General features: G+C 39.3%; 3 protein-coding genes across 8 annotated transcripts; 1 reads left to right on the forward strand and 2 right to left on the reverse strand.

The window, feature by feature from the left end:
- The first annotated feature begins 412 nt into the window (after window positions 1-412).
- LOC141542871 (uncharacterized) lies at window positions 413-25,963 on the forward strand. The gene is made up of 8 exons (XM_074267546.1): window positions 413-534; window positions 5,191-5,253; window positions 12,888-12,989; window positions 17,789-17,866; window positions 18,974-19,114; window positions 24,734-24,796; window positions 24,946-25,056; window positions 25,836-25,963. The coding sequence occupies exons 1-7, from the start codon at window positions 421-423 to the stop codon at window positions 25,054-25,056; spliced, it is 672 nt and encodes a 223-aa protein (XP_074123647.1). The 5' UTR covers window positions 413-420; the 3' UTR covers window positions 25,836-25,963.
- A 9,935-nt stretch (window positions 25,964-35,898) lies between these two features.
- On the reverse strand, window positions 35,899-41,323 carry LOC141543864 (uncharacterized). Its single transcript, XM_074269539.1, has 4 exons — window positions 41,198-41,323; window positions 41,108-41,127; window positions 39,709-39,947; window positions 35,899-37,063 (listed from the first exon to the last, which is right to left on the reverse strand). Exons 1-4 carry the CDS (start codon window positions 41,321-41,323, stop codon window positions 36,522-36,524), a joined length of 927 nt encoding a protein of 308 aa, XP_074125640.1. The 3' UTR covers window positions 35,899-36,521.
- A 12,820-nt stretch (window positions 41,324-54,143) lies between these two features.
- ZNF775 (zinc finger protein 775) lies at window positions 54,144-65,758 on the reverse strand. 6 transcript variants are annotated; one of them, XM_074267518.1, is made up of 4 exons: window positions 65,623-65,752; window positions 64,181-64,332; window positions 58,196-58,310; window positions 54,144-56,650 (listed from the first exon to the last, which is right to left on the reverse strand). In XM_074267518.1, exons 2-4 carry the CDS (start codon window positions 64,211-64,213, stop codon window positions 54,963-54,965), a joined length of 1,836 nt encoding a protein of 611 aa, XP_074123619.1. In that variant the 5' UTR covers window positions 64,214-64,332; window positions 65,623-65,752; the 3' UTR covers window positions 54,144-54,962. The 6 variants fall into 6 exon arrangements, with proteins under 6 accessions (XP_074123619.1, XP_074123621.1, XP_074123618.1 ...); XM_074267520.1 differs by having other exon boundaries at window positions 54,144-56,647; window positions 64,181-64,339; window positions 65,623-65,750; XM_074267517.1 differs by having other exon boundaries at window positions 64,181-64,339; window positions 65,623-65,747.
- Between the last annotated feature and the right edge of the window lie 6,132 nt (window positions 65,759-71,890).

Consider the following 71,890-nt stretch of genomic DNA (forward strand, 5'->3'; position numbering starts at 1 on the left):
ACCAGGAGGCAGAAATCAGACGTTGCTCTGGATCAGACCCCTTTGAGAGCATTCAAAGTCTGCAAATTTCCAGTCTGTCTCTAAGAGCCTAGAATAATCCAACACTGAAGACACAAATCCAAAAGAAAATGGCTCCAAAATATCTACAAGCAAAAACCACGCATTGGACACAAATTCAATGAAAACTTTGCCTTCACTGACTGCCTATACTTGTCTCAGGAGCCATGAGTATCCCTATAATTCCATCTCTGTAAAGGTCTTTTGTGAGATTATAGAGAAATGAAAGACAGTTTATAATTAAAATTGACACCTCCCACAAAGAACAGCCAAACAACTAAAGGCCAGGTCACTGTCCTATCCTAGGGAGGAGCCAGAACTCTAGTCTAAGCTGACCCTGCACCTAGCTGTAAAGAGGCTAAAATGAGACTGTGGCTTCTGAGCTTGGTGGCAGGAATTGCCCTGGGAGTGGCTGGGACTCCCCTGGGAAAAGTTTCCATGGGGAGAGAACAAATCGAGGATAAAAAGGAGGGACAGGTATGTGATTGTCGGGGCTGAGGCCCTAAGAGGTGGGAAGAATGGAGTGTCTACTGAGGGTGAAGGCTGGCAGGGAGGCAGAAGTAGAGTCTGAGGCTGGAAGGAGGATAGAAAGGACAAGAATCCCCACTTTTTCCACTTTTCTTAATGTTATTTGAGAGAGAAAAGAATCTGGCAGACCTACTAATGGGTAACCCAGAAGGTCCAAGTGTTGGAAGAAGTTGAAATGCCCAGGGGTGCAGATTATTTAATTTTCAGTGTGAACATTTACACCTAGAAATCAGGAAGCATTGCAAATTAGTGCTTGATTGTTTTGTGGAAGGTCTAAATTTAAGAAAATAACAGAAGGAACATTGATAATGCAAATTAAACTTTAAAATGTGTCCTAGTTAAATATTTACCAGCTTTTAGCCTCTAGTCTGGGGATCCCTCGTGTACATATCCCTTATCTTCAATAAACACAAAGCCTTGTTCCCTCTGAGAAGGCACTTGATATATATTCCTCTTCAGCAAGTTATAGGATCCAAAGATGCTAGAAACTGTGGCTTTCTGTTTCTTCTAACCAGCAATCCCTCAAATCAAATAATGGGTTGAATTAATTTTACTTACCAGAAACTGAAATGTGGAATTTAACTGAATTTTCTGAGCATACTGAGGAACTAAGTATAACATCTTTCTGTCAGGCTCTAGTGCAAAGTTTCATTAATTTATGTTGGAGTCCTGGGCTCTGAAAGAGCACACTTCTAACAGATTTTCCCAAGCTGGAAAGTTTTTGCCCAAATGGTATTCATTTTCTTTAGGACCGGTTTTACTAAATTCTGGAAGTCTCATGTCCAGATTGGTTACCAGGTGTTAAATTTTTTTTCCAGCAATTCATTGATTAAGTTGTGGAGTTTCTCTATCTGAAATAGGAGAGGGATTACTCACATCAATGAAATCTTCAATCTTTGAAATATTGATATTTGTGTAGTATAACAGTAAGAGCCTTATTATATGACCATAGCTGGGCTTAGAGATGGACCTTAGAAGATGGGTAGGGAGAGGAGAGTTAGGAAAGGGGTAATATAGCTTGGAACAAAAACTTGTAAGAGAATTGATTTCTGTAATCCAAGAGTTCTGAACCCTTCCTCCCCACCACAAACCTTCACTGACAAGTTGAGTCCCCAGGCCTGGCCACTAAGGTCCTCCCAACTAACCTGGAATAAATGTCTGACCTAATTGTATGGTAAGGATTCTTGTCTGTAGACTATATTATTCTAAAACGTTGAAATTCAGTTACCCCCCAGAATTAGACACAGGGAAACCTAGGTAAGAAAGGGGAATTTCTGTCAGTGTAAAGAATATCAAGATGTTTCCTATTGAGACATCATTATAATCACATAGGTAATATGTTGTATAAATGTAATATATGACATTAATTATGTTGAATATTTTATACAATGTTATATAATATTCAATCTATTATAATCAAGCGAAATTTTTTAAAAGTGCTTAACACAGTGCCTAGTATTCATAGGCACTGTGTAAATAGTTATTCCCTTCTCTTCCTTCCTAAGCCCAGCTGTATCTCAGGAAAATAGATCTCTATGGAAATAAGGAACAGATGCAATTAGGAGGGTGGAATAAATGAGGAGCAACAGGTAGAATATGGAATTCCTCCAAAGTTATGAAACTAAGATCACACTGAACAAGTTCAGAACTAGCTAAGTAGGGGAAAGAGGAAATGCTGAGGGTTATAGGATAAAGTGGTCAGAGCTAGATTTCTCAACAATTCAACCTACTACATATGAGATAATACAAGGCTCTAGATTCCCTTTTAACCTTCCCAGAGTGCAGGCTCCCATTGAAACTCCAAACTTCATTATTTATGAGGCCTAAGTCCTTCATTCCCTCATTCAGATCCAGAGATCACTGAATAAACCCCAGTGTAGAAACATTCTCAAGCTGGGAAGATTCAAAGGGAGGTAAAAGAAAAACTCAAATTGCCAAGGAGGTGAAGACTAGGAAAGCAAAAGATAATTGTAAACTGACATTCAAATACGTATTTTGCAGTTTCACTTTGTCAAGCCCATTGGTAGGGATAAGAGATGGAGCTGCCCCTCAGACCAGCTCTAGCTTTTAAGCAGGCCCAAATCTGTGCCATCCTTGAAACTCTATCATCAGATCCTGCTGTGCTTATTTGATATGATCTGATATCTCTCCTCCCCTGCTCAGCTAAACACTTTCTTTGAAAAAAACATCCACAACAAGTGCTTCTGCTTACTCTTCTCAGTTCTGTGAAGCCTTCTACAATCTGGCATCTGATTTCTTTTCTCTCCTAATTTACTACCAATCTTTAATTGCTTAATCTGACAGCCTCTTCTCCAGCCTCATCTTTCTTGGCCCATCTGAAGTTCTTGACACTGCTGACCACCTTCTTATCCTGGATTCTCTTTTCTCTGGGCTTCTATGACTGACCCTCCTCTGCCTCTGGTTCTGCTTCTGTCTGAGTTTGTGTGTGTGTGTGTGTGTGTGTGTGTGTGTGTGTGTGTGTGTGTGTGTGTGTGTGTGTGTGTCTGTCTGTCTGTCTGTCCTTTATCTCTCTCTTTTTCTCTTTCACTCTCATCTCTTTCTGTCTGATTCCCTGTTTCTGTCTCCGTCTCTCTCTGTCTCTTTCTCTCATACTCTGTGTTTCTCTGTATCTTTCTATCTCTCATCCATCTGTCTCTCTCTGCCTTTTATATCTATTCTCTCATCATTCTCCTTTATTGAACCTTTTATGTTTGCCCTATCCACAAACTGTGAGTGTTCTCCCCAAGATTCTACCCCAAGATTCCTTTCTTGGTTTTTCTTTCTACAGTCTCATTTGAATAGTATCCATGATTGTCCTCTCTAGGCTGATGATTCCTAAATCTATTTATCCAACTCTAATCTCTCCTAAAGTCCTTCACGATTCACCCACTGCCTGTTGAACAATTTGAACTAGAAATGTTATGGTTATCTCAAATTCAAAATGTACAAAACAGAACTTCTCTTCTACCCTTCCCCCCAACTTTCTCCTCTTCTGAACTGCTCTATTATTGTCAAGGGCAGTACCCAAGTTTAGAACCTTGTCCTTGCACTCAAATCTTCTACCCAAATACTCCACATATCTAAACAGTTGCCAAATCTTATAATTTCTTTCTCTACAACAGCTCTTCAATAACTATCCCTGCCTTCACATAACTATCATCTTAGTTCAAACTTCATCCCTTATTGACTGAACACAATAACCTTCAAACTGGTCTTCCTGACTCAAGTCTCTCCTCACTCCAATCTAGCCTCCACACAGCTGCCAAAATAATTTTCCTATGACAGATGTCTGGCAATAAACTTCAATCACTCCTTATTGCCTCTAGAATCAAATACAAAATCATTTGACATTTGAAGCTCTTTACAAAATGGTTTCTTCCTACTTTTCCAATCTTCTTACATTCTACTTTCTTTCCTCCATGCATTCTACAGTCCAGCCATACTAACCTACTTTCTGTTCTTTGCAAAATATACTCCATCTTCCATTATAAATGGAAGTATAAAATCCTTTATACTGGCTATTCCCAATTCTTGGAATGCCTGCGTTCCAAAATCTGACTCTAAGAATACTTGATTTTCTTTAAGACTCCAGTCCAGTGCCACTTCCTTTAGGAGGTCATTCCCCCTTTTCTCCTCCTTTCCTGGTTCTTTTATCTTTTGGTGGCACCCCTTCTAAAATTACCTTCCTTCTACTATGTATTTATTTTATATGTTCTAATATGAATATATATGTGCATGCATATATATATATATATATATATATAAAATGTAGATGCATCTTTGTGTACACATATATGTGTTTCTATATATGTGTGTATGTTTGAATATATATGCATATACATTCTAATGTGACTGATACATAATGAGTATTTAATAAATGCTTATTGGTGAATTGATTTTCTTTCTTATGTGCAAATTCACAGTAAACACTAGAATTTATTTCCTTTCATGTTAAATTTGGGGTACTGGAAGTACAAAAACACAAAGAACAGAGGTATCAATGACCTTGTCACTACTGTTGGTAATTGTTCTAACATAGTAACTATTTTCAATGCCTCTCTTTTGTAAGCATATACAAAGAAAGAGGGAAGAGAAGGAGAAAGAGAGAATATGGAAAAGTCATATAGAGAAACAGGAAAAAAAACAAAAAAACAAAACAAGATCTGTAAGGAAAGAGAGGGGAGAGGGAGAGGGAGCAGGGAGAAAGAGAGAGAAGAAGGGAGACAGAAAGACAGAAACAAGAGAGGAGACAGAAAAGTGTATGTAAAATCAGTCAATAAAATATTAACCCTCTTTTAAATGTTCACTGTGTGGCAGGCAATTTGCAAGGTGCTGAGGCTACAAAGACAAAAATAATGTTGCAGTCCTCAAAATATTTATATTAATTCAATTTTAAAAGCTAATTGACTACTGTATGTCAGGCATTCTGAGAAGTACTTGGGGGATGAAGATTCACTCCTTCATTTTTGGTGCTGAGCCTAATGACCAATGAGAAAATATGCAGACATTATCATAAGCATCCTTGAGATTAATTCCCAGGGTTCCCATAATCCCCATCTACTTTAACATGTATACAATCTCTACTTTCCCTCTCCATTCCTACAGGACAAGCTCAAGAAAATGAAGAGACACTTCTTTATAACTGGTGCTTACACAGGAATGACTAGAGTAAGTTTGAAAATGGGTTGAAAGTCAAAAAAGGGTTAAAGGTCATAACAGAGGTTGAGGAACTGGAAAAGAGCTGGAAAAGATGGCATTGGGGAAGGGCAGACTGTGGAGGGAGCCATAAACTCTGAGGGAAATGGAGAGACAAGAGTTCATCAACCTCTGAGGGTTTGAATTACCATCCTAAAATGAGTTGTGCTCCAGGACCATGAAATAGTTCAATCTTGAGAAGGAAGAAAGCTAGATAAAGTTCCTGTTCTGTGTTTGGGGGATGTTACCATCCCCTCCAAACCATGAAGCTATGCTTTGAACAATATTCCTATGCTGCCATGGGATGAAGATAAATAAGCCCAACTTGATTATATAATTTCCCTCATCAAAGAGAGTAAACCAATTAATCTATTTATATATGACTACACTGGTCTTCAGCTGAGCAGAGATGGCCAGGGAAATGGCATGCAGGGAGCACACTACTGCCAAAAAATGCTACTGATTCAGGTTAATTCTTCAGGTGAAGCAAAATGATACAGTAGATTGATAGAGCACTGGTCTTTGAATCAGGAGAAACTGAATTCTAATTTTGCCTCAGATACTAATCTTTCAGTCTCAATTTTTTTATCTGTAAAACTGGCATAATAATAGCACCTCAAAGGATTGTTTCAAAGATCAAATGAAATAATATAGTAAAATGCATTGCTAACCTTAAGCACCACATAAATGCTAGCTATTAGCTGAAGCTGCTATTTCTCCTTCAAGTTATCCTGACCCTATTTAGCCCAGAGCCCCCTTGACCTTAACTCATTATTTCCAGACTAAAATCACATTTTTCTGCCTAATCATTGGATTCTGTTACCTTTTATATTTCTAACATTAGCTTTTCTATTAGTATAGTTGTTACTTTGATTCTTGAAGTGATCTTTGACTTGTGTTGGACTGTATAGCCTAGTTAACTCTCTCACTTGTTAATTGTCTTCAAATGCCCCGTGGCTTCTGCAGAGCTTGGCTGCCATGGCTAATAATTACTCTACACTCAAAGTGTATCAAAAAAAACCCCAAAACCATAAGAGTTCTGGCAAGTTCTATCATGCTAATAAAGCCCCAGTGATAATTCAAGTCTACTGTTCCAAAAGAATTCTCTTTAATAGACTGACCACCAGGTTATGGATTCTAGAGGGCGATAGGAATCTATGAATAAAAAAAAAGCATAAAATGACCCTCAGTCCTTTGTGAATCCCTTCCATCTAAGCTGTGAGGGTGATGAAGTAGCAGAACATTTGGTTGAAGATGACAAGAATCACAGAATTTGTAGACCACTTATAAATATTAAACTGAATGCAGGTACTTGAAACTAGTCTTTCTCTAGTGGCCAACAATTTAACATACTGTTGAAAGAACTAGACATTCTCATATTGACATTCTCAAAGGAAAGAAAACCAGAAGACAAAAGAAAGGTGCACTAAATGGAGTAGTGACTCCAGATTCCCTTTGGAGAGACAAGCAAAGAAGTTGACATAATCTTATTGTGAAAGCAAAAGCAACAAGGTATATTTGCAATAACTGTATGAGATACAAATAAGACAAAAATTTTACAACCACTCATGTATAGCAGAAGGGCAAAAAGTAGATGCAAAAAAAGTGGAATACATCTCTCATTGTTTTCTATAGTGATTTAGTTTTGTCATCAGTAACAAAGGAATATAACATTTGGACTTTTAACATTTCCATCCTCTATGAGCTATATAAAGTATAGCTCTATGAACTATACAAAAATTGGCACTGAGGAAGATGAAGTTGGAAATAACAATTGGGCCAGATAAAGCATTTTTAAGACCTTTTAGTAAAAAGCCTGCATTAAATTTTTTAAGTGGTGACAGATTTGATTGAAATGGAGAGGTTTGGCACCCCTGCAACCCCTTGGGATTTGGCGCAAGGATGGGGAGTTTTAAGGACTCCCTTCTGGCAGTGTAGAGGTTCTTTGTAAAAGAATTTACAGACCTGAAAACCTAGATTGATAAAAGGGTCTATTATGGGGATTGGAAATAAGGTTAGAAATCCTGACAGAGAGGCACAAAGTCTGGTTAGGGAAATAGGTGAGGATAAAGAGAGGATGGCACTGGAAAGAATATTCCAGTGGACAGAGGCTTTTTGGCATCCCAAGCATAGCATAGCTGGTATGTTTGGACCCTCTGCAAAGAGAGGGTTTTAGTTTGGCTCTTTTATAATGGGAGATTTAGCTGAAGGGAACTCAGAGGTGGAGTCACGGGGTTTCAGCTTGAGCTGGAATTTGAATTGAATTCAATGAGTTTCAGGACTGAGTCTACCCCACCTAGATAACAAGGATGAAATTATTTGTCCCTCGGGGCAGGGTCTCTCACTGAGTCAGAGTTGAAGGAGATTTTCTCCTTTAAGGATGTTTAGAGTTTCAGGGTCTCCTCTTCATCAACAGGCCTGAATTCAACCTAGTTTAGCAGAGAGAGCTGGACAAGTCATTCCAGGCAGGGGCCAGTAGGCTATCTGTGGGCAAAGCTAAGCTGTGGAAGAAAGGTTCTAAAAAAAATCCAATTAAATAATCCCTGAAACATGTTCTGTGATCCCAGCATTGGAGTGATCCCTGAGCTCAATAACAAGAGCAGGGGGGATAAACTCCAGGCAGAATCTATAATAAGGAGAGATCCCAGACCTTAAGTGTTACAAGAGGAAGCTCCCAGACAGAACCTAGTACCAAAGTAGCCTTGTAGTACTTTGAATTAGGTACTTTGAATTAATTGGTCTATTATACTAAAGACTAGGCAGCCTCCATAACAACCCAAACACGGCCCTTTCCCAATGAGCAAATTAAGGATAACTCTGAGTGCTGAGAGGAAACACCTTTATTTGAGAATCACCAAAGAAAATAAACTTCTTCAAGGTTTACTTTCTTCTTTCAAGGATAGTCCCCCCCATAAGGTAAATTCTAAGAGGAAAAAGTGACCTGAACACAAAGATTATGAGAACCCAAAGGAAATGAAACAAAAGATGCAGAACAGAAGAGTTTAAAAATGGAAATATATATGTGAAAAATATAGAAAGATACATATTTTGTTTAATTTTAAAAATGTGTGGGTATAAGTCATTTACATAACAATAAAAGGATAAAAAGCAAATGCCTTCTAATAATTCTATTATCTTTAAAGCTGAAAAAGAGAGGTTAAAATGACAGAGGATCTGTGGATGGTTTTGTTCCATTTTATTAGTCTTAGGAGAAAAGGGGGACTAAAGTAAAGATAAAGGAAGAAAAAGGAAGAGGGAAATCACTGTTGTATAATACAAGTACATAACACAAAGACTTTATAGTCATGGAAGTAGGAGTGGGAGAAGCAAACATCCCATGAACCTTACTTTCATATGAATCATTTGGAGTAATGGTATTAAATGCAAATAGAAATGGAGATAACTATTCTATACATGAGGATCCTTTTGAACCACACATTGATTTAATTTTAAAATTTAATGTTATCTCTATCTTTTTCTATTTTTGCTTATTTTGTTAAATGTGTCCCAATTATGTTTTAATCTGGCTCAAGATGCCTGGGCTATTGTTCAACACTTCTGAGTTAAAGGAAAATCGAATACAATTTTACACATACATCCCTATATAGAAACACTTTAAACTCAACAAGATGAAAGGTAAGGAACAGAGGAATAGTTGAGAGGAATATTTTTGGAGAGGAATTTTAGAGGTAGGACAAAACAAACTTGAATATTGAAATGAGATATGAAAGGAGAATTCAAATTAAAAGAAGAAAGAGTAAAAACTTCTCAATGCTTGAATAGGGTTTTTCACCATGCATTCTAAGGTGTCAATTTTCCTTGTCATTCTTTCTTCCCTGGCTTTTCTTAAGGAAAGGTGAGGTTAGGAGAAAAGATGCAACAGAGAAAAAATAGATTGTTTTACATTTAAGGTTGCAAATTCCCTCTCTTTTGTCATTTCTTATTTGTTAAGAGGGTAGTGTGTACAAAAAAAGAAGCAAAAATTTAAAACTAAGATGGAGGGGAACACACAATTGGCAATAATGAGTTTAAATGAAAATGGGATGAACTCAGCCACAATATTGGGGGGGGGGGGCGGAAATAACAGAATGGATTAGAAAGTAGAATCTGAAAGGGAAGCTGAAACAAATGCTTCAGATGATCTCAAAAAAGCAGAGGTTGAAGTCTAAATAAAACAAAAAGAAATAAGCAGAGTAAATACATTATGCTTAAATATACTATACATAATAAATCAATATCAATACTTAACACATGTATGTAATAATATAACATATTAACTTAAAGGAAAAGTCCATAGAAAAAGAAGAAAAATAGATAGTAAAATAAATAGTAAGGTACCCTAATATGCCCCTTTCTGACCCATGCAAATATAATTAAAAAAATTTTCAAAAGGACCTAAATAGAACTTTAGAAAAATTAGATGTAATCAGTTTCATGTGATTGCTGAATGGTAATAGCTGGAAGTATTATATTGTATCTTTACAAAAATTGGCCATGCATTGGGATCAGATATGTGCAAGATGCTTTCAGAAATACCTGGAAAGACTTACAGGAACTGATACAAAGTAAAATATAATGTGTACAAAGTAACAACAATATTTTATGATGATCAGGGTGAATGATTTAGCTCTTCTCAGCAATACAATCATCCAAGACAACTATTGAAGACTTATGGTGAAAAATGCTATCCACCCAGAGAAAGAACTGCTAGTATCTAAATGCAGATTGAAGCACCCTTTTTAAAACTTTATTGTTCTTAAGGGGTTTAGGAGAGTTTTTTAATCTATGTTTTCTTTTACAACATGGTTATTATGGAAATGTTTTGCATGACTACAAATGTATAATCTATATGGAATTGCTTGCCTTCTTAATGGGAATGGGGGTAGAGAAGGAGGAAGGGAAAAAATTTGGAACCTGAAGTTTTGAAAACAAATGCTGAAGGGCAGCTAGGTCGAGAGGACTTGAGTTCAAATTTTACCTCAGACACTTGACATTTCCTACCTGTGTGACATTAGGCAAGTCACCCTCAATTGCCTCAGCAAGAAAAACAAAAAAACAAAAAATTTGTTTTTACATGTAACTAGGAAAAAATAAAATGTTAAAAAAGAATCAATTTTCAAAAGTTCACCAAAAAATTATTGTAGAAAAGAAGAAATTATAAACATAGCAAGCTAATAACAATGCAGTAAAATTATAACTGACAAAGAGTCTTTAAAGAATTAATAAGTAATTAGAAATTAAAGAACATAATTCTAAAGAATAAGTGAGTCAAAGAACAATTTACAGAAAATTCCATGAAAGTAAATGACTTTTTGATATAGTACTAGGAATGCTAGTTATCATAATAAGAAAAGGAAAGGAAATTGATGAACTAAACATAAAGAGAAAACAAAATTATTACTTTGTGTTAATGATGTGATATAGTACATAGTTAATTAAAAATTAACTAACCACAGAGTCAACTAGAAATTAATTTAAATAATAACTTCAGCAATGTTGCAGCATATAATATAAATCTACATAAAGTATCAGTAGTATTACCTAATAAACCCAGGAGGGAAAACTAGAAAGAGAAACTCCACTCAAAATAACTACAAAATCTAAAAAAAATATTTGGGAGTGTATCTACCAGGTTTACATAGGAACTATATGAATTTCACTATAAAACACTTTGTATAAATAAATTCAAAACAAAATACTTGGAAAAGAATTAACTGTCCATGGATAGGCTGAGCCAATATATAATTAAGATAGCACTACTAACTAAATTGATTAGCCTATTGAGTACTATACCAATTAAATTCCCAAAAAATATTTTGTAGAGATAGAAAATTTTTTTCTTCTGTCTCTGTGAGTCCAAAAGACAGCATTGTGTTTCTGTGATTTGTTGTTTGACCTTTTTATTTTTTAAGATTAGATTATTTTGTTTCCAATTAATTTTTAGTCTATTTTTCTGTGGACCTTTGTTACACATAATTTTTATTTCATCATGATTTGAAAAGGGTGCATTTAATATTTCTTCCTTTATGCATTTGATATTAAGGTTTTTATGTCCTAATATAAGGTCAATTTTTATGTAGATGCCAGGTACAGCTGAAAAAAAGAATATGCCTTTCAATATCCATTCAATTTTCTACCTAACTTTTCTAAAATTCTGTTCACCTCCTGAACTTCTTTATTATTCATTTTGTAGTTAGATTTATTTAGTTCTAAGAGAAGGAAACACTATGCCTCTGTTGTTGCCAGGAGTGAGTCAGAGTTACATAGAGATGTGCTGGAACTAACTCTAATCAGCTTGTGCTTACTGTTAAATTTTTAGTAAAAGCATTTACATCTCTTAAAAAAATTGTCAATCATGATAGATAAAAGCCTGATTTGTTGTTTTGTTGATTTTCTAGGTTTAACAAAGTATTAATGATGCAAATTAAACATAAAAATGTGTGTTCCCATTTTTTTTTCAGAGCATCCAAATTTTTAAAATATTTACCAGTATACCTCTGCATTTCTCAATAAATTTTGCTTAAGACCAGCAGTAATGTATTAAATGACTTAGAGAATGAAGTTATAAGACTGGAGGCCTGGAATACAACAATTACTACCACAAATAACAATAATAATAATAATTGATATTTATATAGAACTTTAAAATTTGCAGATTATTTATTAATCTCATTCGAGCTTCACAATGCCCTTAGAAGTTGGGCACATTGGAAAAAGATACATTAACAGTGTTTCCCTTGTCCTTTTACTGCAACTGCCCTTCCAGTTCCGTTTATTTTATCACATGAATAGCATAGTACTATGATACTGTAATGCTAGACAAACTGAAGCAAGATAGAGATTAGAGAGTATTTAATAATTTATTTAAAAGGGAGAGATTTACTAAGTCCAAATGGATCTATGGTTTGGTTCCAGGGCTGAATGAGACTATCATCTCCAAGAATCCAGCAAACAATGTGAGTTCTCAATGATATATATATATACATATGGCTCAGACACAGGGGATAGACTGAGGTAGAGGCAGAGTCAGGGTGATGAGAGCTGGAACAGGACTCTGATGGAGTAGGGTGAGCCACCGGGCAGGGGGATGACATAATGGAGGGAGATGAGGAGAGGCATCGTAATAAATAAAACAGTATCAGATATTCTGATAGCTTGGGATGGGGAGAGGCATTCTGATATTCTAAAACATAAGATCTTTTATCCTTATCAAATATTCTGATTAAAAAAGAGGGGTAGTTTCCCAGGACTGAGCAGACAATTATAAACTGAAGCAGAACACTTGGGGAAACCAAGGCAGAATGAGTCAGGATAATTAGGGAATCTGAGTCAGGACAATAAAAGAAATGGTGGCATAACAATACAAGACCCAAATTTTCACCAACCCTTCTTCCCCCTCCCTTAAAATTATCACTGTTTGTTTTGGGACCTCACATCCACTAAGGGAAGCATCTTTCATTGCTTTTTGACTCCAGCTTTGATTCTTGGAATTTCCCCACATCAAAAACAGAAATCCCCTTCAAGTCAGAACTTCTAATATTCTGCTAATGATAAGGGGTGACTCATCTCCCCAAATCTAACATTGAACTTGTCTTCTTACTTCTCAGATAAATGATAATATTAGTCAAGTTATTATAGTTTCACGTGAATCTATGATGCACCATTTGAATAGCTCTAAGAAAGGAAAAGAAGAAAAAAGACAAAGAAAGGTAAGAAACCTGAAAATTATTTCTCTTTGATATGTTTTCCAGTTCAGTTTTTTATACAAAATATATTATATTTCCTTCTTTTTTTTCAATCTTTTGACTGTAATATTTGTTTATTGTTTCATGGAGTCATTAATTTTGGCCTATTCTAATTTTTCAATTAATCTGTCCCCTGAGTAAGGTTTTGTATCTCATGTGCTATGCTATTCTCTTTCCAAGTTTTTCCTTCATAGCTCTCATTTCTTTGTCAATTTTTTTCCAGTAGTACTTTGCTTTCATTTTTTTTAAATTATAGCTTTTTATTTACAAAATATATGAATGGGTTATTTTTCAGCATTGACAGTTGCAAAACCTTTTGTTCCAATTTTTTCCCTTCTTCCCCCCACCCCCTCCCCCAATGGCAAGTAGATCAATACATGTTAAATATGTTAAAGTATATGTTAAATACAATATATGTATACATGTCCATATACTTATTTTGCTTCACAAAAAGAATTGGACTTTGAAATAGTATACAATTAACCTGTGAAGGAAATAAAAAATGCAGGCAGACAAAAATAGAGGGAATTCTATGTAGTGATTCACACTCATTTCTCTGAGTTCTTTCGCTGGGTGTAGCTGGTTCAATTTATTACTGTTCTATTGGATTTGCTTTCATTTATAAGAATCATTTTTCAGCTCTTGATAGGAATTCTAATTGACTTCTGCTTAAGTTGAGTTTTTACTTTAGGATTTTTTTGAAGCTGTTTTGAAGTCATCTTCTTCTGAATTTTTGCCTTAGACAGCTATTCCCATAATACAGGGATATATTGATGATGGGTGGGATTCTTTTTGTTTGTTTACTCATTTTTCCATCTTTATTTTCCAAATTGGTATTGTCGGGAATATTGCACTTGTGGAGGGAATTTTTCAGTCTCACTTGGTTCTGTTTTGTATTCTTTTGTACCTAGTTTCAACTGTCTCTGCTTGACTACTATATTCTTCAAGGATATCAGAATTAAATCAAGTTGGGGACCTACAAGGCTTTAGTGTTCCCAAAGTTGTATAATCCAGGGTGAATTCTGACCTAAACTTTGCTAGCTCCTGTTCTGGGTTTAATTATGAGAAATATGACTGAGAACTTTCTTTTGATTAGAATTCCAATAAATTGCTACCAGACTAAGCCACTATCAACTAGCTAAAAAAGCTCTACATGTTCAGAACTGTAAGATCCTCACTTAAACTCCCCACCTAACAAGGTTCCCCTGTAGGCTTCACACTAGCCTGGGAGTTGGATTTGAGACCTCACCCAGTTACTGGAGTCAGAGCCACACAGCCATTTCTCACTTCTGTTCTTGCTCTTTGTCCAGAAGGCAAACTCAGTCCCACAACTTCTCATTTCTTTAATCCAATTCTGGGATGTAATCTACAGAGCAACCAGTTGGCCTCTGTTCCTGAACATAAATAAATCAGATCCTAAGCAGCATCAAACCTTTTTGTGATAAATTAAAGATTTCTTCTTGCTCCATTTCATAGTCCCAGACCCTTATTCAGTTCTTTTACTAGAAGAGTACACATGAGCCCTCCTAGCTAGCCTCCATCTCAGTGTTTTCTTTTCTTTTTTTTTTTTTTTTCTGAGGCTGGGGTTAAGTAACTTGCCCAAGGTCACACAGCTAGGAAGTGTTAAGTGTCTGAGATCAGATTTGAACTTGGGTCCTCCTGAATTCAAGGCTGGTGCTCTATACACTGCACCACCTAGCTGTCCCCAATCTCAGTGTTTTCTAATGTCTTTATCTCCTTATGCTGACTGGAGCTGGAGAAACAACCTGTAGAGGACCAGGAAGTAAGAGTCCATTTCAGGTTTTGAAATCAACAGTACTTGGCTCACTGATTCCCTTTCCAATAAACATTTGTCCAGACAGACTGGTTTAATATGTTGATTAAAGAATGCCTGTGAATGGAACAAAATGCTAACTCAAAAACATACCTTTGAACTTAGAACAGGAAAAAGCATTCCACAATGGATTATAAAAGACATTTGGGAAAAATGTATTGAAGATATTGATATGATAATTTTGCTCTGATGTGTATGTATCACAACTATTTACAATTCTAAGTAGCCAAAATCTTCCTCTAACTATTTGCATTTCAGTGCATTAGGCTTGTTAAAGTTGATACAGGAATATCAAAGAGTGTATTATGTATTGACTCTATAAGCTTTGGAAATATAGATATATATTTGTCTCTCTGACCAATAAATTTGAAGACTGCATAAGTCAATCTTCCGCCTATCCCTCTGCTTCACACACCCTTTGTCACACATTGGAGCTGGACGTCAACAATTCACTATGACTTTTTCTCAGATTTCTTGATAAGGATTTAATCTGATATGTTCTAGGTTTTTATAGAACAATTGTATGGAAGAGCTATGCCTGTACTGCTTTCTTCCACTCTTGTCATTTTTGCTAACTTCCATATATGAGATGCAAAAGGAAACCAAGGACCACACATCTTAGAACTTGGGTCTCAGAGAACAAGGTTACTGGCTTCCACCTTGGGCTTTAGAGAAGGAAGGAGAAGGCTTGTTGGATATGTTACAGTGGAAATTCTTCATGTGTATGAGTAAGCCATCAAATTCTATGATTCTGTAATTCTATCAGAATCACCCAGCTTTGTCTGAAACATTAACAAGGCCTTGTTGAAAGCAAAAATAATCTGATTTTTGGACATTGTGGAAATTAAAATGTAAGTTATTGATGAGGTTTAGAATTGAGGGTGTGTAAATAAAATTAGGGTTTGAGGTCTAGTGGCAGGTTCGGGCTACAAGGAGTCAAATAGAGCTCCCCTGCAACCCCTTTGGATTCAGCGCAAGGATACTGAATGAGATGAGGTGAGATCTTTCAAGACAGTTGTGAAAATCGAGTAAGGCTTCATCTACTTCAGAGTTTGAGTAGGCCTGAAGGACTGTGAACATTGAGTCAAGGGCATAATTGCATTCCCCTCCCATGATATCATCTCCCTATTTCAGCCAAATATGGGCAACTATGTACTTATTGGTCAAGTTCAATTTCATGGGCAGATCTCGAGTTTAGAATGTAAGATTCTCAGCCAATGAGGAGGAGGGTCAGTGGGGGGAGGAGGTGTTTTGTGTTAGGAATTAAAGGGGCTGTCCTGCCCACAGGAGGCGCTTCCTCTCTTCGATTGTCTGCTCGAAGGGTGGGGCGCCCTTCTAGTGAGAATGTACAATAAACTTTGCTTTTCTCTAGAGCTCTCTCCAGCTTTTTCATTAAATGGTGACCCCTCACCATTTCCATACCACACAATACAGAGTTAAATGAGGTCTAGTGGCAGCTCAAGAGTCCCCTGTAAAGGAATTTACAGACCCAAAAACCTAGATTGATAAAAGAGGTTTATTATGGGGTTTGGAAGTAAGGTTAAAAGGTGTTAGGTAAAGAGAGGAGGGCACCACAACCAGGGTTCCAGTGGGTAGAAATCCTTTGACATGCCAGGCGTGGCATGTTTGGGACCTCTGCAAAGAGAGGACTCCAGCTTGGCTCTTTTATAATAGAGGGCTTTGGCTACAAGCTGAAGGGGGCTTATAGGTGGAGTCCCAGGTTGGCTCCAGGCTGGGTTTGAGCCAGGATTAGAATTTGAATTGAATTCAATGAGTTTCAGGACTGAACCAGATAACAAAGATGAAACTGTTTGTCCTTAGGGTGGAGTCCCCTCCCTGAGGCAGAGTCCAAGAAGATTTTCTCCTTTAAGGATTTTTCAGAGTTTTGGGGTTTCCTCATTATTTTTAGGAAATAATCAGTAAGCATTTATTAATTAAGCACTGTGCTAAGTGCTAAGAATAACCTTTCAACTTCCCAGTGGAAACCTCCTAAAATTCCAATAAATTAGAGTAGGGTAGGAATTTTGACCTGAGAATTCTCAATCTTTTCTTACCCCAAAATACTATCCACCCCTATCTCTCTCTTCTTATTAATAGGTAGGGAATTAAAGAAGAAGACTAATAGAAATAGTGTTGGATTTGGGAACAGAAGGTCTGGAGCTTTGTGTGACTTCAGACAAGTCATTTAATCTCTCTGAGCCTGAATTTTCTCATCCATGAAATACAGATAATAATAGTTCCATTATCTGCTTTGCAGAATTACTATGAAGTATCTCAGTATTAAGTGAAATATGCAAATTTTTCGTGTTCATGAAAGCTTTTATATCATTAAATTCGTGTCCACATAATGGTGGACACTCCTTCCTTGTGGTTTGGGTCATTATCCATTTATGCATTCTCATCATGAGCAACCTTTTGTCCATGCCTTCCCATTAATCATCCATATAGGACATACTCCAAGCAGTAAAGACCTTTCTCTAGATATTTTGAGATTCTATCTATTAAACCACATTGCATATATATAAAATATTTGGGCATATACATGTATATATAATATGTGTATGTATGGAAAGTGAGATAAGAAAATATCTACAATCAACCAACAAGCATTTATTATATGATTACTGGCTAAGTGCTGGGGATGCAAAGTAAAAAAATGAAGCAGTCCTAGGCCTCAGGGAACTTACAGTCTATCAGGGTAGACAACATTATACTAATAAGCAGATAAAACATAAGTATAAGAGTATGTATGCACACCCTTCACCGTTGAGGAAGAATGGGTTGGTAATAAAAGTTGTGATCAGGATGTGCTAGAGGAAATGGGATAGGAAAATAAGATAATAAAGTAATGTACTCTCACTCTCTGTAAGAAATGCTACCTCAGTACCATGGCCTCCTAACATCTTCCCTCTTTCTTTCCCTTTAACAGACTGATTCCTACAAAAAGTCTCTAAGTACTGTGAACCTTCCAAGAACCATCCTCCTCCAGTTGCTTAACCAGACAGAGGTAAGGGACTCCCTAGCCATCTCAGCTCAAGCTGTGCCTCACAAACCATGCTTAGGCAGAAATACCCCAGACTCCATGACTTGAAGGGGAAAGTGACCCAGTGATTCCTGCCAGGACTCCTGAAACAATCACAAGCAGTCAAGGAAAACACAGCAGAAAGGCTCTTTTACCTCCAAACTTACAAATTTTGTGACCTTAAGGAAATCACTTAAATTGCCTGGTTTGTTACCTGTAAACTGAAGAGGTTGAACTCAGTGAATTCTGTGAAGTCCTATCCTATCCTATTTCTTTATAGTCCCTTGTCATAGTTAGACATGGCCACTATCTTTCCATTTTCATTCATGTGCACACCTGACTAGGTACACATGGCATAAATTACCTCTGGACATGTCTTTTGTTTGCTGGGCATAGTTAGTTGGAAAATCTGGTCTTAAGGAATCATAACCACAGTGCTACTTCACTAAGAGGTATCATTACAGAATATCAGGGGTACTGGACTTATAGGTTCAAATCCTACTTTAAACATGAGCTGTGTGACTCTGGATAAATCACTTACTCCCTTTGTATCTGAGATTCTCATCTGTAGAATAGTGGTTTCTAAGGTCCCTCTCAGATCTAAATACATGATTGTATGCAGGAAGATAAACAGTATCCAGGGAATTCAAAGAAGAAGGAGAAAGTAGAAAAGAGACACTCTGAAAAAGAGTCAAGCCAATAAAGAGAAAATCCAGATGTATCCAATATGTTAAGATACTCCCAGTTTGGACCTGATCTCCTACTAAGAGGGAGAAGCAAAGAAAATAAAAGAGGGGGAAGGCAGAAAAGAAAGAAAAAATGCAGGAGGGCAGACCTACTTCCTTCCTTTTCTTTTAATATCAAGATGGCAAACTAAATTACAGTACTTAAAGAATTTCCCTGCTTCTATGGACTTTAAAATGATATCTAGAAAATGGCATGGATCTAAAAGGACTGAATAGGAGAACAGAACATAGAGCATGTTTGACAACAGTGGTGGAGCTGGTGATCTGCAGGATTGATATGCTTCTGCCCATGAAGGGAAAGCTCAACCAAACCCTCTCTAACTGTCAGCCTTCTTTCAATGTACAGACTAGGAATAGGAGCTCAGAAATGGATTTTGTTAATTGGAATCTAAATGCCAGCATTATCAGAGATCTCTGTGATGGCTGCTGTGAAGAGAGCAAGAAAGAGAAGCCAAATCTAAGCAGGAGATCAAGAGAAACATCAAAGGTAAGAATAACCTCAAAAACAAATATTTCAAAGCATTGTTGGAAGGGAAAGGAAAGTGAGGCAAGAGAGCAGAGAACCAGAATGCTAAAGTCACAACTTCTAATGTTTTTCTCCCTATCTTATATTTAAGTCATTCATATTTATTTTGTGTGAATTTTATGTATCTTTCTTTCTGCATCTGCTATGCACATGTTATCTCCCCTGATAGAATGTAAGCTTCTTGAGATCAGAAATTGTTATATATTTAAGCCTTTGTTTCCTTAGAGGCAAACATCAACAACTTGCATATAGTAGCTGCTAATTAATTATTTGTTTGACTGGGATCATATAGTCCAACTCCCTCATTTTACAAAACCCTTGAGAAGTGAAATATCTTGCTAAAAACACAAAACTAGTCATTTTGGGAGCTAGAATCCAAATGTAGCCCTGTATTTTTCCCAGGTTTGATTTTAGAGATAATTCAGGAGACTTCAAAGGTCCTTTCCATATACACTATCACTCCACATTAATGGGCAAAGAAGGAAATATGCTATACCAAAGCATGGCTAGAACATAGGAGCTTTTAGTGTGGAGAGTAGAGAGGAAGGAAAGGAGGAATGAGTGAATCTTATTTTCATCAAAAATGTTTCAAAGAGGAAATAACAAACATTCAATATGGGTATAGAAATCTATCTTGTTCTGCAAGAAAATAGGAGAGGGATGCAATACAAAAGGGAGGGAGGGTGATAGAAGAGAAGGCATATTGAGGGAGGGAGTGACCAATAGCAAAACACTTTTGAGGAGGGACAGGGTGAAAGGAAAGAGAGAATAGAATAAATAGGGGGAAATACAGTTAGCAACAATAACTGTAAAAATAATTTTGAAGCAAGTTTCTCTGATAAAGCCTCATTTCTCAAACATAAAGGAAACTATGTCAAATTTATAAATAACTAGAGTCATGCACCAATGATAAATGATCACAAGTTTAATGACTTAACCAGAGTCACATAGCAAGGAAGTGTCTGAATTTGGATTTAAACTCAGGTCTTCCTGACTTGAGGCGGAGTGCTCTATTCACTATATCAGTTACCCTGAAAAGTTGGAAGAGAAAAAATGAGAGAGTGGAGGACTTTGGGGATGAGGGTGGGAAGGAGATGTATCTGAAATTCAGGTCCCAGGATATATAGCTGGATGAGAATAACTAGAGGCTCTACCAATTTACCTAAACTCTTCAGCTATCAGAAGAGTTGTATCAACAAGGACATTCTCTCAGGCTCTTTCTTTTTCCACTGGTCTAGGTTCCCTCCTTTAGCTTCCATCTCTGCTCTCTTTTCCTTCAGTAGCAATATCTTTCCCTCAAGTTATCAAAGTTCAGCTTAGATATCTTCCCCTTCCCCCTAAATTCCTATAATAATATGAATAATCCCTAGCATTTATATGGTTTTAAGGCTTGCCAACATTTAAATCTCAAAACAACTCTTGAAAGTAGGTGTTCTCATTATCCCCATTTTACAGATGGGAAAATGAGACTCAGACAAGTTGAGTGATTTGTCCAAGTTAAAACAGCTAGTAAATGAGACAGGATTCAAACTCAGGTCTTGCTGGCTGGAAGCCCAGCATTCTATCCATTATGCCCATGGATCTCCTAACAATCCTTTCCTCATTCTGTCTTGACAAAACAAGATTCCAAAATATCCCAGGGATAATTCTACATTTAGAATGCCCTTGTTCCTCTCTCTCTCAAACATTTGTCTTTTGTCCAACTCAATCCCAATTGCTAGAAGGACTCATGTTCCAGCTCAAAGTTAGTCCGGCCCACAATGGTTTCTCCTTCACCGAAGTCCTGTAGCACACAATTTAATCTTTAATCATCCTCTGCTTGGTGGGGAGGAGAGGGTAGGCACATACTGCCTTCCCATCTAAACTGAAAATCAAGATAGGACCTTCTACTTTTCTACATCCCCTTTGAGCTAAGAAGGCAAAGTGTTCAGTAAGTATTGATTGATTTGAATTACAGCATCCCAGGAAGAGAAAACCTGGTCCATGGACAATTTTTGGTAGGCTGGCTCCCCCACCTGAAAACAGTTCCATCAATGTGGTAAGGAGGAATTAGTGATGATGAAAGGAAAAATAAAGGGGAAAGATGAAGCTAAGAATAGAAGGGCCCCAATTTGCTTTTCCTATGGGATTGTTGACCACCCACAGCTGGGTAGCTAAGTGCTATGGAACTATGCCCAGAAAGTTACTAAATTTGTCAAACTCTATACTACTACTAGGTCTATAACTCCAAGAAATCAAAGGAGGGAAAAGGATCTACACATACAAAAATATTTTTAGCAACTCTTTTTGGAGTAGCCCCAAACTAGAAACTAAGGGTTAGCTTCTAGTTAGAATGGCTAAACAAATCATATTACATGAATATAATGGATCAGAAAAACGCTCCAAATTAAGTTTTTATTTATTACCATTACTTTACAGATAAGGAAACTGAGGCAAGGAGAAATTAAATGACTTGCCCAGTCACACAGGTGGTAAACATCTGAGGCTACATTTGAACTCAGGTCTACCTAGTATACCACCTAGCTCTCCTAAAGAATCTGAAAAGGAATGGGAGGGTAGGGGATCTGGGGGAGTTAATGGGAAGGAGGGAGAAGGGGATAGGAAACCTGAAGTTAGGCAGCCTATGTTTTCCAAGTCAAGGGTAATGAGACCTCTGGAATAGGATATGCAGCAGAACTGATAGAAGAAGATCTGGACAGCAAGAAATACAAAGAGAAATTCCACTTCAAACAAATGTTAAGAGTATAAAATTATTTGGGAATCCATCTACCAAAGAATAGTCAGGAATTATATGAAAAAAATTATGAAACACTTGCCACAAAAATAAAGTCAGATTCAAATAATTGGGAAGACATTCAGTGTTCTTGGATAGGCCGAGCGAATATAATAAAGATGACAATACTCCCCAAACTAATCTATTTATTCAGTGCTATACCAATCAGACTCCCAAGAAACTATTTTAATGACCTAGAAAAAATAACAACAAAATTCATATGGAAGAATAAAAGGTCGAGAATTGCAAGGGAACTAATGAAAAAAAAGTCAGAGGAAGGTGGTCTAAGTGTACCTGATCTAAAGGTATATTATATAGCAGCAGTCACCAAAACCATTTGGTATTGGCTAAGAAATAGACCAGTTGATCAGTGAAACAGATTAGATACAAAGGACAAAAAAGGGTACATCTATAGCAATCTAGTCTTTGACAAACCCAAAGATACCAACAAAGGGATAAAAATTAATTATTTGGAAAAAACTGTTGGGAAAACTGGAAATTAGTATGGCAGAAATTAGATATGGATCCACACTTAACACCATATACCAAGATAAGATCAAAATGGGTCCATGATTTAGGCATAAAGAGTGAGATCATAAATAGATTAGAGGAACAGAGAACAGTCTACCTCTCAGATCTGTGGAGAAGGAAGGAATTTATGACCAGAGGAGAACTAGAGATCATTACTGATCACAAAATAGAAGACTTTGATTACATCAAACTAAAAAGTTTCTGTACAAACAATACTAATGCAAACAAGATTAGAAGGGAAGTAACAAATTGAGAAAATATTTTTACAGTTAAAGGTTCCGATAAAGGTCTCATTTCCAAAATATATAGAGAACTGACCCTAATTTATAAGAAATCAAACCATTCTCCAATTGATAAATGGTCAAAGGATATGAACAGACAATTCTCAGATGATGATATTGAAATTATATCCACTCATATGAAAGTGTTCCAAATCACTACTGATCAGAGAAATGCAAATTAAGACAACTCTGAGATACCACTACACACCTGTCAGATTGCCTAAGATGACAAGAACAAATAATGATGAATGTTGGAGGGGATGTGGGAAAACTGGGACACTGATGCATTGTTGGTGGAGTTGTGAAAGAATCCAACCATTCTGGAGAGCAATTTGGAACTATGCCCAAAAAGTTATCAAACTGTGCATACCCTTTGATCCAGCATTGCTGCTATTGGGCTTATATCCCAAAGAAATACTGAGGAGGGGAAAGGGACCTGTACGTGCCAAAATGTTTCTGGCAGCTCTTTTCGTAGTGGCCAGAAACTGGAAGATGAATGGATGTCCATCAATTAGAGAATAGTTGGGTAAATTATGGTATATGAAGGTTGTGGAATATTATTGCTCTGTAAGAAATGACCAGCAGGAGGAATACAGAGAGGCTTGGAGAGACTTACATCAACTGATGCTGAGTGAAACGAGCAGAACCAGGAGATCATTATACACTTCAACAACGATACTGTATGAGGATGTATTCTGATGGAAGTGGATATCTTCAATATAAAGAAGATCCAACTCACTTCCAGTTGATCAATGATGGACAGAAACAACTTCACCCAGAGAAGGAACACTGGGAAGTGAATGTAAATTGTTAGAACTACTGTCTATCTACCCAGGTTACTTATACCTTCGGAATCTAATACTTAATGTACAACAAGAAAATGGTATTTACACACATATATTGTATCTAGGTTATATTGTAACACATGTAAAATATATGGGATTGCCTGTCATCAAGGGGAGGGAGGGGATAATTTGGAAAAATGAATACAAGGGATAATGTTATTTTTAAAAAATTACTCATGCATATATAATGTAAAAAAAATTTATAAATAAAATTTAAAAAAAAAAAAAAGAAGAAGAAGATCTGGCCAACGAGGTTGGGACTGGAAAAGGAGGAGGCAGGCTTAAGGAGGAAGGATTTGGGCAAAGAAGAGGGAGAGAAATCTTGGGGTAGGAAGGACTTACGGTCATATCTCTGCAGCTCTTCAAAGCTCGAGTCTGGAGCGATATAAAACGTTTGATTTGGTGATTTGCAAACCCTTTCTGACTGCTTGCTTGAGTTTGGTACTTTGGTTTCTCTGAGTTCTAAGGGAACCAGAGGGGAAGTGTGGACATATCCTTATATATAAATAGAATTGTCGGCCACTGCTATTCTATGATATGAGGGACTCTACAAACATCAGCCCCAACCCAAAAGTGTAACTTCCTTAGAATCATAATTACACAGTTGAAAGGAATGCTCAAGATCATATTAATTAACTTCCTCATTTTACAAATGAAAAAAAAAAAAAAAACAGATCTTGAGGGGAGGAGTGAACCAGCCATGTTCACACAGAAAAGTCAGGATTCTCTAACTCCAAATCTTCAAATCCATATTCCACAAATCTCTCCTTATTCCCCTTTTTCAGAACATATTTGTTATTCAATAATGTCCAATTCTTTGTGACTCTTTTTGGTTTTTTTCTTGACAAAGATACTGGAGAAGTTCACCATTTCATTCTCCACCTCATTTTACAAATGAGGAAAGTGAGACAAGACTTGCCCAAGATCATACAGCTAGTAAATATCTGAGGCCAAATTTGAACTCAGGAAAATTAATCTTCCCAACTTTAAGCCCAGTACTCTATCCATTGCACCACTGCTCAGATGGAGCACCAAGGTGGTGGTGGTGGTGGGGGGGGGGTGATGATTTTTCGTGCTTCCTAACTTTCTTTCTGCTTAGTTCTTTGCTTCTTCTCAAATCCTCAAGAAAATCATTGTCCATTCTCTTCAGGTGATGATGATGTTTCATAATGACACTCATAGTGGCTTTCAAGTTGAGGAAGTCACACAACAGGTATGGACATCCTTTCCTAAGTGCCAAAGTGGGAATATCTGGGTCTTCTGAAGGAGCTTTGACAAGTGGCCGGCATGTGGGAGGGCTTGTGAAAGTCAGGTATTCTAACCTGCCTGAAATTCTTCCCTTACCCTCTCCTCTCCCACCAGGCTGAGGACCTCAGAGGAGGGTGGTGTTCTGTGTGCTGTGAAGAGGATGAAAGCCTCCAGGCCCTTGAGAGAAGAGAGGGAGAAGAAATTGGAGAAGTGTCTCCTGCATGAGTAAGAAATCTAGTAGCAATGATCATTGTGATCAGGTCCTAGGGAACCCTGGTTCCAGAGAAATGAAATTTACTCACCTTTCTGCAATTTCCTGTGAAACCAGAGGGCAGTTTGATCTGACTTAGTAAATTCCCTATAGAAATCTTTCCTGTCTCCTCCCTAAGTCAATGTTCCAATCTAGGCCCCTATCTTGAAGGTTACAAGCTTCCTAGCCATATTTTAAGCCCTGTGAGTAATACAATGTAGTCCCTGCCTTCAAGAAGTTTGCAGTTTAGATGGGGAGCTAAGGCACTACAACTCTGAAACAGAGAACATTATATACTATTTAAGCAAGAGCCAAAGGAGTCGCAACTTCCGAAACATTCTGAAAACGCCTAAAATGGCCATGTCAATTGCTGTGGAATTCCAAAAGGTGGGAGGAGTATGGAATAGAAATAGTGAGAAAAACAACCTGATTATAATAATGTTTGCACATTTGATGAGGAGAAATGAGACAGAATAGAGTCAAGGAGACTTGGATTCAAGTCTTAGTGAGTATGGACAAGTCATTTGACCCCTTGGTATCACAAGGCAACTTTAAGACTCTTAAGCTACAGATAATATCTAGTCTGAATCTCTCCCTTCAGAGAAAACTTCCATACCACAGATGAAATCCTAGGTCAGAACCAAAGATAGATAGGTAGAGTCTTGATGTCAGATTGAGCAACTGGACTTGATGGCCAAGCAAAGGGAAGTTACTGCCTGGTGGATATCCAACTGAACTCTTCTTTTACTTTCAGACCTAATACTATGCCCAGCAGGAACAGAGCGCCACTACAAGAAATATTTTACTTAAACTGAAGCATATATTTGGGAAATAAAAGATCCTGTGTCCTATTCCCTCCGGGTAGCAGCAGGAACCAGTCACCATATGTTCTTGTTTGTGCTTCATTTTCAGAGGACTAATGACATCATATGGTGATGTCTTGATTAATGCATGAATTGTATTGAAGTGAGGCAAAGTTGCATTAAATTGTTAGCTTCATTCTCTCTTCCTGAGTCATCAAAGTCCAGTGTCAAGAAAAAAGTCAGGGTAACTGGGGATGGATTGGGATGCAGCATCTTTGATGACTGAACAAGTTCTTAGTGCTCCATAGTGGCTGCTTTAGCCACTTTCATGGCTTTTGGAACAAAGTGTTCTCATCTACTCAGTGCTGGGAGAGTCTTCACAAGTTTGATGAGTGTGAGACTCATCAGTGACCCTCAATCTGATTTAGCCCATCTGCCAAGATGGTTTTACTAAGGTGTGCCTCTGTGCACACCAAGGCTTCTGGGAGTCTCAGATGAAAGTTGGGTAAGAGGTAGACATCAAATATGGATGAACATTCCTGAAAAGAGCTCAGCAGAGGTGCATGATCTTTCTTAAATACCTTCTATACCTCAACTAGTCACCATCTACAAATATAATCAGCACAGAGCAATAGAAACTTGGGTTTCCATCTCATGCAGAAAGAAAAAGGGAAAATTCTTAATTTTTTTTTATTTGTCTTTCTATTGAGTCCAAATTGCTTCTCCCCATCCAAAAGGCCTATATTTTCACAAGTTCATCCTTTGTCGGCAAGAGGCAAGATGCCTTCAAGGGAGACTCAAGGGAGATTTGTTATTAGGAATAGGGTTCCAATAGACCCAAGCTTGTTGGTAATGTTATAGATTTGGTGTTAGTTTTTATCATCCTCTAAGAATTGCATGGAGCAGCTAGGTAGCAGTGGATATAATGTCAAGCCTAGAGAAAGGGAGATTTATATTCCTGAATTCAAATCTGGCACTAGTCACACTTACTAGCTATGTGAATCTGGCAAGAGTTTCCTTATCTGTAAAGTGAGCTGGAGAAAGAAATGGAGAGCTCCTTCATTCTGAATTATGTAGTAATATATTCTTAAGTTGAGACTATATATTTCCCTTCTCGTGGCCATCCTCTAATTACTAATAGATATCCTTGCTAATTGTATGTATATTTTAAATTTTGCAGATTACAGTATTAAATTGCAGATTGCAGAATTTAAAGCTGGAAAGACCCCTAAGTTATATAGTCCAGCTTCCTCCATTTTCCATAGGAAGAATCTGAATTCTAAACAGGCAAAGTTACATGATTAAGGTCACAGAGGGAGCAAATAAGCCAGGTAGTATTTACAACTGTAGGTATAGTATTGTTTCCACTACTCCCATACAATTTTGTTGATAACACCAAAGTATCTTGTCAGCCTTTCCCCAACTCTCAAGTAAATTAGTGATAGGGGAGAAGAGAACATCTTTTTCTTCTTCTGTTTTCAATACTAATAAACAGATCAAAATTTAGTGTGAACCTTAAAGCCATATCCCTAGACAAGTAATATTTAAGAGAGCAAATAGATATAATTCTAGCCCATTACAACTATTCTCTGAGGAGAGAAAAACCCCAAGTTCTTGTTTTCCTTCCTGGAAAGAATTAAAGTCCCACTTAGAGAGGCACATGATAACCTCATGCTACATGGGGGGAAAGCCTTGATTATATACATATGTATATGTAATCTCATTTAATCCTCATAACAACTTTGTGAAGCAGGTATTATCCATAATATTGTCTTATTCAGGTTAAAAATCCTCTGTTCGTCCAATCCATCCTAATATGATATAATTTCAAACACCTCCACTATCCCGATTGTCCTCTAATGTACATGTTTGTGAAAGACACTTAAAACAGAAGAGTTAGAAATTCAGGGAATTGTAAGGCACCTTTCAGTCCAAATCTAAAATCTCTTGCCCTGGTATGCACACATCCTTCAAAAATATGGCCTCATAACTGATCTAACAATGGGACCATGACCTCCTTACCTCCTTGGCTCTAGACATGCTTTTCTCAATGTACTTTAAGATTTGGGGGGGGGGGGGCAGAGAACTACCATTCCCATTGTTGACTTATCTAAAATAACTAGAAGAATTCTTTCCTTATGTCTTTGTTTATTCAGGGCAACATTTATATAGGCAGAGCAATGACATCAAAAAGCCTTCAATTTGCAACCCCAACTCCCCCCCCAAAAAAAGAATTCTCCCTATCATCTATTCATTGCTGTTTGTAATTCTGTTCTTGGTGAATCATAGCAAAAAGCCAGAGGTACTTCATTGGGTCATGGATTGACTTCTTAAATTCTCTTCCAACTTCAAGATTCCATTATATTAAAGGTGAAGAAGACGGACCTTAGAAAACATAATGTGGTCTTAGCAGGGTATATAATGACAAATGTTTAAAAAGAGGCTCTTTTCCCCCTCAAAAAAAAAGTGGTACTAAGCTTTTAAATTTAATTTGCATGCTCTTTTTGTAGTAGCTAGAAACTGGAAGATGAATGGATGTCCATCAATTGGAGAATGGTTGGGTAAATTGTGGTATATGAAGGTTATGGAATATTATTGCTCTGTAAGAAATGACCAGCAGGAGGAATACAGAGAGGCTTGGAGAGACTTACATCAACTGATGCTGTGTGAAATGAATAGAACCAGAAGATCGCTGTACACTTCAATGTTGTATGAAGATGTATTCTGATGGAAGTGGATATCTTCAACATAAAGAAGCTCCAACTCACTTCCAGTTGATCAATGATGGACAGAAATAACTACACCCAGAGAAGGAACACTGGGAAGTGAATGTAAATTGTTAACACTACTGTCTATCTACCCAAGTTACTTATACCTTTGGAATCTAATACTTAACGTGCAACAAGAAAATGGTATTTACACACATATATTGTATCTAGGTTATATTGTAACATATGTAAAATGTATGGTATTGCCTGTTATCAAGGGGAGGGAGGGGATAATTTGGAAAAATGAATACAAGGGATAATATTATTTTTAAAAAATTACTCATGCATATATACTGTGAAAAAAAAATTATAAAAAAAATTTAATTTGCATTATTAACATTTTCTTAAGTGTGGACAATTACCAAAGTCGTTTCTGAGGGAGAAATATTCATACTGAACTGACTCCAATATACCTCTTGATGTAACGGAAAGAAGAGTGGATTTGGATTGGAAAACCTAAGTGTTTAATCTGATACTGTTTTATTATCTATGAAAAATTGGACAAGTTACTAAATCCCTATGAGCTTAACTACCTACTCTTAAAAAAAAAAAAAAAAAAAAGGAGGGAAGGGGGAGTTTGAAGTAAAAGACCTCCAAGGCCCCTTTCAACCATAAAGTCTGTTAAGTGTCTCTACCAAGTGGAAGGTTTAGGACTAGCTGCTTCCTTTTCAAACTTATTGTTTGTCCTTCATTCTGCAAGAGGACCATGACATCAGGGAGATGATGCCATGACATTCGAGGGAATTGGATTTAAGTGAGGGAGGGCTGTGCAAGGTAACCTGCCTCACTTTCCCCTCCAGAGCCATGTGGTTCAGTGGCAGGATATAGAAAAAGATGACTGGAAATGGCTCTGGATAAAATGGAAAATCTTGGTCTTGTTAAGTAAAAGTCGTCAACAGGTCTCAGTTTGACTAAGGCAGCACCCATTCAGTGATTAAGGCAAGAATCTTCTTTCACCTAGTTCCAAAAAAAATCATCATCATCATCATCATAATAAAACTAAATAAATAAATGATTTAATTAATCTGGGAGGGGAAGATCTTCAAGGTTTCTGGCCAGAAGAGAAATGATTGCTATTTACTTCAGTCTGAGCCGATCAGGACCTAACCAAGGTCTGATCAAAAGAGTGGCTCTAAGTAGCAGGGGCATGCTGGGAACCTCAGCTGAGGTGTGTGAGCAATTTCCTTTCTTTATGGGGCTAGAGCAAAGCTTCTTAAAATGTGGGTTTGGATCCTAGAATGTGGAGTGGCAAAATCATGATTTATTATCAATAAATGTTTGATATGGATAACTATTTTATATACCTACATACCCAGGGTAGTGAGAAAATTTTCTTGGTAGTGGAAAAAAAAGGTGTGGCAAGTGGAAAAAAGATTAAGCCCTGAGCTAAAGAATCAACCAAGCAATCAATAAATCTCCAATAAGCAGAATTGGGGGATGGGGGAGGGAAACCGAAAATAAATAAATAAGTAGATAGATAAATGAATGATGATAATAATAGCATTTAAATAGCCAGCACTTTAAATTTTGTAAAGTCACTTTATATCTCAATTGATTTAGTTCCCATCCTCAAGTTTATATTCTTTACAGAGACGTCTACTAGCAGTACATACTGTGCAAGCTAAAACGCAAAATAATGAGTGGAACGAGAATCTTGCAGGTGCAGGGGAGGGGGCAAGAAAATTTTGAGCAGGGATTTTCACTAGAGCTAAGGTTGGATCAAAGACAAGGATTGTTTAAAAAAAAAAAAAGGCGGGGGAGGGGGGAGGTGATGCATTTCAGATCGGGGGACGATAGTCTGTGCAAAGGTGCAAGAGATGGGGAGACAGGAAATGAGACGGGGGAGGGGCAGGGAGCTGTGTATGAGGATCAACAATTAGGTCGCAGACAGACTGCAGTCAAATGTGGGAAGGCGAGTAATTATCTGAAAAGGGACGCTGGCCCTAGACTGTGACGGAAGAAGGCCACCAGAGGGCGGATGGGAGCTGCTCTGTACTTGGGATTGCCCCGGGAAAGCCCGGGGCTTTCTAATTGGATAGCTCCTGGCAGCTGCCGCGGCCCTTCGGCAAAGGTTGACCACGGCCATGCACAGGCAACATTCGGGTGGAAGGCAGGTTCGGCCGGGGATGCTGAGAGTTGTAGTATCCTTCCTCCCTTTTGGAGGCCAAGCAGAGGGGCAAATAGGAGATGGGGCGAGGTCCCTTCTAGGCTGGGCTTAGAAAAAGCTCTTGGGGATGTGCGATGCCTTTGCTCTGGCTCGGAACTGTAGTCGAAAAGGATACCAGGCAGGATTTGGGGAGAGCTGTCTAGCCTTGGGTTTCCTGGATCCCAGGATGCCAGAACCGTGATGACTTTGGACTTTGTCCCGAATTCAAATTTCCGGAGTGCCTGCCTCCAGTCTCCTTCAAGTTTCCTTGGTCCCCAGCCACGTAAAGAGCTCGACCTTGATCCCTGACCAGGACCAAAGGAATGAACACCAGCCACCCAACTCTTTCCCTCTGAGAAATGAGGAACTGGCTAACGAAGCAGTTGGCCAGGTGAGCGGGTGAAGGGAGGGCATGGTCAGTGGCCACCAGCTTTGGCCAGAAACCCTAAGGTCTTCCCTTCCCAGATTTATTGATTTATTTGAATGTTTTTAACTAAGTAAAAGGAGAAATTTTTTGCCTCAATTGTCGCCTAGCCTTAATCATTAACTAATAGTCAAAGTTGTTGTAGGAAGAATTCTGGTTCAAGTTCAGGTTGGACTCTGACTTCTAAAGTCCTTTTCAACTCTCCAATTCTTAGATTCTGTGAGGTGAATCCATTCCCATTATCATCCATTAATACTTTTACAACAGACTAGTGGAGACCTGGATTCTGCCAAAAAAAAATCCCAGTTTGACCTAAGAGAAACAGGCCACTGCTACTGCTACTGTCTCCCTCCACCTGGAAGCTTACAGCATTTCTTCTTCTTACTTGACAGCCACCAGGGGACAGAATTCATCCATTCTTTTGTGTGCACATTGAGTTCACACTTTACTTCAAAAAGGACTAAGTGAGATAGCAAATGTTAAGTATTTTGCAAACTTTAAAAAGCTGAAACTTCAAAAGATATCTTTGGGTTTACTGGCTAGATTTCTCAAGAACCAAAGCCTTAAACCAAAACCAATCTGATTCTCATTAATTGGCCACCAATAGGTCCTAGGGCAATCGCCATTTGATCATCATTTGGGTCCTGATTGACACAGTGAATGTAAACAATCATTTCTGTTTTGGCCAGAGGGTCTTCCCTTCCCTTCCCCTCCTCTCCCAAAAAAAGGAAATTTTTATTTGGATTTTTTTTTTTTTTTATTAACTACATGAAAGAAGCCTCTCTCTGCCTCAATTGCTTCCAAGCTTAATTCACTGAATGGCTGTGGCTTCAGTCAGAACTGAGACTTGTTAGAGACCTTAGCTTAAAAAGGCCAAGGTCTCCCACTGCATCCAGAACCATCTTCAGTTACCAGATCTTTATCTTGCCACAGAACCTGGATGGCTCTGGAGGGAAAAGTGAGACTTGTGACCTTGCACAGCTCTCCCTCACTTAAATTTAATTCATCTGCTAGATGTCTTGGTCCTCTTCAAGAATACAGGACAAACAACAATTAGATCCTGACAACACTTCCTTGAATAAAATAAAACAAAGATTTTCTTTTTCAAGTGTGTGTTTTCTTTGGTATAAATAACTAGAGGTAAGGAACCTCCCATATGCAATGCAGATCTGTATCTGTTCTATACTTTATAGTCCAACTTTATATATATCTGTGAGAACTGCCTAAAGGCTGGGAGATTAATTAACTTTCTCAATCATAATCAGTATATCTCAGAAGCATGACAAACTCAAGCTTTCTGATTCCCAGAGTCCTTTTATTATGTTATTATGTTAGACTGGTCTTTTTGCCAAAGAGAAAACAGGGCCCAGGAGATATAAGGATGGTAATACTGATCCTATGGCTAGTTAATCAACCAATCAAAAGACATTCGTTAATTATCTACCTAATGTCGGGCATTATGGTAAGCAGTTGAAATAAACAAAATCAAAGTGGTTCTTACCTTTTAAAAATTTACATTCTAAGTACTAGGACTAACTGGGGCTTCTTGGATCCTTCCCTAGTCTCAATCCACTATATCACATAGCCAAGTATATTAGCTTTGCTTCAGTACTTCTATTTATGAAGTAAATAGCTCAGCTTTTGGTGCATTAATGTAGCTAGGGCTTTCCTTCCGAGAAGACTACAGTGGAAGAAGTAAAAAGATAACCAAACTTAAATGTAATATTACCCTCTCCCCAAAGTTATTTCTCCAGCCCACACTTTCATTAACAGGTGGTCCTGCTACTCTCAATTTTTGGGGATCACAAGAGTTCTCCTGGAAAGAGCTCCAACTTCCTCATTTTATAGATGAGACAGAGATTCAGAAAATATATGTAGATGTGATAGAACATTATTTCCCTCTTCTTTCCTCTTTATCTACAACATAAGGAAGTTTTACTAAAAACCAAAAACAAAACCCAAAGGTGGCCCTAATACCCCATTGGCCCTGGATATCTAAGGGCATTAAAAGCCAGAATCCCATTAAGTCCAGGCAATTCTGACTTGGTGAATGTTTACAGACTACATAAGTCACCATGCTCTTCAACACATCCTGCCCTGATGGCCAGGTATATTTCATACAGAGATGAGGTAGACTATCACCAGAGAAGCTATTGTCTCATATTCTCACAGTTAGGGCAAAGTCTATCTCCTTTTTGTGAACTGTTCAATATCTCACTTCAACCCAAAATCAAACCTGACTGTGAATGCTAGCATTAGAGCTGTGCTATTGACATAGGATTTGAAATCTATTTTTCCTGATTCTAAATATCTTATCTACTTGTATTACACACCACTTCTCCATAGATAAATCTGTTGGTGACTAATTTAATAACTCATAAGTCCCCACCAGAATGTCTCCCAATAACCATCAGCCAGAAGTTTTAATTAGCTTTTAAGCAAAGGCATTTACTGAAATGGTATAGAATAGTTGGTATAAAACTCCTCCCAAAGACCTGGGTTATACTCTTCCACAAATAAAACACCCAGCATTCATGAGAAGAATAGATTCAAATAGTATTCAATGAAGTACCCATATATAATACATATGTAATAAAGAGTGATTCACAATTCCTGGGACTCCTCGATTGAGTTTTCAAGCAAGTCACTCCATTAGAGGCTAGACTAGGCTAGTTCCTCACAGGACAAAGTGAGGAAATTAGTTCCTCTAATTGGATAGGTCAATCTACTGAATTTCCCAGGCTGGTTCCTTAATGGCCAGCTGGCATTTCTACTATCTCTAACTTCAGTCACAGCTGTAATCCTCAGCAGGGAGACTGGCCCTTACCTCAAAGCCAGAGATAGAAAAAAAGGGAGATGGAATTTGTTTAATGGAAAGAGCCTAAGCCTCTCAGAAATCAGATGTTAATTCTTTCTGTCTCTTTCTCTCTCCCCGCCCCTCCATCACTCTTTCTTCTCTCTCCCACTCTCCTGGGTATGATCAGAATTCATGTTCTGAATAGTAATAAAAATAATATTATACTCTGTTTCCTCCTATCTCCTCCCAATGGAAAAAGAAATATCCTGCCCTTCCTTTTAAAGAACAGGTTCCCCTTTCTCATTCCTTAGTTACACACATCCAATAACTAAACCAGCTTGGGTCAATGGCCATTTAAGTTTTTTGATAACTATTTCAAAAAGCATGAAGGATAAAAGTTAGCAACTGGGGGACCAACTGTCTAAAAGATAGATGCATTGACCAAAACCAGTAAGGAAAAAAATTGTCCTTTCTCCTTATTGCCCCCTTCCCCTCAACAATGGAGTTGAAAGGACAACAGATTAGTTCAGATTGGTAAATGGAGAGCAAGTTACCTAAGCAACAAGGAGAGGATAGTAAAATAAAGTGTTAAGGATTAAGTATGCCCATCTCAACTAAACTTTCCATGATCTCGTGGTTCCACTCAATTTAATCTGGTCTAGTTTAGTTCCCACTCTACTCTCATCCATGGCTCAGTTTCTATAACCTCCATTCAAATCTGTCTACTGGTTGAAGGCCAACAACCATTATAAAGCTCCTTGTTCAGACCATCCTAGAAATAACATCCAAATGTCCAGCATGGCCACCATCCTTCTCAGAACTATATCAGGTTCAAAATTACAAGTACTTTTAAGAACTCTGGGAATTGTTTGTCTACCTACAAACAAGCCCTTTCAGTACCTCAGGTTTCCAAGGTAACACTTCTGGATAAGATCAAAGCCAGGGTTATATTCATAAACATTTATAATAAACCCTGATCTCTCTAAATCCCAAGAATGTTATAAGGTTCCAAGATGCCAAAACATTCTGAAAATGAAAAAGGAAGGAAAAAAATAAGTTTATTGCAATAATCACTTTGACTATGATTGTAAATTGATACAAGCCATATCCATAGGACCAATACCCCTTTAGGAAAGATTAAGCTCCTATATTCTAGGAAGAAAAACATTTTTTGGTTACATGAACAAAGGAAGAAAGGAAGGAAGGAAGGAAGGAAGGAATGCCTTGGTACTATAGCATATGCATCTCTTGCATATCTTCACATTAATATCAACATTTTCCCTAAATAGCTACCTCTTTAACCTTTATCGCATACCTCACATGTTTATTATTCCATGTATATATAGCATATCCATCCATACATCAATTAAAGACTGTTTCCAGATTTCTTGTAGGCTGGAAGAACAAGGACCATTCACTGATCCAACCCAACTACTGATCTACATGGAAGCTTTGACCTTTTCTATTTCTGACCTGGGCCCCTCCTTAGCAGTCCCCATAATGTCACCAGATTTACACCTGATTAGCCCTAATGCATCTTAGAATGCTACAATTCAGTTGAACCACCAGTCTCAGTCTCTCCTGGTAATAGAGATGAAAGGTTTGTACAATCATATCCTGCACATGAATAATTCTTAATTCAATGGTAATTCAGAGTAGAATTTTTATCCCCCATCCAAATGGACAGTGAGACCAGGATGCCTGGAGTTGGGAATAGTTAAGGGAAAGGTTCATAGTGCCAAAAAAGAGTTGATGGGGATATTGGAGATATTTAGAAACTGAGAAGAGAAATTATTTCCCCAAGGTCACATAGGAAATAAGTGGCACAACCAAATTAAGTTGGAAGGGAGAAAAATGAAGGAAAATGAGTTGTCATAAATAGAGGGGGAAAGTACAGTAATTCTTTATTTGTACAATCTTTTGAGCACACTGAAAAATATATTCTATAAAAGTGAAGCGAAATAATTATACTGATTTGAACTTCCATCTCTCAGCCCTCCTCCCCCCTGACACCACAGAATGAAGTTTCCACCCTGGAGCTCTATACCCTGGAGTCTCAAGTCTCAGATCTCTTTGTTCCCACATTTGTTACAAATGAGGTGATAATGAAGGGAGCAGTAGTTCTGACCAAAGCAACTATGCTCAGCAAGATGGGTTCTCCTAAGTCTTGGGACACCAAGTAATTCCAGGGAATAGCAGGCACTAGATAGGCCACATACACCTGCAAGATCCAGTCCTTCCACTCTCTTGGACTTCTCACCACCATCATGGACCTACTCTCTCATCTCATCTTTTTCTATAGTTAGAGGTTGGAACGCAGAACACAACAGATGTGACTTCAGTGAACTGTCTTTGTATGGTCTTATTACAGGTGATATTCTAGGTGGAGGAGCACTGAGCTTGGCTTAGGTGCCCCTCAGTTCCACAGCCATAGTTGAATGCACAAGTCTGGAGAGACCCTTCTTGGGCAAAGCTCCAGCTCCAGCAAGGACAGAAGTAGCATCACTGCTCCTCAGAGACCTCAGAGCATTGGGGTGAAGTAGGGGACATTCTGGCATGGGTACGCTGATGGTTAAGGAGGAAGCGGGCCTCTCGGAAACAGCGCCTGCACTGAGCACACTGGTAAGGTTTCTTGCCACTATGGATGCGCCGATGGGTGAGCAGATTCTGTTTGAGGCTGAATCGCCGTCCACACTCAGGGCACGGGAAAGGACGCTCACCTGTGTGGATGCGTTGGTGGACAGAGAGATTGTGCTGGATGCTGAAGGCCTTCCCACACTCAGGGCAGACATACAAAGCCCTCCCTGCTCCACTCATTCCAGTGTGAGCCTTATGGTGCCGAACTAGGCTAGACTGCTGAGGGAAGGTCTGACCACACAACAGACATCGATAGGCCTGTTCCTCTGCTGGATGGTGGATAACGAGGCCCTGATCATCACTGGGACTCTCATCATCTGCCTCAGGAGGCTCTCCTTCTAGGGGGGGCAGGTCCGACATGGGCACTTCCAACAGTTCAAGGGTTCCATTCATTAAATCACCAACCTCTGGGGAGACACAGAGAAAGGGTTTAGAAAATGGAATGGTTCCTCTCCCGACTAGTCCAGACCAGGGAAATTTCCCTGCATATTCCCTACTAACATTTTACATATGAAAACATATCAGTTAATTCTAGAACAGACTTGATATTGTCTACAACACAGTTGTCGAACTTTGTGATTTTCTAAGTCAGTGGTCTCACAGGGTTCCTTTTCCTGGTCTAGATTAAGGCCGTCATTTTGCAGGTGAGGAAAGAAAGAACCAGACAGGATGAGTATTGTAGTAATTGCTGTTGTTGTTGATCTGGGTTTGTGCCTAATGCAGGATAGCATTCATCTCTAGATTCTATTCTTAGAAAGTCTTTCAATTCAAGGACCACTCATGAATCCAGAAGAGAGATGAAGCATGTTGCCTAGCTTTTGACAGGGAGGTGATGGATGAACTTGGAATGAGTTCACATGAGACCTATATTTTTGGATGGGCAAATGCAGGAATTTGTTTTGCTTGACTATGAATATTTCTTGTGCATAGGGTTTTTCCCTTTTTAAAAAACTAAGGATGAGAGGAGGAAAAAGTAAATTTTTATTTGGTTTGGTTGAAAAATATAAAACTATTTCAATAAATAAACTACAAAAAAAAAAAGAGTTCCTGAAGTATAGCATGGTTAACTGACTTGTCCAAAGTCATAGGGAGAGTACAATACATTTGTATTAAGTAGAGCTTAAATGCATATCCTCAAGCATCTTGCATAGTGCCCAACACTGCCTGTGGATTGATCGCCTCCAGGCTTCAAGGCCAAACTCCCTCCATTGCACTACACTATTTGTACAGTAATTCTTCATATTATATCCATAATTAAAGACTCCATTATTACCCTTGAAGATGAAGCAAGGATGCCTTGTGTTTCTTAGTACCCTCAATGCTACCAGAAGTGAACATTCATTAGAGGAGTCAATAAATATTTATAGATTAACTCAAATTAATCTTGGGATTCCTTCATTTATCATTTTAAGTCTCAAAGGCCCTCTTCTCCCACAGGGTATGTACTCTAGTAAAAATATTAATTTTTTTTATTACCATGGGCAGTAGCAAGAGTGTGGGAATTGAAGTTAAGAAGATTCAAGACCTCAGATGCATTAACTGTACTAGAAAACTCATTTAATCTTGCATGACTCAGTTTCCTCAATTGGGAATGGGGTTAACAATAGCATCTACCTCACAGGGCTGTTGTAAGAATTGAATGACTTAATGTATATACAGCACTATATGAATTCTAGCTATTATCACAACAGTTATAAAAAAGTCCTTTATACTTCTTTTAGTATTTCATTTTCTTTCCTCCTTCAAGGCAGGCAGGGATTATTTATCCCCATTTTCCAAATAAGGAAACTAAGCCTTAGGAAAGTTCAATTCGGTAAATTCAATTCAGTAAACACTTATTAAGTGCCTACTGTGTGCTAGGTTCTGGTGATACAAGACAAAAATCACTCCTTCAAAGTAGAAGATCCAGCTCCGGTCCCAAGCTTTCCCCTATACTCCTGCTCTCCAGCCTTTCCTGGAAGAACAAGCATTCATTATATACCCGACACTACTGGCCACACTTGCTTCCTTTCCCAAAATTCTGTGATTTGATCTTGAAGGTCAGACTCCAGAAGTTTGGGATTAAGAGTCCTGGATTTTCATCCCCTAGAACCACTGCTGTATACTCTTCCCTTCTCCATCTTCCCATGTGTAAAGGGGGGAGAAGGTAGGGAAGCAGAGACGACCTGGGGATATTTGGGAGCATCAAGCAAAGTCAGCGGGACAGAGACACTGGAGGCCGCCCCAGGAGGGAACCCAAATTTGGGGATTAGATAGCTCCTTTGAAAGGTCCCAAGTCCTTCCGTTGCATCAGTTCCTGCACCAGAGCCCGTTTAGATCTCCCTAGCCTGTCTCCTCCCACCCCAACCCCTACCGCCTAAGTAGGGTCGTCTCTCTCAGCGTTATCCGAGGAAGAGCTGGTGGTGATTCCTGACTTCTGCCCCCAGCTCCTGTGCCCGGCCCTCTGTCCCAAACTCACAAGTCTGGAATGTGTCCCAGCTCCTCCTCCTGGTTCCGACCCCACGAGAAGCTGCGCTGCATGCGGGAAATACGGTAACTTTAGGAGCCAGAGCTGGTTCCCACTGCTTCAAGGTAAATTTACAGTAAATACGGTAAACCTCCAGCTAAGCTTTCCTTTTAAATACAATAGCCCTCCCCCAGCCGCCCTTCAGGTACTGGGGTCTGCTCCGGTTTTGACTCAGAGCTCCGTAGGCCCGCTGGCCCACCCATCGCACCCCACCCTCAGCAGCAAGCCTCCAGGTTCATGCACAAAAAGGAGGCTGTAGCCGAGCTACTTGCTGCCCTCTCAAGCCCAGGCCCCATGCACTAGCGCTCTATTCAATAATTACGGTAACCCACCCGCAGCGACCTCAGGCAGCGTTAGATAAATAAGGTAATCTTCCTGCCGCAAAAGCCCACTCGGCTCTTCAGGGCTACAGGGACTCACCGCGCGACTCTCAGCAAATACGGTAACGCTTCCGCAGTGACAGCCTCAGTCCACCCACCACCTCCTCAGCGCGCCCGGTAAATACGGTAACTACCGCAGCGGTCCGCGGCTGGAGCAGGGACTTACGTGATTCTGCGGTCTGAGTGCCGAGTCCTGAGCTCTCCCCACCACGCACGCCTCCCCAACAGCCCCAACAGCCCCAACAGCTGAGAGGTCTAACTGGCCCAAAAACCTGGCCCGCAGGAGGGAGGAGAGCTGGCGATGGGGGAGGGGTAACCAGCAACCCCAAGCGGGGGATTACTGGGAGAAACGGAAGGGTCCTCCCTGCCCCGATCTCTGCGCTCCAGAAATCATAGTATTTCGAGCTGAAGAGTCATTTAGCGCATCTTGTTTAACAGATGGAGAAACTGAGGCCATAAAAGTTAGTGACCAGGGTCACACAGAGGAGAAAACAAGTCTTCTGTCTCAAAATCCAAAACTCTTTATGGTACAAGAGATAGGACCAATAGTCCCCTGGAGGGAGAGCTGGGAACTCCCAAGGTCACAAGGGGCCAAAATAGATTGTGAAGAAACCTCAGGTTGCGATAACCTAAAATCCTTAACCCTAACAAATTCTCACCTTCAGAGAAATCCTACCATTACCTACTTGTGGGGCACTCAAACCTCTGCCCACTCAAAGCAGAAAGGATTTTTCCTTTCCATTCTTTTTCAAAATTCCCCTCCCCCACCTCCACATACATATGCATCCAGATTCCTTACCAGCTAGGTCAAATTCTCCTCTCCATTTTATAAAGCCAGCTCCCTGGTTCACCTCACATCAGGCCAGAATTGAGAGGAATTCAATGAAGGTACCAGATCTGAGCTTTTAGGATTTACTCACCAGTGACACTGGATTCCCTGCTTGGGGTGAATCCAGAAGGCCTGTCCTTCAGTCTCAGGGCTTTCACCCTTCACTATTCTCTAAAATGATCCCTAGACTAGAGGCACAATGCTTCATAAATCTGAACTAGCTTTCCTTTCTTGCATTCAATGTCTTCTTCCCTCCAGCCTAAGGGTCGGGAAAAAAAAAAGCGATGTCTCTAGTTTCCCAAAAACTAACTTCTTCATCTAAACCTCAACCCTTCACTTATCTTAAAACTTTCTCACTCTCGTCCAATCAATTGCCAAGAATGTATCCTACAACCACCAAAATTCCAGTTCTCATTTTTTCTCTCTACCCCATAGGTCCCTCCTCTGATAAGTCAGCTTTTGCTTCCTGCCCTTGCTTCATTAATATTCCCCTCTCTCATGAATACTCAAATAATTCCTTCTCTGCAGGCTCCTTTTTCAGCCTACAAATACACTCCAAAAGGAAATTTTCCCTTGACCCCACTATTTTTTTAGCTTCTGCTCCTATCTCTTCTCTTTGCTGTCAAACTCCTAGAAATGAATTTACATTTTTCAGCACTTTGCAGTATGGCTTATAAATTGTCTCTTTAAGTCCACTAATGACCTTATTACTGCTAAGGATCTTTCATCTACATACCTCGTTGTTTGTCCTTCATTCTGAAAGAGAATCATGATATCAGAAAAGTGATGGCAAGATATTCGAGGAGAGCAGTGCAAAATCACCTACCTCACTTTCTGGGTCCAAAGGCAGGATGATGTAGATCAGGAGAAGGCCCTGGAGGCAACAGGAGACGTAGTCCTTTTTGAGGGAAGGTCTTCCACTGCCCTCATTTTTAACTGAAGCCACACCCATTTAATGATTTAATCTTGAAATCTTTGGAGGCAAGTACCTAGTCAAAACAAACTAACAAAAACCTCAATCTAAATAAATAAATAAATATGGGAGGGGAAGACCTTCAGGGTTTCGAGACAAAGCCGGAATGATTTCTATTTACATTCTGTTTGAGTCAATCAGGACCCAAACAATGACCTCTTGGTAGCCAATGAAAATCAGATTGGTTTTGGTTTTAGGCCTTGTGCTTAAGAAAGAAATCTGCCCAGTCAATCCCAAAATACCTTGGGAAGGTTCTGAGGTGAAAAAAAAAAAAAAAAAACTGCTTTTAAGAGCATTTGTAGTAAGGGTATAATACCCTATGTGGACATAAGGAGGAAAGAGAAGGAAGGAAGGAGAAAGACAAGGAAAAGAAGGGAAGAAGGGAGAGAGTCATTCAACTCTTCTGCTCTCTACACTCGCCCTTGGAAATTTCATTCCTGTGCTTCGATTCCCTGTGCAGATGATCCTAAAATTAAATCACCAGTCCCTTTGTTTTCTGAGCTCCAGACCTGCATTGTCAATTGTTTATAAGATTTCCCTCCCAAATGTCCTTTAAGTAATTCAAACTCAAAATGTTCTTTAATGGAGACCAGTTAGTGAGGGATATATCCTTAGAACTTCTATAATATCTATGTGGTGATTTGATGAACCTGCTTTTGGAAATACTGGGTGGAAGAGACTTTTTACCCCATCCCCCACTCACTTCAGAGCATATAAAGGTGCTGTTTCTTTCCTGTTGATTTACCAAGTGGAGACAAAAACCCCAAATCTTTTAAGTAGCTACTGAGCAGCAACTGAGTATCTTTAAAAAGCTGATAGCCAAACTTTCTTTCTCTAGTGGTGTTAGTGAGATAAAGAAATATGGTGAGCCTCCTGGAAATCACAAGAAGTAACAATACATAACCTTGAACACATGGTACTATCTATTATTTGTCTCAGTGGTGTTCCTTCTTATCTAATCTTGGTAAAGGAGTAATGGAGACAGAAAGGACAAGGTTATGACCTTGTGAATTTTGAAAGCCACCAGAAAGTTTCCCAAAAAGGGAGTCTATAAATAGATTCAGTCCAGAGTAGATTGATCCAGAAGCCAAGGCAGTTTCCCTGGGTCCTACAAGCAAGGGAGAAATTTATCTGTTGATTTAGACCCATTTAGAAGTGAACTTTATGGGGAAGGAGTGTTTAATAACTACCACATTAAGTTGGAGCTAATTCTTCCTAGGGACCAAAGTGGTAACTTGGAGAAGTTTTGTCTTTCAGTTTCTGCTATATTTTCTTTTTCTTTTTTGCTGAGGCAAATTGGGGTTAAGTGATTTGCCCAGAGTCACACAGCTGGGAAGTGTTAAGTGTCTGAGATCACATTTGAACTCAGGTCCTTCTGACTTCAGGGCTGGTGCTCTATCCACTGCGCCACCTAGCTGCCCCTTTCCTGTTTTATTTTCATAGCAAATATCCCTTTGTAAAAATTAGTTAATGTTACCTGTTAATATTGGAGAGATGTTAACTGGTGGGGAAATGTATCAAATGGGGGCTTATAAACATTAGTATTAAATACTCCAAACACTAGTGTTCCCAGCTAAGACCCTGAGAGGAGCAGAAGCAGCTACTCTCTGAAAACCTAATCTGTCAATGTGAGGGTGGATGGGAGAATAAACCCCAGTCTATTCTATAGTTCAAAACCAAATCTATTCTCTTTCTCCCTAATCCTCCTCTTCTAATCCTCTCTAATCCTCCTCTTTCTTTACCATTCCTAGCTAGGGTGATAACATTCATCCATCCAATCTCTCATTCCCACTACTTTAGGATTATCTTCAACTCCCTTCTCCCTTATCTCTCATATTTACTCTATCAATCTACCAGGAACTACTGTAGCCTTCCAGATACTTTCTTTCCCCCTAAACTTGATGATATGATATTCTACTTGTCTTACTTTGCCTATATTTTTCCTATGTTTCTTTCACTGGAAATTCATCTTTCTCCTACACTTTAAAAGTAGGAATCTTCTAAGATTCCATCCTTGGCTGCTATCTTTTCTTTCACTGTGTTTTCATCTACTCCTGTAGCTTCAGTTAACATTTAAAGATGAATCCCAAACCTTTATCTTCACCTTCAATCTTTCTCCTAATCTCTGGCCTAATATTTTCAATTCCCTATTAGATATCTCTATCTGGATGTCTATAATATAAAATTCGAGAAGTCTACATGTGAATTATTTTTCTTCTCTCAGAAATATGACCCTTCTCTTAAATTTTTCATTTCTAACGACACGCCAAGAAGTAGCATGGTACAGAGGAAATAACATTGAATGAGGTGTTAGGGGACTTGGATTCAAATTTTGACTTTTTCACATACTATCTGTATGATTAATGGAATTCGACTTAAGTCTCTGGGATGCCTTTCAGCTCCAAATTTGTGGGGAAAAAAAGTCGCATAAGTGTATTGCCTCAAAATCATCTCCTGCATACACTCAAAGTCCTCTTGATTCTACCTTAGTAGAATCTTTCTTGTGAGCATATTTTATATTCATTCTACAATCACCCCACTTCCAGTTCTCATCTTTTTCCATATATCCTATAAATCCTTCTACTTTGATAGTCTTCTCTGAAATAGTATCCTAATTTCTTATAGTACAATAATGTTCCCATACATTCATATACAACTTTTTGCTCAGCCATTCCCCTTAGATTCTAGTTCTTTGCTTCTGCTCTCTGCCCTCTCTTCGGGATCAACAAATTTATTTTTTTGAAGTTATTCCCTTTATTATTATATGTATTTATTATATGTATTATCCTCTCAACCACTTCTCTACCCATACCTGAATCCTTCCTGGTTGACTATGTGTTCAACCTTCCTTTGTCTATTTCAGATAAGAATAAAGTTCATCTGATATCTCTGTTTGATCATCATGATTCATATTTGTCCTCATGTATATCAGTTATGAAAAACCCTAATTGTGGTTTCTTTTTCCTTGAACTGCTCTTTTCTAGATTCTTGCAGTATTTTTTTTTTCTCTGTTATGGAGACTCTAGATTTTATATAATATTCCCAGGATTGTTCCTTTTGGTTTTGTTTTCAGAAGAAGTGATTAATGGTTTCTCTCTATCTTTACTCTGCTTTCTGGTTCTGATATATCGAGACAATTTTCATTTATGATTCTTGAAATATAGTGTCCATCCTTTTAAAAAAAAATTGGTTTTCATTAAGTCCAAAGATTATTAAGTTATTTCTCCTTGACCTCTATTCCAGGTCAGTAATTTTTGAAAGCTGTTATCTTACATTTTGTTTTTTCTTTCTTCAGTCTTTTGATTTTTTTTTTCCCCTTAGAACTCTAACAGCACTGTTTACAATAGTCTTTTAAATACCCTGGGGAGGACTCAGTAGACAAGAAGGATATTAGATTTGCTTGAACCTTTTTAAGAGATCAAGTTTAAAGATGTACCCCAGGTATACAATAAGATTGTAATATAGAGCAAGAGAACAGAACCTGGTGAGTGAACATAGCACCAAAAGTAATCTAACATCAGGCAGGGTAGTTGAGCAGCTATACAACCCTTCACCTTTCTATACCTATTTATAGGCTCATTTTCTTGTTAAGTCTCTCTAAGTTTATGTCAGTTTAGGTTATGAACTGAATATTACTAGGAATTCAAATTCTAATCAACTTGCAGAAATTAAAGTATCATAAGATTATATATTCAGGGCTTGAAGGGACATAAGTGGTCATTTACTTTCCAGCCCTTCACTTTAGAGATGAGTTAAATTGAAGTTCAAAATCAAAAAGGATATCAGGAGTTTGAACCTAGGTCCTGACTCTAAAGCCAATATTCTTTGTACTGTGCCAGCTGCCTATAATATGAAGCAGTCTTCTTCAAAAGACCTTATACCTCAGTATAAGAGGGACTCTTCATGCTTCATAAAGACATCATCAGAGTATCGAATTGGGTGTCAATGGGAATGTCCACATCTTGGATAGGTTACTAGGACTGGGACAAAGGTCTCATTCTCAAATCTTGTTAAGTTGACCTTGCCACTCCTGTTCAGTGCCCTACATATGTGTATCATATTTCTTGTATTCATACTGGTATCACAGCTTCCCCCCACCTTAATACACTGGAAACTCCCTGAAGAGTAAGAACCATGTAGCTTTAGGTGAATCAGACTTTCTTGCTATACTGAATATGGATATTTATGTTGTTCAATCGTTTCTCAGATGTCCAATACTTCGTGATCCCATTTGTGATTTCTTGGCAAAGAGTCTGATATGGTTTGCCATTTCCTTCTCTAGCTCATTCTGCAGGGATAAATGACCTGTCCAGGGTCACACAGGCAGTAAACATCAAGGGCTGGATTTGAACTTGGGAAAACAAGTGTTCCTGATGCCAGGCCTAGTACTCAATCCACTGCATCACCTAGCAAGGCTTTAAAGCGCTGGGTAGAAGAAACTTACGGTTGACCTCACTCTAGGGGCAAGATCAATTTGGGATTCTGCTTGAGGGATATGTTTACATCAGGATCCAGGCTGCCCATGCATTCACTGGGGAAGCCTTCATACTAGCTTTACTCTGGAGGTGCTATCTATTTGTTAGCAGTGTCAACTGACCATCTTTGGTCAGGAACCCTGAAAGCTGATGTTTATATGAAGATATTGGTCTCAGTAGCACCAAGTGGGGAGTCTCAGTGGAAAGAGTACTAGAATGGAAATCAAGCGACTTGAAACCTAGTTTCAAAATTAACCAAGTCACTTAAATCATGTGTGCTTGTTTTCTCATCTGTGAAAAGAAAGGATAGGTGGATCAAGGCATACTAAAATGTCAAACTCAAGATGAATTGACTGGTCTTGATCCTAGAAAACACAGGATGAAATTTCTTTTCTCTCAGTAGAGAGAGGAAGGGAAGTAAAGATGTACAATGTTGCATATTATATCAAATTTAGATGCTGTTAATTGGGTTTTGCTTAACTTGTTCTTTATAACAAAGGAGGATGAGGAAATATGCTGGGAAATGATTACAGTGTTTAAAAAAAAGCATAAAACTTTTTTTTTTTTTTTTAATGAAATGGTTAACTACCAAAGATGTGTAAGACAGAAAGCTTCCAAATACACCAAAATAGTAATGGCAGCTCTCTTTGTGATAGCAAAAACCTGAAAACAAAATAGCTGTCCATCTGTTGATTACGAAACAGTTAAATTGTGATACTTAGTTGTAATGGAATAGAATCAGGAAAACAATATGCACTATGACTTCTACAATGTAAATAAAAAGAACAACAAAAAGCCCCTTAACACTATAAGTATAATGGCCAAATCTTACTCCCAAAAGAGGTAAGAAAATTCACCTTCTTCCCTTCTTTACAGAGGTGAGGAACTCCGGGTTTGGAATATTGCATATTGTCAGAAGTGGTAATCTGTGGATTAGTTTTGCAGAACAATTTTTTTCTCTTTTATTCTTTGTTATAAGGGTTGAGCGCCTGGGAAGTGAAAGGAAGAGAAAGGAAAAGAAAAGAAAAGATGGTATGGGGAAGGAAGGAATAGGTTCAGAAATAAAGGTGATATAAAAACAAAATATATCAATAAAAACATTTTTAATTCAAGAAACAAAGGAGTTAAACTGTTATGAAATACCCTCCCAGCACCAACATTCCATGGTCGGTATCTTCAAGCTAAGGACCTAGCATAGTGTTCTCTGCACACTTGTCGATGCTTATAAACTTTTGTCAAATTGTTGAATTCAAGTCAGTAAGTTATGCTATGGCTATTGTGTCCTTTGACAGTATCCTGAAAAGGAGGCCTGATACAAATTCACAGAATGAGGAAGCTATACTGGACTTTCATGATCTAGTCCTGTTTGGGTTTAAGAACTAGAGTTCAAATATCATCAATAGTCTCTCTCCAATGTAGATGAATGTGACCTCTCAGCTCAGGAGCACAGCTGAAAAAGACCCAGGCACTTAAGTTGCTCAAGAATGATCCCCATAATGGGAAAATTATTTCCTTGCCTTCCTTCTAGCTCCTAAGGGATCATCCTTAAAATTTACACACTGAGCGGGGAACCTATACATGTATTCACATGTATAATATAAAGGATAAACACACACACACACACACACAGAGAGACATATATATATATATATATACACACACACACACACCCATATGTCTTTATATGGGTATAGTGTGTGTATCCGTACCCAGCAGGATTAGCTTACAACAAAGTTGTAAAGTTTCAGCATAATTGTAAGTCTTCAGTGACTTCTATTATCTGTTACTTGGAGTTCCCTTCCCTTCCTTTTCTAAGTTCATTCGTAGATGGAGAGTGTGCACAGTTTTCAGAATCTCACTTTACAGGCCCAGAAGGGGTAAATGATTTGCCTAAGGTCACACTATAATTGCAGAGTCAGGATTTGAAACCAATCCCTTAGATTATAAAATCAGTGCTCAATGTTAGGAGTTTGTGGTCCTTCCTCCAACATCAACCTTCAAGGTATTTGATTTTGAAAAGACATCTTCAAGGAAAGAGCAAAGTTTAACCCTGATGATGGAATCTCTAATATAGAACCTCAAAAATCAGTAAGAGGATTTTAGATGGGGGTGGGGGAGGGTGTCTTTTTGATATCATTCTTCCCAGAGCATTGCTGACCTGAAATAGGTCATCTGGGGAGAGAGGGAGTTCTCCATTATTTGAAGTGTGCAAGCAGAGGCTGTCTGGCTTATGATATATGAGATTTCTGCATTAGGAAGGAGGTTAAAGTCAATGACCTTTAAGGTAAGTCTGTGTAGCATTACTTGTGAGGGTGCTCTCCCTCCCGATCTGTGTTAAGGCACAAGACCAGTCAAAAACCTCTCTTGGGATTGGAGAGGCTGAAGCATTGATGGAGTGTCTGTTGACATTTTTCATCTCCAGTTAAGAGATCTGGCAGGGATCAGAACCACAGTTATAGCACAAGGAGCCTTGGGCAGGAGGGGTGGGGGTGGGGGTGGGATGTTGTGGATTCTAAAGTCACTCTGATGTGAACTTTCTAGACGACCTTGGGTAATTGATTTCCTTCTTGGGGACCTCTATTCTTTCACCTGATTCAAGGAGAGAGTTGAACCAGATAATTTCTAAGCTCATTTCCAGTTCTGATATCTCTCATCTTGTGAAAAGGAGGTCACTTCACTGACAAGGTTTTTAAAAGAACAAACAGCAGCATACCCAAGGACGTCATCTATATTTTTAGCCCTTTTCAGAATAGTTTATACCAAAAATAAAAGAGAGATGGGTGATTGTGGGGGGAAGGGAATATTGAGATAATATTGAAGCCTCATAATTGATGGAAAGAGGGTAGGAAAGAAAGTCCTGGATTCTAGACCTAGCTCAGCCAAGCAGCTATCCTGTGACTCAGCACCTTTGCTGAAGTCATGTAGGGAGGGCCCAAGAAAAAAAAAATTTGTTCCCTCTCTGCTCTCTACCAGCTTGTTTATGTAGGAGATCATGTGTCAAAATGTACACTGAGGGAAGCCTTCAAAGAGAACATAATTCCTGAAAGGCAAACTGAGAATAGTATGGACAAGAGGCTTAGTTACCCTCTCTTGCTTGGATAGTCTGTAGGGACTTTATGGCCAGAGCAGCCTTTTAAGTCAGGCTGCCTGGTCCTATCTTAGAGACCCAGGTCCCAGTCACCAGGAGCAGGATCTCCCCCAGCTTGGTCACTGCAAGCACCAGATGCTCTGCCTGGGGATCATACTCACAAGATAGAGTTTAACCCTGACTTGTTTCCATAAATTATCTGGCTGAGAGGGGGAAAAAGGAATCACAAATTAAACATGGGTTCCTTCGAAGCTGAATGAAAAAGCCCCAGGCACCCAGCTCATCAGGTGACAGAGATCTGAGCAAGAGTAAGGTAGAACTACCTAGCACATCCTTGTGGAAATCTGGGGCCTGAAGTTAAAAGGGCTCCAAGAGATGAATATTGTGGAGAAAGAAATTGTTCTGGGGGAGTGAATGTGGATGGGTAACCTTTGCTAGTCCTCAAGGGATACTAGTCCAGTAGGAAGTTTTATAGGGGAACATCGGAGTTTCTCCTTCACAGAAGTCCAATTTTGATGCCTTGACTTGGAGGTAGTTCCTGGGTTTTCAAAAAGCATGTCAGTAAAGCACAAGCTCTGGCAAACACTACCAACCAGGAAAGGCTGAGAGGACAAGCCCAGTGATGGACTCTGTTTCTGAAATCTGAATTTCAGTCCAACTAAATTCTGAGGTACTCAATGCTACACTGGCCACAAGTAATCCAATTTTTTTTCTTTTTTAGTGTCATCAACGGTGTGAGGTCATCTGCCAAGCTGTAGATAGGGTTTTGTCTGAACACTCATCCTGAAAAGCTCTCAGAGCCCTTGACAGTGAAGAATTTAACATCTTAGGTGCCAATGAAACATGGCACTGACATAGGGTATCTATTCACCTCGGTCCCCTAACTTGCAACATTCAATTACTGATAGAAAATGAGTCACAGCTTACTGACAGGTAACATTTCAGGAGCTAGAGGGAGACAGGAGAGTACACTGGTCAGTGGAAAGCAAGCAGAAGTCAGAGCCAGGGATCAGCCGATCAGAGCTGGAATCTTAGCAAGCATCTAATCCAAGTCCCATGTTTTATACTCAAGAGCTGTGCTCCATTTTCTTTATCCATAAGTATAAATACCACCTGATTAATCCTAGCAGAATAGGGGATATTGAGATCAATTTTGTGATTCCCAAAGACCTCTTAGGATATTTTGATGATTGATATTATGATATGAGAGACTCAGTGATGAAAACAAATATCTATGACTTTCTGTGTGCAGGATACCACATTCAGAGCTGGAGGCAATAGGAAGTTCAAATTGCCCACTCCAGCCCTCATGGAGTTAACTTCCAGGGTCCAGTCTAAGTGAATCCAGTCAATCACAAGCATAAACAACACACTGTTTCCAGAACCAAATTAAATTGTAATCTGGAAATACTTAGCAAAATAAATATAAATATAAAACATAGATAATGGTAATTTGTGGTTTTCTGAGTCAATACACCACCTTCAGTGTGTTTCTATTTGGGTTTGACACCACTACAATATGCCATAAGCATAAGTCTATTCAGCTCCTTGCTTTTGCCATTTGCTCCTTTGACAGCTGCTTCTCGTTGGCTGTCAGAGGGAAGAGGTATCTACCATCCTCCCAACCTCCTCAACAGAAGTGATCCTACCAGCATCCTTGGATGAGAATATGAGAAAGTGGAAGATGAGGATACTCTGAGATACCCAAATTGCTACTGGTAGAAAATCATTCCAAGACATTCCTAGTCCCAATCCCCCTCACTAACAATCCCAAAACCCAAACTCAAGTCTCCTGAGCAATATTATTCAGTACTTTCTTTTCTGTCCCAGTTCATTTTTGATACAATTCTGTTTTTCCAATCCTCCCTCCTTAAATAGCATGAGGACTTTTATCTTTAGTGAACTCAATATTCAAAAAGGATGCACTCTTAAAAGAGCTTGCCTAATCCCATCCTGCCAAGTCTCAATGAGTCCCCCACTCTGCTCCATGTCAAAATCACTATGAATGCCAAGTGTTGTACCAGACCTTCCCACTGAATATGGATGCTTCTGTCCTCTGTTGCCAAGCAGCACTCCTGATGTTGGTTTTCATGGTGACTGGCATCACCACGGCAGCCAACAATTTATAGCACTTCTCTTATTTTTCTAAAGTACTGGACATCTTAATCCTGTTTTCCATAGATGGTAGATAAGTACAGGGGCTTGTCTTGTAAAAATTAGCTGGGGTGTGGGAAGGGGTAGGGGAGGTGGAGTGGACCCTTTGACAAATAGCTTAACATCATCTATTCTGCAAAACTTGTCTGATTAAAAAAACAAAACCAAAAAACCTCTAAAATCTCATCTCCTCCATGAAGCTTGCCTGCTTTGCTAAGAGTCAGTGCTCCTTCTTTGCTCACTACCCCTGGAGCAGACTTCCTTATCAAATATAAAAACATACAATTTGATATATTTAACCTAGTACTTGGTTGGTTGATTTGTTTGGCAGATACCTTTTCTACTGTCAACACCTATCAGAAAGAATAGTCAGTTAGTCTGGCCTGTATTTTCTGAATGAGCCCATATGATTCAAAATAAGGAAGACACTAGTCCCATGGTATTTGGGGCTGGAGAATTGTGTCTAATTTGGAGCACATTTTAAAAAGGACATTTTTAAAATTGGGCTCTATAGAGTTTGGTGACCAGAATGGCAATGGTCCTTGAAACCATGGGATATACAAGTTCAAGAAACCAAAACACATTGAAGAGGGAACATAGTCACAACTTTGTTATCTGAAGGTTTGTCATGCAAGAAACAGAAGCAGAGCTGAGAGACATGAATTCTCTGCAACTAGAAGTCTGAGCAACCAAGAACAGCAGAAAGGGAATTCATGTGAAGGCAATAAATAACCTCTAAGGTTCCTTCCAATTCCAACAGTCTATAATTCTGTGATTCACTGACTTCCCAAACATAACTTGGGCATTATGTCCTCATGCCTTTATTTATAGTCCACTCTGTCCAAAACCTATCCATTATTCAAATTCCAGCTCAGGTCTTGCTGCTTACATGAACTTCTAGCCCGTATGTATCTAAAACCCCAGGCTGCTTAGCATTTAATTCTATTATTTTCTAAATCAAGAGCATCCCAGTCTTGTCTCCCAGTTAGACGAAGTAGGAGGCTACCATGACTAATAATCACACGTGGTCATTTTGTGTTTCCAGAAAACCCTTTTCTCTGGTCCTCAATGGAAATAATTACTCTATTATTTTCCTCACAGAGAACTTGTGAAGAGAAAATGAAAGACTTTCCTATGAACATTTCCATGGCTGTCCTCTCATATGAGAACCATGCGTGAAGTTTTACTGAGAATCTGAAAAGTAGGTATGAATAGTTTTGAAGGTAAGGTTCCAAATCTCAAGGAGGAAAAAGCAATACCCTAACCCAGATCAGAGGATTCTGATCAGGGATGTGATGCTGGAGAATGAGAGGAATATGTTTTCCTTAGTCCCAGAGGTTCTCAACCTTTACTGTATGTGAAGGGTTGTTTTTTTTTTGTTTGTTTGTTTGTTTGTTTCTGATCACAACTGTATTTTAATATAACTATTTTCTTCTACAATCTATTTTAATGTAGGCATTTATAAACATTATTCCATAGGCTAAGACTTCCTCCCCTAAATATTTAAGAGTATTTCAAAGGAAAAACATTCCATGTGTACAGCTTGCTAACATGCTCATATCAAGAGATAGAAACGAAGTGTAGGAACACAACTGATCCATTCGGAGGATACTGTGACTAGGTGAATTTCAAGTTAAACAAGGCCTAATTATTCTTAGACATGGAACCAGAAGTACTAGAAGATTGACTTTGTCCAGGCAGATCAAAGTAACCAATGGATCAAGAACAACCATGCCCAGCTACCATGACCATTGTGATCGACTTCACCCTTTAAGAAAACAAAAAATTGTCATTAGAAATGGGTTAATACCTGACTGACAAAACACTTGCTATATTTCAGTGAGGAAAAATTCTTCTTAATCTGTTCTGCTACCACTGCCTCAACCCGGCATGATGCTAGCTCCCTATATGGAGCACCCTAAGATGCCAATAACGAATCTTTCTCATCCTGGACTGATACCTGTGAGGTTTTAGTAAATAAAGCTACTTAATAGGACCTAGTGTCTCCAAAACTTTGGTTTTGTCCTTTGTGATGCCTACTTACCGCAGCTCTGGCCACAGTCAGGAGCAGTGAGAACTCACCATGAGGGGTCACTACATCCTAGACTGACCAGCAGCAAGTGGTCTTCACCAATTCTTGCATAGGTGCTAGCCGCCCATCTGACAAGTACCCATCACTGAAAAGAACATAACTAGATCCTCTCTGAAGTAGATCTGCAATATGCCAAAGTGTTTGGGATTGTGGAATTCTTGGGGCCAGAGGTCAATATGGAAGGTCACATTTTCTCGAGAATATACTTACCAATAATCAATCTTGATTTAAAAAGAGAAATGTGAAAATGACTAGTAAAAGATTATCATAATTAAAGGGCATCACAGTCTAGTTGGACAGAAGACAAATTTTGGAGCTAAGAAATTAGTTTAAATCTTGCTTTTATCCATAATGGCTATTGAATGCAGGGCAAGTCATTTAATCTCTTGGTGCTCAAGCAAATCCTCAAGATACTATATATAGATGAGTTGCTAATCTATATCAGTGAAAAATTGTTCCATATTGTGAAGTTTAGTATAAAAATGAAGCTACAGATCTCACCCATTTATGGCCAACTCCCTACCCCCCTAAAACAACAACAACTACTACAATTACATAAGATCATGCAACCTCCCTTGGGGCAAATTATACCAACAATCTCTATCAACCTAATGCTAACCCCACCCCTACTCCACTCTCAATCCCAAATAGTAGTTAGGACCATTAAAAATTCCACTAAGACCCAACCCCAATCACCTACTTTCTCCTAGATTGCCCCATCACTGCCTGACAGCCACTAAATCAAAGCACATCTCAACATCTTCAGCCTTTGAATTGAGATGGTTAGAAGTAAGCTGGGTTTTTTTGTCCCTTTCACCAGGAATAAGGAGGAAGAAGGATTATTGCTTCCCACTGAGTATATGTATGATATGCAGAAAAAAAGAGAATTCTCTTGGGGGGGGCTTTTTGGAAGAAAACAAATAAGCTCAGAGTCCTGGAGATTTAGCAAGTAGGGGTAAGGGAGAGAAAAGGAAATGAGCACTCAGACCATTTGAAATATTCAATCCTTCATTATTCTGTTCTGAAACATTCTGGATAAAGAACCAAGTAAGTTATCTTCACCCCCTCCTCCCTTGGGTACCATTTTGTTTTCTAAATGATATGTGACACTGCTATTCTTCTGGAACCTCTATAGTATCAAACCCCAATCAGGTCCCCTCCTCACTGCTCTTGGGCCAGACCTCCCAACATTCCATGCAGGACAGGCTAGGACTGCTCCCTCTTCCCATGTGTATCATTATTAAGACTTCTGACTTCTAATATTAACGATGCATTTTAGTGTAGCTTTGGAGACTCCTTCTCTTTGGAGTACCCATTCTCTGGGCTAGTATAGACCAGGATGGTCCATATTAGCACCTGGCTAAAACCAATTTGGCCTTCACCCTAAGCTTCCCATGCCTTTGAACGTCTACAAGTATTTGTGAATGTTCCTCCCTAGGATGCTGCCTTTATCTAGAGTCACTGTGTGTCCTCTGGGGAAAAAAAAGGGGGAGATGGGAAGAAAAACAGGGAGAAGTCAATCACTGGAGTTAATGTTACCTGGCCTGACCCAGCCCCACTGTACTCAAACCAGGTCATTTCAGGATTCATCCACAAGCTATTCAGAGGATGAGTTTCTAAGCCTTGAAGAAAACTCTGCCTCTTGAGTTAAGGCCAGGAAGAAACCTCCCCAAGAAAGTTACTGCTCTCAAGGGTCTTCTGTCCAAGCAAGTAGGTCAACTATAACCCCTGCCCATCCCCCACCCTCCCCTACACACACATGCACACAATCCCCAGATATAGAGACTTCCTGAGCCTCAGCCCCATCCATTAAGGTTCTTCCTTGATGCTGTGTGCAGCAGCAAGCACCACCTGGCCCCTTGCTCTATGGACACGATGGTGTTTAAGCAAGTGCTGCTTCTGGCTGAAGCCCTTGCCACAATCAGCACATAGATAAGGCCGCTCGCCTGTGTGGTTCCGCTGGTGCCGAGTCAAGTTGGGCTTTTGGCTGAAGCAACGCCCACAATCTGGGCAAGGGTAGGGCCGCTCCCCTGTGTGAATCCGCTGGTGGATGGTGAGCGCAGACCACCAGGTGAAGCTCTTGCCACACTCATTGCAGATGAACTGACGCTGCTCAGCAGTGCCAGATGAAGGGGCTCCTCTTCCTGCCTGGGACATGCCTACTGGGCCCCGGCCCCAGCGTGGCTCTCCGTCCAGCAAGACAAGCTCGCTCCCTTGCAGGGCCTGAGAAGCCGGCGGTGGCTGCAGAGGGAAGCCCAAGGCATACTCTGAAGCTGGCATTAAGCCCGACCTCGGTTCCACACTAGCCACAGCCACCACCATCCGGCCCCGGAGGGCTGCCCCGTGGAGCAGCTCAGCGGCAGCATGGGCCCTCTGGTGGGCTCGCAAGGCTGCCCGGCTGGGGCAGCTCTCCCCACAGCCAGGGCACAGGGAAGCCTTCTCCCCAACTCGGTGTGTGCGCTGGTGTTTGAGCAGATGCTGCTTCTGACGAAAGCCCCGGCCGCAATCAGGGCACAGGTGGGGTCGTTCACCCGTGTGGTTACGGAGGTGCCGAGTCAGATTGGGCTTCTGGCTAAAGCGCCGCCCACACTCTGGGCAAGCATATGGCTGCTCCCCTGTATGGATCCGTTGATGAATGTTCAGTGATGACCACCACGTGAAACTCTTCCCACACTCATTACAGATGAACTGGCGCTGCTCCCCAGACCCAGTAGCAGAGGCCCGAGCCTTAGCAGGTGGTCCCGGCCTCCACCCTGCACCAGCTTCCACCCAGGGACACCCTGGCAGTTCTCGTGATGTTGATGGAGGCCGGCGGGGCTTCCGGGTCACCTTGTCTCTGAGCAGCTTCTGCAGCTCAGCACGGGCCAGCTGACGGTCACGGGCATGGGTCCTCTGGTGGATGCGCAGGGCAACTTTATGGCGGAAGCGTCGCTCACACTCAGGGCAGGAATGAATTGCAGGGCGGGAGTGTGTCTTCTGGTGTTTGAGCAGATGTTGCTTCTGGCTAAAGCGCCTCTCGCACTCAGAACAGTGGAAGGGACGTTCACCTGTGTGGTGTCTCTGGTGCCGAACTAAGTTTGGCTTCTGGCTGAAGCTCTTGCCACATTTGCCGCAGTGATAAGGTTTCTCTCCTGTGTGAGTGCGTTGGTGGATATTGAGTGAAGACCACCAACTAAACCTCTTCCCACAGTCTTGACATGTAAAGTGTCCCTCACCTACTGGAAACTGTGGGCCAAGAGGTGCGGGGGCTGCTGTGGACCCACGGCCAGTTGACCCTCCCAACCACTGAGCACTGGGAATTCGGCCTGGGCCTTGGGCCTCCTCCCAAACTCCTGGGGCTCGAGGCTTCCCCAAAGCCTGGCGAAGTGGATGGCCCAGAGGATGCTGGAAGATATTCTCCTTGTCCTTCTCTGGCAGAATCGTGGGAGCCTCCAGGGCCTGGGGAAGCCACTCCTGCTTCTCCCATTTGATCTTTACCATGATGCTGCTGTCACCTGCTAAAAAAAGGAGATGGACAGAAATGATTCTCAGTAATTGATTCTTGAATAGATAAGAGGAAGGCATGAAGTAGAAAGGAGGGGAAGAATAAAAAGCATAAGAATGAGAAAGAAAGATAGCAGAGAAAGACTAGTGAATGAGAGGGGGGAAAGGAGAGAAAACTATGAATGTGAAGGAGAAAATGAGAAAAGAGAAAAATGAAAGGAAGATAGAAATAAAGAGATGAGAATGAGAAGGCATGGAGGAATGAAGAAAAGGACAAAAGAGAGGAGAGCATGGAAAGGAAGAATAGAGAGAAAGGGGAAAGGAGAAAGCTGAAGACTAGAAAGTCAGAAAGAAAAGTGAAATTTGGGCCCTGCATTTGAAACCCTGTACTGCACAGGGAGAGTGGATCTCTTGCACTGACTGTTGCCTGTTCTACCTCACTGCTCGCTTTATGGGTCTGAGCAGGCCAAAGAGGGTCCTAGAAAGGACACACACACAGACCTTTAAAAAATACAGCCCATGCTGGTGGGCCAGGAAAAGGTTTAACAATAACCATGAAAACAAAACCCCATTTCCCAGCAAATTTCCTGTTTGCTTGCTGTCATCACCAGGGGATATGGGCCAGATTCAGATAGGTTTCATTGTATAACTGTTTTCCAGATGCTATTCCCTTTGTTTTATATCATTTCATAAAGGGCCTCAAGAGGTCCTTCTTCATTCCTCTAGGTGCTTTTCTGAATTCTTTCTTGGTTTTCAGCTGTATTCTGTGTATACCCCTTTGCATCTGCATAGGTGCAATGCTGTATAGCTGAGAACTAGGTAGGTAGGGAGACAGGTTTTTGGCAGCCCCATCTCCTGCTGTCAGTGATATACTACTGAGAAGGCCTTCAGGGAACTGGTTTAACACCTTTTTAAAGAATCATTGTTTTTGGAATAAAACTGGCAATGCAGAACTGGAAATTGAGGCAGTTGGTGGGTCATACATTCCCTAACATTGGCTATGTTCCCGCAGAGATGAGGTTCACTTTTCAGAATGACAGAGAGGATTCCTATTTCATGGTAGGGTTCTATTGAAGGACATCTAAGGTTTCTTCCAACCCTGACACTCTGGGAATTTATTTCATGATTCTGCTGTGGTAACTCCCCCATAAAGTTTTATTATTCTCGTCCTCCAAATAAGTAAAAAATGAGATACAGGGGGTCGAAGTGATTTGCTCAAAGTCTCATGGTTGTTAATGGAAATGCTATGACTAGAGTCAAACCTCTCCAGATGAATTTGCCCAGGTGCCTATATCAAATACAGGACATAGATTCTACTGAAAACCTAAAACATAATAATAGAAAATGGAAGAAGAGTTTTTAAAAATGAGTTTAAAAAAAAATTCTATCATTCCCCACCCTCTGGGTAAGGAAAGATCCAGGTAATATAGCAAGCATCTAGCTGAAAGAAGCTAAGAGGTGAATGTAGATTTAAGGAACAGGGTGACTAAGAGAAACAATGAGAGAAATGAATTTGGGTAGGTGCCAAAGTACTAGTCTTTGCTTATTCCTTTACTTACCTGAACAAGAACTCAGAGGGAAATCTCTCTCTTTAGATGGCTCTTGAGTCATTACCACAAGTTCTGACCCCTGTCCTTTAACATATAGGTCAGAGGACTGGGAAAGTTGGATGGCCTATGAGACAGGAAAGAAATGATGGATTTTAAAATTCATTAACATAATAACATCTTACATGTGCATAATTTATCATTTGATCCTTTCCAAGAGACTTTCAAACCCCTGTATTCCTCTTGATCAACGTTTAATAATAGTTCATTATCTTTGTAAATACAATAGAACCCATAAACAGCAAGACAAGCATACATGACTACCAAATTTACAAATGATTCAAAGCCAGGAAGAACAGCTAATAAATTGGAAAAAACTTAGGATCCAAAGAGATTTTCAGAAAGTTAAGCAAGAAAGTCAGGCTGAATCTAATAAAATGAAATTTAACTAAGACAAATGTAAAGTTTTATATTTTGGCTCAGAATGAATTCAGAAGTATAAATTGGGAAGTTTTGACACATTTGGAAAAAATTTTGGGATTTCTCAATGACTCAGTAAGAGTCAATAGTGTGACAAAAGTCCAAAGAGGACCCTTAGCTATACCAATAGAAGTAGGTTATCCAGAACAAGTGAATGTCCTAGTTCATACACATTCTAGAATACTATATGCAGTTCAGAATGCCATATTTTAAGAAATTGGAAGTGTCCAGGGAAAGACAGCCAAGATGTGAAAAGCCAAAATCAAATGAAGAAAATGAGGACATTTACCATAAGAAGAAGACTTTGGAGGACAAAAATAAAATGGTTTCAAATAACTGAACTATTACTGACATACAGTATTAGACACAGCAATGCTCTGGTTAGTTTTGCTGAACATGTTTTTCTTTTTTTTTTTTTTTTTAATTTATTTTTTATTTTTTTTATTCATTTTTCCAAATTATCCCCTCCCTCCCTCCACTCCCTCCCCCCGATGACAGGTAATCCCATACATTTTACATGTGTTACAATATAACCTAGATACAACATATGTGTGTAAATACCTTTTTCTTGTTGCATATTAATTATTAGCTTCCGAAGGTATAAGTAACCTGGGTAGATAGACAGTAGTGCTAACAATTTACATTCGCTTCCCAGTGTTCCTTCTCTGGGTATAGCTATTTCTGTCCATCATTGATCAACTGGAAGTGAGTTGGATCTTCTTTATGTTGAAGATTTCCACTTCCATCAGAATACATCCTCATACAGTATTGTTGTTGAAGTGTATAGTGATCTCCTGGTTCTGCTCATTTCACTCAGCAACAGTTGATGTAAGTCTCTCCAAGCCTCTCTGTATTCCTCCTGCTGGCCATTTCTTACAGAGCAATAATATTCCATAACCTTCATATACCATAATTTACCCAACCATTCTCCAACTGATGGACATTCATTCAACTTCCAGTTTCTAGCTACAACAAAAAGGGCTGCCACAAACATTTTGGCACATTCATACACATTCTAGAATACTATATGCAGTTCAGAATGCCATAGTATTTTTAGTATTTCTCTTTAGTATTTCTTTGGGATATAATCCCAATAACAGCAATGCTGGGTCAAAGGGTATGCACAGTTTGACAACTTTTAGGGCATAGTTCCAAATTGCTCTCCAGAATGTTTGGATTCTTTCACAACTCCACCAACAATGCATCAGTGTCCCAGTTTTCCCACATCCCCTCCAACATTCATCATTATTTGTTCCTGTCATTTTAGCCAATCTGACAGGTGTGTAGTGGTATCTCAGAGTTGTCTTAATTTGCATTTCTCTGATCAGTAGTGATTTGGAACACTCTTTCATATGAGTGGAAATAGTTTCAATTTCATCATCTGAGAATTGTCTTGAACATGTTTTTCTTTTCCTTTTCTAATCTTTGCTCAATTTGCAGGGGAGATGAGGAATGATATATTTTTAAATAAATATGATATAAAAACAAAAGGTATCAATAAAAACATCAGAGCTTCTGCTGCTTTTCTAAAGTCAACAATTATTTCAATTAATTTCTGGCTATTTGTGACTTCCTGAGTAAACAATGTCACCAGCAAATAGGATTATTGTGGTCTCCTCTTTGCTTGTCTTTTTGCCTTGATTATCTTTTTAATCTTTGCTCTTTTTAGCACATCTAAAACTATATCAAATAACAGTAGAGAAAGGGGCATTCTTGATTTACTCTTTTTATTTACTATGAAACCCAGAAATTTTCAGTTGCATACAGATTGTAGTTTTTGATAAGGATAAGATAGGAATAGGAACTATGTGGCTATGCTTTGCATAATTTTTTTTTTTAATATAAATGAGTGTTGTTGTCAAAGTTTTTTTTTTTTTTTTTTCTTTTTCACTTGCATCTACTGGTCTAATCATATTATTCTGGATGTTTTGTTGTGTTTCCTAATGTTGAATGATTTATTGAATCTTCAGAATAAATCCAATTTGATTTTAGTGAATGTTTGGGGGAATTTATTGTTGTAGTCTTTTCTGCCAGATTTTAATTGAAATTTTTGAATATATATTCATTAATTATATTGATCTATAGTTTTTACTTTAAGCTTGCCTAATTTATGCATTAGAGCTACATTTAGCTTATAAAATGAGTTTAAGTGTTTTCTCTCTCAATTTTTGAGACTAACATAGTATGGATATTAATTATTCAAGAGTTTGAGGGAATTTTGCCTATAAATGCATCTTTTTTTTTGGAAGTTAATTTTGAGCTACTTCCATTTTCTTTTCTGAAGTAGGAGTAGGATCTCAATCTGATATTTTGTTAATTGGGGTATTTTGAGCCTTTTGGTGCTAATCTTTTCTTTAAAATTTTTCAGTTTTCCTGGTATAAAACTATCAATAGTAAAATGCTGATAATTTTATTTTTTCTGCTTGTTGTGACCACCTTGTTCATATTTTTATAATGTTGATTTTTTTCTTTCTCCTAATCAGGTTAGCTAAAGTTTTATCATTTTTGTTAGTTTTTTAAAAATAACTATTGTTTACTGTGTATCAGTTCTATAATTCAGGAGTTTTTTTTTTTTTTTTTTTTTTTTTTGATTTGGTTTGGTTTTCCTGTTCTACTTCTACTTTAATTTTCAAATTTCCCTCTTTTATACTTATTTTGAATTTGTTGAGTTAAAACTTTTGCAGTTCATGAGTTCTGTTTTTCTATTTTGCTAATATATGTATATATATTCTTAGAAATTTATTTTATCTTCTATGTTGCTTTAGCCAAATCCCAGAAATTATGGTACATAATCATTATCATTCTCTTTTATATAATTATTTTTATTTTTTCTTTTCATTATTCAAGATGCCATTATTATGTATGTCTTTGCTTAGGTTTCTATATATTGTTTGTGTTCCCCCCTGCATTAATCACCATTTTAATTTTGTTATCTGTAAAGGATATGTTTAGCATCTTTAATTTTTCTTATTAATTAATAATAATTATTATTAACTTATAACTTCTCTGTGCATTAATACATGGTTATAGTTTTTGTAAAAATGTTGAGAACTATATGCATTTCTTTATTTTCCCACATGGAGGTTCTTTAAATCTTTCATTCTGCAAGATAATTTTGAGCTATTCCTGAAAAGTTCCTAAATGGTTTACGCCTTTTGAAGAGATAGCACTATTTGGCCTATATGTAGGTATAGAGAGGGGAAAAGGATCCATACATATATCAGCTCTTTTTGTTAGAGCAAAGAACTAGAAAATAAAAGATGTGTACATCAGTTGGAGAATGGCTGAAGATGTTAATATGAATGTAATAGAATATTCCTGCATTTTTAGAAATAAAAGAAACAGTTTCATAGAAACCATGGAAAATTCATATGAATTCATACAGAGTAAAGTAAACAGAATTAGAAGAACAACTTTAAAAAAACAATACTGTCAAAAAAAAAAAACTACTTTTGACTCAAGAACTCTGAATGGAATGACCGACCACAATTAAGGAGGCCAGATGAAGAAGCATGAAATCGTCTTCCTGACAAAGAGATTATGGAATCAAAGTACAGAATGAGACATACATTTTCAGATACATCCAACTGGGAATTTGTTTTGACTAAACATTTTTAATAAGAGTTAATATTTCTCTTCCTTCCTTCCTTTTTCCTCTTCTATCTTTCTACAATTTAGAAAAGGGGAAGGTAGTTGAGGGGGAAGGGGAGGACAACTGGCACAAAGGTCCAAAAAAGATAAAAGGGTCATTGAAGCCACTTTTTAACACAGACACACACACACACAGGCACACAAAGGAAGGTCAGAAGGAAATACAGGCAAGGGTAGCTTTGAAAGTTACATGCTAGATTATTAAAAGGAGGGAGAAAAAGCTATATGGAATGGAAATTGTTTTAGAAACTAGACTCTTTTTCTGTTCTATTTTAAATATGAAAATGATCATTTTATTTGATGCTTAAGTTCAGAATAAAAACAAAATAAAATGTTTCTTTTCATTCCTAAGATCCTATGAATATTAAGATGGGGATATAAAGAGAGAGAAACTTATTCACCAAACCTCCCAAATCTTCAAAGACTTCAAAGTTTCAAATAACCCAAAAGAAGTTCTACTTTGTTCATCTGAAGGTTGAATTATTGGAAGAGAGACACACACAGAGGCAGAGACCAACAGACAGAAAGAGAAAAGGAGGGAAGTTAGAGTGTGTAAAGAAACAAAAAGGCCAGAGTTTGCATTCCTAGATAATAGATGCCTAAGTTGAATATTCAAAGAAATGCTACATGTTCAAGATCTACTCTTAACCCATGAAGACATTTATGAAATTTGATGTCTGGCCTCATGGACAGAATCCTTACCCATAAGAACTGATCTTTCAGAGAACTAATTTTGTTCTGATATAAATAGTGGAACTAGGAAGCAAAAGAGAAAAGGGTAAAGGAATACCATACTCAAGGTGGAGGAAACAGTAGGAAGAATAAAAAGAGATGGGGAGTTAGAAGGAATTCTAAATACCATCTACAGATGTGGAGAAAAGGAAGATTTGTATGTGCCTTGTTGAAAACAGGAAATCTGAGGAATGGCCAAAATCAAGACCTTGCTCCCTGAATCAGCCTTAACTATCCATGCACTTCCCTCCTGATAGTTTGGTGGTTCCCATTCTCTTATTCTTCTACCTTTTCCCTACACATCTAACAGCATCCTCCATCAGGCCTACACCACCACTATCCTGATCTCCATCCATATCTTATACTCTCGGAGTTAGGTAACAAAGGAAAGAATCCCAAATGCTCCCAACACAGATCACTAGCCAGTGACTGTCCTGAACCTGTTAACAGCTGAAGTTAAATGCAACCCTGTAGGATGGATCAGGCCAAAAATCACAGAATGAGGCTACCAGAACTCTGGTTTTCCAGATAAAATGTCCTCAGATCAAGAAAGTGCGATAGCTCATAGTAATCACCCACCAGGCACCGGAATCTCTTTTTAGCACTACCCCCCCACTCCACCCCAGCTTAAACCTCCTCTACTCCCACATCCTTCCCCACCATTCGTAGAATCTTTTTAGGAGGGCCAGGCCCACAGACCATTATTCGTGATCTCCCTAGGCAGACTATCCCAGCACCCAAGCCAAACCCAGCTCCTCAGACTAGTCCCAACCTCCCACCCCATTCCATTCCTCCCGCCCCTTTCCCCCTTAGGAGGAGGCCTCAGCCCAGGGGCCAGCTCCAAGGCAGCTGCCATGGAAACGCCTGGAAAGATCACAAAGGGACTGTGGCAGGCACTGTACACCAAGGAGAGGTCTGGGGGATGAAGAGGAAACAAAGGGGCTTTATGTTCAGAAGGGATGGCAAGGGCCAGGCACACGCTAGGGCAGTGAGGGCTGCTGGAGTGTGGCAGGAGGGCATGGGGTTGGGAGTGGGGCAGAGAAAGACTGCTCTCCTAGACTGGTCAGTACAGGCCCCAAAGGTATAAGGAAATGAAATGGACGAGGCAGGAAGTCTTGACTCAGTCACACCCACCTTTCTGAGTTTGTTTCTCTGATTGGACCACATCCTTCCTTAGAGCCGACCCCTTCTTTCTGTCCTGCCAAGGTGCAGGCCACCAACCAGCCACCAACCAAGCCAACAGACAGGATGGGATATTAGATTAAATGTCAGCTTTTACTCTCCAACTGTACCCTCAAATTAAAAAAAAAAAAAAAAAAAAAAAGCAAGAGCTGTTATTCCCCACGAAAAAGAGCCTCTTCATCCTATTTTCAGACCCCACACCCAAATTTCTGTTCTGCCATCCTTCCCTGAGGAAACTACCAGAGACTGTGAACTTTTCTCTAGTTCCTCAATCCCTCCCTTCACACCTGTACTCCTTCCTCCAGGTCTTCCCTGCATCTAGCAAGCTCCCCTTTCTCAGTCAATCCAAATCCTAAGACATCTTTCCATAAGATCTAGCTCAAGTCTCACCCCCTCCAGGAGAGGATCTTGCTTCCTCCCCTTCCATGTCAGCATTTACTGGGGGAAGTATAAGAACAGGCCCACATTTCTGGTCTTAAATATCCAACTAGATCCTAAATTCCCTAAGTGCAAGGGCTCTGTATGTGGTCCTCTGAACGGAGCAAATGCAAGAGGGATTAAAGGTTACTTCTGCCCCGCCCCTTCGCCCCACCCCCCATGACGGAGAAGGAGTATATGTTCACATGGTTATTGGGGATGGGGACCCGGGCTGACAGCCGGGTGACTAGAGGCCACACCATCATCCCTATCTTTTTTGTTAATGAATGTGTGCCTGCGTGCGTGCGTGTATGCATGTGTGTGCGTGTGCACGAGTGTGGATGTATGTGTGCTCTCATGCGCAAGCGCTTAGCCCTGGAGCTCTGACCTGTCACTCTCACCCCACCCCCACATTCAAGGCTGCCTCAGGGGTCTCACTCGGGGGAAACTCTGGCCCCGTTAGAATCTAGTGTTTCTCACACACACACACACACACACACACACACACACACACACAGATATAAACACAGCACCTATACACCAACAGGATCGTGGGAAGAGGGTCGGAAGTGGCCTAGCTGAAAGCGGTGTCCCACCGTCTCACTTTACAGCTCAGGAAACTGAGGCCCAGGGAGGGGGAGTGGCTCGTCAAGGTCACGCTAAAGCCATCAGTGGCCGGGCCGGACTCGAGCCCGGACTCTGGACGCTGCTAGCTCCGAATGCTAGGAGCCCGGGAAACTCTACGTCGAGGGCTCTTTGCACTTGACACCATTCCACGCAGAGGGGCAGACGCGCAAAAACAAACAGGGCCACGGCTCACGCGGCCCCAAATGCTCACACAAGCACGCACGAGCACCAGACACACGCAGATCAGTCCACGCGCGCGTGCACGCCCCACAACGAGTCCCTGGGGAGGCCCCCGCGGTCACGTGCATACGAAGTGGCCGGGCGGGTCGGGGGACGGGCAATGCTGTTACCTGATCCGAACCGGTCAGGCCAGCGCCGGCGGGGGAGGGAGGGCGAGGCCGCCGAGGCTCGTCCGAGGGGAGAAGCTGCAGCCGTGGAATGAAGCCCCCGAGAGAAGCAGGCTCCTCCCCGCACTGCAGGAGCCGGGATTGGCTGCCTCCCGGGGCTGCCCACCCCGGCCCGGGGGCCTGACCTATGACAGAGCGGCAGGCCGGGCCACGGCCCACCCCCGCCAGCTTATTGGCTGGCTTCTAGAGAGTCGACTCCACCCAGAGCCAGCTGGGAGCGCGCCCCCCTCACTCCCACCCTTATCCCCCGACCAACTTTCCCACTGGGAACTTTGGCTGGATCCAGTCGGCTGCAGACTATGGAGGGGGAAAGCTTAGTCAAGGTTGTCGGGAGCCCTTGGGTTGTTTCCAAAGATTGTGATGGGGATGGATTTCTTCATCCCCCTTTATCCAGGCTGAGTCTCTGGGAAGGTCCCTCCGGAGAGGGCTTTTAGAAGTCGGGAATCCTGGGTCCTCACCCCTGGAAGACTTAGCCTTTAGGGGATCATCTGCAACTGATCTATCTGGTTGTATGGTGTCTTCCTCCTTAGGTGGTTAAGTTCCTTCATAGGAGGAGTTTTCTTTTGTCTCTTTGTATCCCTAACACTCTGAGTACTGTGCCTGGCACATAGTAGGTGCTCAATGTTAGGCTAACGTCTTGTTGCCTCTTCTAAATAGCTGTCTCAATAAATGAAGATAAATGATACTGTAAGGACCAATGAGATATCCCTTATGACAATATTCCAAAGTGCTACGCAAAGTATGAATGCTTCTTATGAATGAGACCAAATCTGTCTAAAAGCAAACGATATCTACATGATCTAAGTTCCTAAGCTTATACCCCTCCATCCCTATCGCACCCCCCAAAAAAACACTCCTAGATTAATGGTCACTTTCACAAAAGTAGCAAAACTTCTGTAATTTAGAAAGTCTGTAAGAACAGTAAACAAAGTGAATACCTACAAATTAGAGAATAGCGAAAAGAAATTGTAGCACATGAATTTAAAGGAATATTTTGTTGCTTCTGAGAAGCAACAAATGAGCTATTCAAAGAAACATGAGAAGGCTAACATGAATTGATACAGAATATAAAGTAAGCAGATGGAAGAAAAAAATATATAACAATGTAAATTAAAAGGATTAAAATAAAACTAAAAGTTGCATAATTATGACCCAAGCTTGCCACTTCCTTTAGGTGGAGGGATGGGGGGGTCTATGGAAGTAGAATGTTGAATTTAGGGTATGAATTCCATTTGCTTTGGGTTTTTTAATCTTAATTAAAAGGGAAAGCTCATTCTGTAAAGAAGGAAGAAGCGAAAGATATATTTACAAATAAATGTGATATAAAAATAAAAGACATCAACAAAACTTTAGTGACTTTCTGGGGCCCAAATATTCACACTAATGCCAACCTAATGCTGACTGATACCACCCTTAACTCTTTGCTTGTCCTTCACAGACAGACCTGTAGTACTGGATTAATTACCCTACAAACATCACTTTATCAGGTCACTATTCCAATTAGAAAGTTTCCCATTTCCTATAAGATAAAGTCCAAAGTCCACAAGTGGACAATTACATGTCACAGAAAGATGAACTTTCATGAAGATCTGAGTTTAAATTCCTCCGTATTAAAAAAAAGAACACTCCAAACCAAACATTTAAACTTTCTAAGCCTGATTTTCTTTTTATATAAAATGAAAAATAATCATATATCATGTATAACCCGTACATCACAGTATTGTGGTGAGAACCAAAAGAAATAATGTACACAAATTGCTTTGTAAATTATAGTAGTGTTATTTAAATGTCAGCTATGATTACAAATGTATATTGGTGATGGCATTCAAGGAACTCCACCAATCTGGGCCAAACTTACCTTTACAATGTTATCTCTAAGTTTCACTCAGGATGATGAGGTTCAGGATGACACCATTCAAAACAGGAGTCATGGAAATTATGACAAATTTATAATTCCCTGTTGGAAAGTATGATTATTGACAAGAAAAGATCACAGACAAAATCCAAATATGATTTTGTGAAATATTTTGGGAAGGGGCTATTTTTACAGCAGAAAAATGGAAGAAAAAAAACAGAAAAGAGTTGGGGAAATAAAGGATGTATTTAAGGAATTCGGGAGGAGTTCTGGAGATGGCCGCTCAAGTGGATTAAGGAATTTTCGCCTTAGGGAGAGGACAAAATGGCTTGAATTCCCATCAATATCAAATACAAACCTTCCAAGTCAGTCCAGTCTCTTCAAAGTGCTCCAGATTGCCTTCTATAATGATTTTCTCTCGGTCTCTATCTCTCTTTCCTTCTCCCCCCCTTTCTCTCTCCTTCCCTCCGGAGATTCATTTAATCCTTTGTACCTCAAAGGCTTTTTCAAAATAATAATAAGCAGTTTTTTGGCAGAATGACAAGATCACTGGACTAGAAGTTAGGAAACCCTGAATCTAACTTTGCCATTAGAATGGACCTCAGGGTCAGCTAATCTGACTCCTAATCACTTGCCCAAAGACTTTGGCCTGAAGAGATTAGATAAAACACTCTCTTAAAACCCTTTCCAACTCTAAAATGCTATTAATTTAACAAAGTACTCATGGGAGGGGTAAGTTTTTGCCAACTAACATATCTATTCTTCGGAGAACAAAACAAGAGGTGAAGAGAGCAATGATTCCAGAAAGAGAAGGTGGGGATGGAAACATGCTGTAAAGAGTGACTGGGAAGGTTCCAGAGACATTTCTTCACAGTTTTCTAGTGGGTGGATTATATTGTTTGGGCCACATCTATACAAACTGCCCTGAGACTAAATCATTCTCCCGGTGGAACAGAACAGGTAGAGGGGCCAATTAGAATAACCTCCCTGTAATAATAACCTATGAAAGGATAGGAACAAGGTGATTTTAAAAGTCCTTTCCACTTGCAATATTTTATAATTACTTCTGTTTGAGCCAAAAATAGACTATGCTTTCCTACCAAATCTAGCTTTTGTATAAAACTTGAGAGAAGACTGTAATCAGTGTTATTTTCACTGTGTAGATATGTGGGGTTTTTGGATTTTTTTTTTATCCTTTGAAGATCTCGTGTAGTCTATATTTGCAGCAAATATGGTATTTGGCATCATGTATCTAAGAGAACAGTATGAAACTATCATTAGAACATGGTTTCTAAGCTTTGAACACTAGCAAGTGGGGGAATGATGTAACAAAACCATTCTTCATCTCTGTTTTGGTCATCCTCAGAACCTCAAAGTTTTGCTACTTGGATATTAGAGCCCAGAATTCTTGAGAACTGAGCCATGTTTCATGGTCTTCCCTCCAGAGTCTCTTGGGATATGAAGATCATCTTTCCAGAACCTTTCTAGCATCAATGACAGCATCAGTGATGGAGTCTCTCCTTGCATTAGCATTTTCAATACTGCTATGTTCAAGGCTTCTTTCTTGTAGGAAGCCTCAGATTCTAAACAGCTTATTGATGGAGGCTGTCATCCACAGGCCCCAAATGGAGCCTGTATTAATTAATATCACTTACTGACTTTTATCTACCTTCATGAAGGTAGCTGGTAAGCAGTTCTGATAACCTAGAGTTATTTTTTGATAGGGGATGTGACACATTAGAGTGTGAGCCCTCTTAACACACTAGTGAAACACTCAAGAAAAGAGAGATAATTTCCCCAGACTTTCTGGTACACTGGGTCATGTTTAAGTTTTGTTTCCTCAGTCAGGTACTGCTTATCTCCAGAGTCCACAATTATTATTATTATTATTTATTTATTTATTTAGAGAAGGTGGCTATACTGGGTCTCCTCTTTATTTTTTTTTTCCTGAGGCTGGGGTTAAGTGATTTGCCCAGGGTCACACAGCTAGGAAGTGCAGAGTCCACAATTAGAAGCAACGGGTAGAATTTACAGAAAGGTAGATCTCAGTTTAACATAAAGGACTTCCTAACAATTAGTCCCAAAGTGTTCTACATGACCTGAGATGGTCACAGGGTTCTGTCAGTGGAGGTCTTCTAGCAGAAAATGGCTAATCACCAGGGATGATGAAAAAGGAATTACAGATCCTGTTAAGATTGGATCAAATTATTCCCAAAGTTCCTTTGAATTGAGCCCAATTATGGTGAGAAAGCACTTAGTTCAAATCCCTTTTACATACACAGAGGCCCAAAGAAGCTATCTGTTTTAAGTTTACATAATTGGCCACAACAGAGTCAGGATTCTGCTTATTGTGCAAAAGAGTGTGATATATTCAGGCTTTTCCCCAAGAAGAGTGAAAGTCTGCTGAGGAGAGCTACTATGCCTTTTCCCTTGTTTCTCTTTATCCAAAGTTACCAGTATATAAGAAAACTGGGACACTAATGCACTGTTGGTGGAGTAATAAAGTGATCCAGTCATTCTGGAGAGCAATTTGAAACTGTATCAAAAAGGTAACCAAACTGTGCATTTTGACCCAGCAATACTAGGTCTGTATCCTAAAGAGATAGTAAAAAAGAAAAATTGTGGTATATGAATGTAATGTAATATTATTGTGCTATAAGGAATGATTTCAGAAAAACATGAAAAGGCTTACATGAATTGCTGAAATAAGCAGAACCAGGAGAACTTTGTACACAGTATCAGCAATACTGTGAGGTGATCAACTACGAATGACTGCTCTTTTCAGCAATATAATGACCCAAGACAATTTCAAAGAACTCATTATGTAAAATGTTATCCACATATAGAGAAAGAACTAATGGAGTCTGAAGGAAGATTAAAACATACTGTTTTTACTTTTGTGTGTATGTGGGTTTTTTGTGATTCTTATTTTCACAACATGACTAATATGGAAATATGTTTTACATGATTGCACATAACCTATATCAAGTTGCTTACTGTTGGGAATGGGGAGAAGAGGAAGGGAGAAAAGTTTGGAACTCAAATTTTAAAAAAAAATTGTTAAAAATCATCTTTTACAATTCAGTGGTCCTCAAACTTTTTAAATAGGGGGCCAGTTCACTGTTCCTCAGACTGTTGGAGGACCGGACTGTAGTAAAAACAAAAGCTCACACTCTGTCTCCGCCCCTCAGCCCATTTACCATAAGCCAGCGGGCTGTATAAATATCCTCAGCAGATCCCTTAGTTTGAGAACCCCTGTTTTACATCTTTACATCATCTTTATTGGGAAAAAAAAAATGCTATTCAAAAATGCTAAATTATCAATGATCTCTTAATTCAAATCTAATAGTTACTTTTCAGTCCTTACTCTTCTTGACCTCTCTACAAGCCTTTGACAAAGTCAACTACTTTTTTCTCCTTCATATACTCTTCAGCTTGGGACAATTCTGGTTAAAGTAGCTTTTTATTGAATTGAATTCTCTTGGTTTTTATGATACTGCTCTTTCCTGGTTCTCCTCCTAGCTATAAGATTGCTCCTTCTTTGCCTCCTTTATTGAATCTTCAGATTACTTACCACTGTTGGTTCCCAAGGCTATATTCCTAGGCCCTCTTTCCTTTGAGCTGTATACAATTTAATTTGGTGAGATCTCATGGGTAAAAGTGGTTTCAACTATCATATCTATGCAGATGATTTTAAGATCTACCCATTTAGACTTAATCTCTCTACTGACCTAGAATCTCATATCTCCAACTTCTAAAACTGGATATCTCATAAACATCTTGAACTGATCATGTCCAAAACTGAACTTAATAGTCATGCCCCAAAACCTTTCATCTTTCTTAATTTCCCTGTTACTGTCAAGGACACCACTACCCTTAACTCTCTCATATTCCATAAGCAAACTGTTGCCAATTCTACCTTTGTAACACCTCTCCTGATGCTGCTTACACTCTAATGAAAGCCCTCATTACCTGTACTACTGCAACAGCATTCTGGTCTCAACACCTTGAATCTTTCCCCCCTCCTGTCCATTCTGCACTTAGCTGCCAAAATGATATTGTAAAGCACAGGTCTGACCATTTACGTCTCTTTATATTCAATAAATTTTGGTGGCTACTATATGCAGGATCAAATATAAAATCTTTTTGGCTTTTAAAGCTTTTCATAATTTAACCTATCTTTGACCCTTTTTAATCTTTTTTTCCCCCTCCATGTACTCAAGATCCAGTGACACTAGCCTTATTTTTATTCTTACTAAGAAGACATGTCTCTCCAAACTACATTTCCACTGGCTATCTCCCATGCCTGGAATTGTCTCCCTCCTGGTTTCTTTTCAAGTCTGAACCAAAATGCCA

Source organism: Sminthopsis crassicaudata, chromosome 5, assembly GCF_048593235.1.
Source record: "Sminthopsis crassicaudata isolate SCR6 chromosome 5, ASM4859323v1, whole genome shotgun sequence".
In the NCBI taxonomy this organism is placed as follows: Eukaryota; Metazoa; Chordata; class Mammalia; order Dasyuromorphia; family Dasyuridae; genus Sminthopsis; species Sminthopsis crassicaudata.

Bases quoted from the DNA above. Each gene is read 5' to 3' on its own strand.
- ZNF775 (XM_074267518.1), bottom strand. From the start codon at position 64,213: ATGTGGTCCAATCAGAGAAACAAACTCAGAAAG. The intron at 58,311-64,180 runs GTGGGTGTGACT...CCTGTCTCATAG, and splicing joins AGAGAAACAAACTCAGAAAG to GCCATCCAACTTTCCCAGTC. The intron at 56,651-58,195 runs GTAAGTAAAGGA...TCCTTTTTTTAG, and splicing joins CCCTCTGAGTTCTTGTTCAG to CAGGTGACAGCAGCATCATG.
- LOC141542871 (XM_074267546.1), top strand. From the start codon at position 421: ATGAGACTGTGGCTTCTGAGCTTGGTGGCAGGAATTGCCCTGGGAGTG. The intron at 535-5,190 runs GTATGTGATTGT...CCATTCCTACAG, and splicing joins AGGATAAAAAGGAGGGACAG to GACAAGCTCAAGAAAATGAA. The intron at 19,115-24,733 runs GTAAGAATAACC...CATTCTCTTCAG, and splicing joins GATCAAGAGAAACATCAAAG to GTGATGATGATGTTTCATAA.
- LOC141543864 (XM_074269539.1), bottom strand. From the start codon at position 41,323: ATGGGTGTGGCTTCAGTTAAAAATGAGGGCAGTGGAAGACCTTCCCTC. The intron at 41,128-41,197 runs GTAGGTGATTTT...ATTCTCTTTCAG, and splicing joins CTTTGGACCCAGAAAGTGAG to AATGAAGGACAAACAACGAG. The intron at 39,948-41,107 runs GTATGTAGATGA...ATGACTCTTCAG, and splicing joins AATGAAGGACAAACAACGAG to CTCGAAATACTATGATTTCT.